The 60,948-nt window shown below is 50.0% G+C and overlaps 2 protein-coding genes across 3 annotated transcripts; both read left to right on the top strand.

Annotated features, from left to right (window-relative positions):
* Window positions 1–6,129: 6,129 nt before the first annotated feature.
* On the top strand, window positions 6,130–34,223 carry KPNB1 (karyopherin subunit beta 1). Its single transcript, XM_035026975.1, has 22 exons — window positions 6,130–6,501; window positions 6,604–6,662; window positions 8,834–9,016; window positions 12,396–12,596; window positions 13,522–13,674; window positions 15,770–15,829; window positions 16,428–16,517; window positions 16,873–16,983; window positions 17,773–17,874; window positions 20,458–20,682; window positions 21,654–21,845; window positions 22,600–22,730; window positions 24,263–24,410; window positions 24,735–24,806; window positions 26,092–26,236; window positions 27,346–27,428; window positions 28,021–28,128; window positions 28,519–28,662; window positions 28,774–28,879; window positions 29,557–29,671; window positions 30,251–30,412; window positions 31,123–34,223. Coding segments are annotated over exons 1-22 (2,631 nt in total). The 5' UTR covers window positions 6,130–6,461; the 3' UTR covers window positions 31,124–34,223.
* Window positions 34,224–40,339: 6,116 nt separating this feature from the next.
* Window positions 40,340–57,519, top strand: TBKBP1 (TBK1 binding protein 1). 2 transcript variants are annotated; one of them, XM_035026973.1, is made up of 11 exons: window positions 40,340–40,424; window positions 41,841–41,973; window positions 42,342–42,601; window positions 42,971–43,093; window positions 43,362–43,466; window positions 44,475–44,655; window positions 45,242–45,417; window positions 45,605–45,666; window positions 54,001–54,119; window positions 54,352–55,088; window positions 55,918–57,519. In XM_035026973.1, exons 3-11 carry the CDS (start codon window positions 42,377–42,379, stop codon window positions 56,044–56,046), a joined length of 1,857 nt encoding a protein of 618 aa, XP_034882864.1. In that variant the 5' UTR covers window positions 40,340–40,424; window positions 41,841–41,973; window positions 42,342–42,376; the 3' UTR covers window positions 56,047–57,519. The 2 variants fall into 2 exon arrangements, with proteins under 2 accessions (XP_034882864.1, XP_034882865.1); XM_035026974.1 differs by lacking the exon at window positions 41,841–41,973 and having other exon boundaries at window positions 40,364–40,424.
* Window positions 57,520–60,948: the final 3,429 nt, after the last annotated feature.

The raw sequence follows: 60,948 nt of genomic DNA, 5'->3' as shown, positions 1-60,948 counted from the left end.
AGCCGAAGGCAGTCGCTTAACCAACTGAGCCACCCAGGCGCCCCGGCCCTCACTGTTCAAAAAAATGTTCGTGTATTAACTTCCTAGGACTTTTTTTTTTTTAAGATTTTATTTATTTATTTGAGAGAGAGAATGAGATAGAGAGAGCATGAGAGGGGGGAGGGTCAGAGGGAGAAGCAGACTCCCTGCTGAGCAGAGAGCCCGATGTGGGACTCGATCCCAGGACTCCAGGATCATGACCTGAGCCGAAGGCAGTCGCTTAACCAACTGAGCCACCCAGGTGTCCTAACTTCCTAGGACTTTTGAGTAACACTTCGAAGTACAGTCAGAACACAATTTGCAGGGCCCTTTGTTCAAAAATTAAGAACTTGGCATGGGGACAACAGAGCATTAAACCAAGGGAAGGGCCAGCCCTTCTAAGCGCCTGTATGACTATACAGGTCTTGTACCCATAAGCCAACCCTGGCTAGGACTCTTATCCCCATCTTGCAGATGAGGAGACTAAGACACAGAGGCCTCACATAAACCTTCCCAACTGAACATTATTAGTAAGCAGAGATATCAACCTTGGTTGGAGAAGGCTTCTTCACAATCTTTAATCCTCTCCAATCCTCCAGGTTTCAGCTCAAACCCTCCCTTTTCTACTAAGTGTTCTCATAACTACGCCAGGAACCACGTCTCTTCCTCCTCTGAGATTTTAGCTCCATGACAGCATTTGGCTCACACCTTTCTTATGGCCATTATCATAGACCCATGTTCATTATCATAGACCCATGTTCATTATCACAGACCCATGTTATACTTGAGATGCCTGGGGAGAAGGGAGCTCCAAAATGAATGTAGTCGAATGAACAAATTAACAAGAGTACCACCTTGGAGACAGAGAGGGACAAAGAGGGAATTCCAGGTGGGGGACAGGCCTAGGACAGTGACGACCTACTTCTGCAGGATACAGTGACATGGCTGGCTTGATTGGACCAAAGGTACACGTGGGAGCTAGCATGGATAACACTGGAAGAGAGGGTGAGGTAAATTATGAAGCACCTTTAACACAACTAGACAGTCACTTCTCATAGGCCGTAAGGACCTGTTACATGCTTATTTACTGCTTCATCCATTTTACAGATATTTGAGCACCTACTATGGTGTGAGGCACGATTTTAAGCAACAAACAAGACAGGCAAGATCCTGCTTTTGGGGACCATCGTTCTAGCACGGATGGGGCCCTACAGAGCCAACAGATCATTTCAGTTATTGAGGAGTTCTGATGATCATCAAATCGCAACGAGAACCTGTGGAAACTACCTTTGATGGGTTGATCAGGGAACGCCTCTCTGAAGAAGTGACATTTGAACTAAGAGAGGAATGGGAAGGAACAGTTGGGGGAAGAGTGATCTGGGCGGAAGGAACAGCAAATACCAAGGTCCTGAGACTCAAAAATTGAGATGTGTTCAAGGAACAACAAGGCTAGAGCCTAGTGAGCAAAGGGGAGGGGCTGTGGGGAGGCAAGAGGATTATTTTATGATGATAGTATTTCTGCCCTGGGGATTGAAGAGGAAAGAGCAGTAAGTCTCAGCTGCTTTTCTGCAAATGATCTCTTTTCTTCCTTTTTAAAAGATTTTATTTTATTTATTTATTTTTTTAAGATTTTATTTATTTGCGGGAGAGAGACCGAGAGACAGAGAGCATGAGAGGGAGTGAGAGGGAGGGTCAGAGGGAGAAGCAGACTCCCTGCCGAGCAGGGAGCCCGATGTGGGACTCGATCCCGGGACTCCAGGATCATGACCTGAGCTGAAGGCAGTTGCTTAACCAACTGAGCCATCCAGGCGCCCAAGATTTTATTTTAAAGAGAGAGAGCGTGTGCGCACATGTGCAAGCAGGGTGGGTGCAGAGGGAGAGGGAGAAGCCTCAAGCGGACTCCCTGCTGAGCACAGAGCCCAACACGGGGCCCCATCTCAGCGCCCTGAGCCAAAATCAAGTTGGATGCTTAACTGAGCCATTCAGAAGCCCCTCCAATGATCTCTTTTCTAAATTACTTGGAAGGAGTGTGGTGTGGAAAGTCAGAAAAAAGGCAATGAAGTTTGCCCCATTACTAAGCAGGGGGGCACTCAGGTCTCCAGATGTGGTATTCACCTCCATTCTTCCTCAGTACTGAGGAGGCCAAGGTCTGACCCCTCTTGGGTCCATTAGCTTTGCTTAGGAGGAAAGGGCATCAGGTCACAGCCTGACTGCTTCTCCCTTGGCAGCGGGTCTTTTCACTCATGTGCCCTGTGGGATGGGCGACTGGGCGGGTAGACGCCAGCAGGTGTTGTCCCTTCACGAACACACTGGTTTCAAAGACGCCAGTGAGCGTTTCCCGGCACAAGATGCTTGCACTGAGCGCTCCACGGAGAGGCTCCCATTTGCACTTAGATCACCCAGTGGTGGGACAGAGATTCTCCCATTTCACAGATCCAAAAGGTTAAGTAACTTGTTCCAGATCATACAGCAGGAAGTGGCAGGGTAAGACTGAAACCCAGTTTTCCTCTTTAACTTCAGAATTTGTCCATTGGACATGAATATTCTTTTTTTTTTTTTTTAAGATTTTATTTATTTATTTATTTGAGACAGAGAGAGAGACAGAGAGCATGAGAGGGAGGAGGGTCAGAGGGAGAAGCAGACTCCCTGCCGAGCAGGGAGCCCGATGCAGGACTCGATCCCGGGACTCCAGGATCATGACCTGAGCCGAAGGCAGTCGCTTAACCAACTGAGCCACCCAGGCGCCCGGACATGAATATTCTTGATATTCAAAAAGTTACAGAGAATCACATGTTGAAACCCATGGACGCCATCCACAGCTCAACATATACAACTTGAAGCGCCTGTATGCCTGTGCATTCTGCCAAACCATGTGGCCTCCAAGTCCTCCTACTTGGGAAACACTGCAAGGGCATCAGATCACCCTCCACTGCAGAGTGCCAGCCAGAAATCTAGGAGGTTGAGTGCCACCTTCCTTTTCTTCAATTACCAGGTTCAATTAATTTTGATCCCTATTCCTAGTTCCACTATTACTTTTACCTCTCTCCTCTCTACATGTATCCTCTCTTACCTAGAATATTGCAATGGCCTCCTAACTGGTTTCCCTGAATCTCCTCTTCCCCGTTTCCCGTCTAATCTCCACATTATAACCACCAATCTTCTTAAGACCTTTGAGTAGCTGCCTTTAATCTTATAATATAAACAAAATCATATGCATGGCATGCAAAGTCCCATATGCTCTTTCCCCTACTCAACATTCCAACTTTATCTCAATGCCTTGTTCTCTGTGCTTTGGGGCTACTGGGCCTCTTGCAGTTCCCTATAATCCCTGTGCTCCCTCCCATCACAGGGCCTTTGCACATGCTGTTCCTCCCTTCTCCACCTGAATAACTCTTTCCTTTCTCAGGTAAACTTTCCCTGAGCCCCCTGACTGGGTCACTCTTTGGCATTTGTCACTTTCACAACTTTATATTTGTTTGTGAGATTAATTAATTAAAATCTTTCTGTCCTAATAGGCCAAAGACCAAGAACCACTCACTTAGTACAAAATACATGCTTAATAGACAATAGCCAACGTATATATGGCATATATAACATGCCAGGCAGTGTTCCTAGCACTTCACATGTATTAACTCACTTTAAGATCTCCCAAAAGCCCTATATGAAGTAGGTACAATTCCTAGCCCCATTTTACATGTAAGCAAAGTAAGTCACACAAGCTAAGAAGTGGCACTGCTGGGATATGAATGCAGGCAGTTTCTGGAGTCTGTGTGCTAAACACTTGTGTTACAGTCCCTCACTAGCCTTTGCTGAATGCAGGCTAGTGTTGAGTGCTTTCGAAAGGGACTAGACAGCACCATCGGGAACCTTGGTTCAACTGAAAAAAAAAAAAAATCATTTCACTTGGGTTTCGGCAAGGATCTTGTATTTGACTAGAACTTTGCTGCAAAACATATTCTCTTCCCAGCATTTTATTCCAGGTACTTTATTTATTTATTTATTTTTAAAGATTTTATTTGACAGAGACACAGCGAGAGAGGGAACACAAGCAGGGGGAGTGGGAGAGGGAGGAGCAGGCTTCCCAAGGTGCAGGGAGCCCGATGTGGGGCTCGATCCTGGGACCCTGGGATCATGACCTGAGCCGAAGGCAGACGCTTAACGACTGAGCCACCCAGGTGCCCCTTATTCCAGATACTTTAAAAATCCATTTGCCGGGTGCCTGGGTGGCTCAGTTGGTTAAGCGACTGCCTTCGGCTCAGGTCATTATCCTGGAGTCCCGGGATCGAGTCCCGCATCGGGCTCCCTGCTCGGCAGGGAGTCTGCTTCTCCCTCTGACCCTCCCCCCTCTCATGTGCTCTCTCTCTCTCAAATAAATAAATAAAATCTTTAAAAAAAAAATCCATTTGCCCTCACTGGTACTATCATGTGGAGCAAACTGCTGGGGGGCAGGAGGAAGTTGGGTTGGAGTGAGGCAGAACTGTGGATCATTTGTAGTATGGGGAGTCCACATAAGGACAACTCAAAAGCTTTTCATGGATGTCATCTTACTTAATCTTCACTGATTCCAGATAATTTACACACACAGGACAGTGCACCTCCCTTAGGTAACAGATGAGGCAAAAGGCTGGGGTTAGGAGGGCTGCTAAGCCATAGGAAACCAAGCAGTCATAGGATGGGGTGAGAATGGTCCCCACACTTTAAGCTGCAGAACTGCAAAGACTTCTCTAGCAGAGAAAGACCTCTTCCTCTTTTAAGGATTGAGGGTAGCTAGCCAACCTTTCCTAATTCTTGGGTAGAACCTCTGAGCAAGGACAGAGTCCCTCCTAGGTTTTCCCAGTATGGCTAGAGTAGGGTAATCTGCAAAGCTCAGGCTATATGGTAAAGAGCTCTATAAACTAGCTACATCCAATTAACTCTAAGTCAATATGGTGAAAATGTAGTGATTTAGGAAATTCTTCGCCAGGAGCCCATGTATCAGTCTCAGAGGAAATCAATGTATGCACATTTTCTTTATGTGCATTTTGCTACAGAAAGGCTTTCATTAATTTCTTGCAGGATTTGAGCTAAAAAAGGCTGAGAGAGCTACAATCCTTTATGCCTGCAAACCCATTCCTCCTGGCTCACGAGTGTGCCTATATAGGGGTACCTTCGCAGGCTGAAAACATTTCTCTTCCTTCAAATAGCTGGTAGCGATGGATGGGGGCATCCAAATGCCCACCCCTCCTTAGTTAGGCCTCAAAACTGCATTAGCATTCACCTCCTTGAAGGGGGAAACTGCGTGTAAGGCCAAGGGCAGTCAGGGGAGCTTAAGGCCAGTCCCGGGCAGGCCACTAACCGGCTGTGTAATCTTGGACAAGCTGCATACCCCCTTTGGGCTTCAGTTTCCACACCTGCAAATTGGAAGTTGAACCGCATGGTCTTCAAGGTCCTTCCCAGCTGAGAGCCTGGTACCAAGTAGGCCTGGCCATGAAAGCAGCTTCCTGTGGGCGCGGTGCAAGGCTTTAACGGTCCCCCCTCCCCCGCTAGGGCCCGCGAAACCCTCCTCAACACGCCCCTTAGAGTGACGGCGCTCTCCCAACCGCAGCCCGAACACGGCTCCGCCCCTTCCCGGGGGCGTCCCATCGTGCCCCGCGCCAGGCTCCAGAAGCCGCGGGCGCCTCCCGCCTTTCCGCGGCCCCGACCCCGAACTCCTCTCCCCAGTTCTTCTGGGCGCCCTATCCTATCAACGTCTACTGTCCCAGCCAATCACGCGGGCCCGGAGTCTCGCCTTTGGCCCACCCTCCTCCCAGCGCTCAGCCGGTCTGTGCTCAAGGCCTTTACCAGGCCAATCCAATCAGCGGCCGGCTCCCGCCTGCCCCACCCCAATCTCCCTCCCTCCGACCAATCCGCGCGCCTCATTCCGCTGCCCGCCCAGCCAACCCGGGCCTTGAAACTAGCGAGCGAATGGGCGCAGGGCGGCCCTTCAACGCTGACCGCCTGGCCAATTGGGGATTCCGCGTGGCCACGGCGGCAGCCAATCGACATGGAGCGCGGTGCCGCCGCGGAGAGGTCCGGCCCGAATATCCCTCCGCCTTCCTCCCTCCCTCTCTCTCCCTCCCTGCGAGCCGCCGTTCACTTACCGCCTCCCTTCCTTCTTTCTCCCTCCGCCACCCGAGCACCAGCCGCGCTCTGAGCTACCCCCGGGGTCCCTCCCCCGCCGCCAGAGGAGCAGCTGCTGCCGCCGCCAGCAACAAATTAGGAGGGAGGGAGGAAGCTAGGAAAAGAGGAAGGAAAGGGAGCCGGGGCGACTACCAAGAGGGAGCCGGTGAATGGGCTTGTGGTGACCCCCGCCCCCCACCCCACCCTCCCTTCCCACCCGACCCCCAACCCCCATCCCCAGTTAGAGCCGCCTCCCAAGAAGCCGGACCGTCGTCTTAGGAGGAGTCCCCGCCACCACCTCCGCCATGGAGCTGATCACCATCCTCGAGAAGACCGTGTCTCCCGGTAGGACGCGGGGGCCGGGGGTCGGGGTGAGGTGACCGGGTGGGGGGAGGGGAAACCCTGGCCCCTCTGACCCTGTCCCCTTCCCACTTTCCTTCTCCCCAGATCGGCTGGAACTGGAAGCGGCGCAGAAGTTCTTGGAGCGTGCGGCCGTGGAAAACCTGGTGCGTGCCACCCCGCCGTCCCCCATCCCGCCGTCCACCCATCCCTGCGTGCGGGCCTTCCCGCCCTCCCGGAGGCCCAGGCCTCGGGAACCCACCCCGCCCCATCCCGTCCCCCTCCTCCCCCACCCCGGTCCAACCTAACCCCGCCATCGGGAAGCCGGTGGGTGTGTCCCGCCCCGGGCCCCGGCAGCTGGCCAATGGCGCGGCGCGCCGGGGTGACTGCCGCCCAATCGCCGCGCGGCCTGAGGGCGGCGGTGCAGCGGGAGGGAGAAAGAGGGAGGGAAGGGAAGTTAGGTTGCGCGGCGCTGCGTGTTCAGCAAGGGTGGGGGTGGGGGAGCCGGGCCTAGGGGCCATGTGGAAGCTCTGAGCCCAGCTGCCCGCCCTGCTCTGACCGGGGCCGGCTTCTCCTTCCTGTCCCGTGGCCCCTGTTACTCTCTCCACCTACTTCCCAGAGTCTACCCTTTCCTATGCCCCTTGGTACTGTGCTCATGGCCAGGCCTGGCACCCGAATACCTCCTAGCCCACTCCCGGCAATATTTCTCCCTTTACTGCCTGGGTATTCATCTGTGGGTTATTTATTTTTTGGTGGGGGTTGGTTGGGGTTTTTTGGCTTTGTTTTGTTTTTACTTCGATGGGTAGAGACTGAATTTGTACCCATACAACAGGCTGAGGCTTCATCCTTGATCGGGCCTGTTCCCAGATGAAATCACAGAGGAAAGTTCCTCGTTTTCATATTTTCATATTTAAGGTGTACAGAAAAAATGAGAAGTCCACTAGACTGGATTCTGTATAAAAATGTGGGATGGATTGGTTGAAACAGCCTGTGTGCCAGTAACGTTTCTCTTTGATGTCCCTCTTATTGCGGGGGATGGGGAACAGATGGAAGGGTGGATGATACTTGACATCTTTTAAAGGTAATAGGTAATAAGCCTAAATAACATTGTAACCCAACATGTTCCTTTGTAATCCAGGCGAAATACAAGCAAAAAAGTGACAAGGCTTATTTTATACAAACTGCCTTAAGTGGCTTTTATTGTGCTCTTATGTGCTAGCTTTTACTACTTTTAATTCTTAACTTTCCATAGAAAGGATTTCTTTTCTGCTAGTATAGACCAATAATACTTCCATGTGGGGTATCTTCCTGTTTCTGCCTCTGCTCATTTACAAGAAGCCTTTTATCCTATTCTTAACATTTTATTTTTCTGACATTCCTAACATTCCTTAGTGGTACATAATTAATAAAACTTTTAAGATTTATCTTCTGCTGTGATTGCAGGACTTGTTTTCTGCTTTTGATTTTTCCTGTTAACTTCCATTTGGACAGCGCCTTCTGCAGGGAAGAGGAGTGTATCTTAAAATTTTTAAACAGGGAGTAGTTTTGGGGACCTGTGCATTATGAAAGGTTGAGTAAGGTTTTCAGAAATGCACTATGTTCAGTGGACAGCTCAAGTCCAAAATGTGTAGGAGCCTTTAGTGTGTTAACCGTTGACTGTTAAATGTAAAATCTTTTTTCTTGGCAAATTTGCCTTGGCATTTTTATCTTTTCACTTTTTCCGTGTTTCTAAATATAATCAAATTTATAACTAAGTCTTTTTTCACTGTTCTTCTCTCATTGAACACGTAAAGTTAAAACAGAGGACTAGCCTCCTAAATCTGTTTCAGGTTTGTAAGTATTTACCTCTGTAATGCAAGATTACCTGCCTGCATGAGATTAAAAGCCGCCCTGAATATTATTCTTTTTGGACTAAGATATTTTAAATTTAGGGAAACAATTTTACGTTCTACCCTGTCTTCACATATTCATTTAACAAATATTTATTGTCAGGCATTGTTAAATAGAAGAATCCTCTGACTACTAGATTGTCAAACTTCCTTTATTTCTGGGAGATCTAATGCGAAGATTTGAGCACTAAGAATGATGTTGATAGGAAAATCTGTACCTCCTTGTTAAATAAATGCTGAGGATGCATGAGAAGAGGGTAACTTATTTGTGTACCATGTAACATTTTTATAGGAGTCTTGAAGTAGGTATTGTAGCATATTCCGAGATGTTATGATACGTTCTAAAAAACTTAGGTTTCCCCCAATGTTTTGGTGCTCCGTAAGCTATCCTCAGTTGGTAAAATTCCCAAGAGATACTTTTCATTCACAAATGCCTCTTCTCTTAATAGCCCACGTTCCTTGTGGAACTGTCCAGAGTGCTGGCAAATCCAGGAAACAGTCAGGTTGCCAGAGTCGCAGCTGGTCTACAAATCAAGAACTCTTTGACATCTAAAGATCCAGATATCAAGGCACAATATCAGCAGAGGTGGCTTGCAATTGATGCTAATGCTCGACGGGAAGTCAAGAATTATGTAAGTAACTTTATCTCCTTTTGGTCATGTTAGCCTCTGGGAATAAGAAACCTCATCGTCCACCCACCCACCCCATCCTCTCCTCCTGGACCCCCTACAAGAGACATCTTGGTCAGTGTTTTTGTCATTTACATGGGATAGAGCTGACAGTGTAATAGGTTTCTGAGACTTAAGCTTCACTTGAAGATAAAAATTGTATTTGATTTAAATTTTCTTTCTCATCTTAGCTTTTCTGTACTGTGCTGTCATTTCCCATTAATGAATGCTTCAGAAACCTAAGGTAAACTGTAGCAGTTTAGGGAACTTTAACTGGATGCCAGAATTTGTAGAATCTGTGGTGAATTGGCATAGTATACAAATTGTTGGTTCCCAAACTTGAACTCTGAGAATCACTTAGGGAATTTGCTAACAATAATATATTCCCAGGTTCCCTCCAGAGATTCTGTTTTGTTGGAGTGAGGCTCAGGAATATTTCTTAGATATTCCTGTCTTTCTAAGTGATTTTTTTCATAGTCATCCAGTCCCTGCTCTTGTTGAACTTGTGTTGTAGATAATTTTCACTCTTTGGTGGTTTAGGCTTGGCACTATGTGGAGTTCAAAGGGGAACTAAATAATCTCTTGGGGCTTTTAAGCCCAAAGAGTTTGTGAAATAAGAATATGAAGTTAATGGTGCTTTTATCTATTTAGCAAATTATGAAAAACTTTGTTTAGAAACATCTGGCTCTTAATCAGGGCGTTTAAAGAGTGGACTGATGAGTTTTGCGGAAAATTAAATGTCCCTTGCTCTGCATCATGGAGGTCTTACGACTTTGTTGTTGAGTTAAAATCCGTAATTCTAGCCGCAGCAAAAGATACTCAGAATATATGGACAGGTGTCTCCCCACCCCCCCAGTTAATGAGCTTCTTTAGTGGTTTGTTTTATGTGGATGAGGCACAGAAAATGGTAAGTCAAGCAATTAGTCCTTGGTATTTGAGGGAAAATTGGTGGGGGGGTTCCTAAATGCGTACTTGCACATGTCATCATACTTGCTGTTTCCTGGTTCGAGGTCTCAGCGTTAGGTAAATTTGTGCACCTTAAGGGCAACAACATCTCTTTCAAGTTATATACCCCTTCTCTTTCTAGTCTTTCATGAAAGTACTCATGACTGTGGGAACTAGGTTATGAAAGCCAACTTATTTTGAATCTTCTTTGGAATATGTAGAGCTATTTCTGTCCACATTGGGTCTGCTTATGTAATAACATTTTAATCTTTCTTTCAGTAATTTCGTACAATTGAAGTTTATTCCATCAATCACTGGAAATCTTGGTGCTTGTAGTGCCCATTCAGTTTCTCATCTTGCTCGAATCATGCGATAGTAAATGAGATGAGAAATGATTGGAACTGTGATTGACTCTTTTTGGCATATCAGTCTTAACACTTTGTAAAATTTGGATAAGACTTTGTATATGTGTTGTTGAACTCTTCTGCATGAAAGAATGTTAATCATGGCCTTTTCCCCCTTTTCATAGCACCTCTGGTAATGAATACTTTCTCAGTGTTGATGGGTATTTCTTTTTTGAAATGTGGGTCTTGGACACAGTAGAGGGTCACTCCTTTATTCCTCTTCTTTCTGATAATTGACTATTATCATTAGGGTTACCCCCTAGGTTAAAAAAACAAAACAAAAACAATCTTCCTGTACTTAAGAGTTGTACCTTTGTGGTCTCTAAATCACCTCAAATAGTATTTAACTAGGGGTCTTCCAGAAGCCATTTAAAGGAAGAAAGATAAAGGTACAGTGGGAGTCGGTGCTCTCCACATCTGTACCAGGAGATGGTGTAGTATAGTGTAAAGGCACCCTGAACTGGAACTCTTCGTCAGACTTGGGTTAATACCTGTTCAGCTCCTGCTGTTTTATTTTTTTATTATTATTTTTTTATTTGACAGAGACAGCAAGAGAGGGAACACAAGCAGGGGGAGAGGGAGAGGGAGAAGCAGGCTTCCCGCCGAGCAGGAAGCCTGATGCAGGGCTTGATCCCAGGACCCTGGGACTATGACCTGAACCGAAGGCAGACGCTTAACGGCTGAGCCACCCAGGTGCCCCAAGCTCCTGCTGTTTTAGGCCGGTCATCTTATCCCTGCCTCTCGGCTCCGTGTCTTTGACATACAGTTTTTCTTAAAGTCCATTCTAGCTGTGGGTAGCCCTAGAGAGCAAAACCTTCATTTAGAATCAGAACAGTTTGTTACTGGGCAGAGCTTTGGCAGTGGGGGCGGGCAGGGATGATGATCTACAGTATGGGGGAAAGATGGGGAGTTCATTATTATTAGCTACAAAGCAGGATACTAAGTGACCTGACCCAGTCAGCAGAGCTGGCCTGAATATCTGGCAGCTACGCTTTGTCCTGTGTTCATGCCAGGAACAGTTAACTATTTGCCTTTTGAGTGGACTGGTGATTCTTAGTGAGTTCATTGACTGAATTAGCTGATCATGGTAATAATTAACCTTAGGTCAATTGTGACTTCATCCTTTATCTGTACCTGTGCCTTTACCTTTTACATAAATCCTTGTACGATTATCATTTCAAACAAGACCTGTTTAACGATAAGCAAATCTCATTTTAATTGGCATATCTAACTAGTTCTTGGTATCTGTTGATGGTGGAGAGAAGAGTTCTCTGATTCTTGGGTAAACAGAACAAATCCTTCCAGATTGGAAGTTAAGTAAAGATTCATTCTTAGGTGTTGGTAACGTCATTAACTTTGTATCTGCATCTAGTGATGTTCCCTGACCAAGGCCTTTTATGAAAGTCACCCCAGGGGTTAAATTGTCATTGACCATAGGGAAGGAGGCTTGTTCCACATTTCATGAGTTGGAAGATCTCTTCCTTGGATTAGGCTAGACCACGATCTACTGTGAATCAGACCCATTTGAATGCCCAGAGTTAGCCTCATTCTAAAGTTCCACACTTTCTGTCCATAAAACAAGGCTGTGAGCATCCTTCCATTGTACCTTTAACAAGGAGCCTAGAAGGTGAATTTTGTCCTCTCCTTTGCCTTCTAACATTGTCATCCTTCTGACTCTCACTTTCTTACCTTGCATTGAACATTGACGTGAGATGTCTGGCTTTGGAGGAGTCCTTTTGGAAGTAGGGAGTAATTGGTTTCGTTTTCTAGGCTCTGGAACAATGTTGATTGTGCTGGTGTTGGTAGTGAGGCTGGTTGTTTTGTTTTTGTTTTGACAGCTGACTATTCTGTATATGCCTTTTTCTACTTTTGTGTGTTGCAGAAAATTCAGAGTGATGTAAGAGGTGTGGTGGTAGGCAAAATGTGTTCAAATAGTATTAGAAATTGATATCTTTCGTCTTGTTTTGTGTGTGTGTGTGTGTGTGTGCGCACAGGTTTTGCAGACTTTGGGCACAGAAACTTACCGGCCTAGTTCTGCCTCACAGTGTGTGGCTGGTATTGCTTGTGCAGAGATCCCAGTGAACCAGTGGCCAGAACTCATTCCTCAGCTGGTGGCCAATGTCACAAACCCCAACAGCACAGAGCACATGAAAGAGTCGACATTGGAAGCTATCGGTTACATTTGCCAAGATATAGTAAGTACTGCCCTCTGTATCTAACTTAACATAGCTCTGATTCCCTCTAGTTGTGACATGCGTAGTATTAGGATTGTTCTTACCTGATGGAGAAAACTAAGCTACTACAGAGTGTTTTGCAAGTAGGACTGCTTTATTTAATCTAGACTTCCATATTTGGATAGCTAACTTATCCTCACATTGCTAATCATGCCCTAAAGTAAAGAGAGTTGAGGATCCAAAGCTCAGAGTAGAAATCTGTAGGCTTGGAGAGGTATAGATTCTAGACTTTTAAAAGAGGATATGCTCTGTTGTGGAGCATCCCTGATCTGGATCCCTTTCTCACAATCCTCAGTGTACCTCAGGATGCTGTGTTACTTTCATTTACTCGTGCACAGAAACCCTTTGCCAACCCTTGCAGCAGTTGGCTTAGCCACCAGAGACACAGTAGTGTGTGAAATGCAGCCCTCCTGGGGCTGTGGCTGCTGCTGAGGTTACCACCCTTGGTTTCTGTTTCCATATACAGACTTTTGATGAAGCAAGGAAGTCCACACTTGACCTGGACTTAGACTACCTAGATGTTGTGCCGAGGCATTGATCCTTGGCCCTCAGAAGCTTTACTTCAGTTGATAGAGATGGCCTGGAAAAAACACCAGACTGCCATTTCCCTTTGCACAGAAGGGGGAAGAAAAAGCCAGCATTACCTCATGCCCAGAGTCATTATGCTAAGAAATCAGATGAAGTTGATGAATTTAACTTGTTTCGGTTCAATTTTGGACTAGTAGGTCCCGGGATATTTTGCAGGTGGTTTGTCCCTAAATGGAAATGTGTGGAAAAAGATCAGAGAAAGTCATGATACTCACTCGAGTGGATTTCACAGTTAAAAGGACTGCTGATTAGTCATGAGCTCATTATTTTACTCACTGCACTTCTCTGCTTGTTTCAGGACCCAGAGCAGCTACAGGATAAATCCAATGAGATTCTGACTGCCATAATCCAGGGGATGAGGAAAGAAGAGCCCAGTAATAATGTGAAGCTGGCGGCTACAAATGCACTCCTGAACTCACTGGAGTTCACCAAAGCAAACTTTGACAAAGAGGTGAGTCTCTTTTGACAAAAAGGTGTAGTAGGTTCAGAAGGTAAGAAGTAAGAGTTAAATGAAAGGTTTTTTTTAAGTTTGTGGTCTAGAAAGTACCATCTTGTTTAGGTGCACTCATTTCCATTCTAGTTAAGATTTGTGTTGTGTGAGAAATGGCCATGGAGTAGGTGTGTTTGCTTTTGGGAGGCTTTTGGGGAAAATGTGATCTGAAGTGTTTCTAAGCTTAGGTTTCTCCTTTTATAGAGCAAAGTGTGGGTATGCTCTGGGATTTTAAAAAACATGGAAGTTGGGGCACCCGACTGGGTGGCTCAGTCATTTGAGCCTCTGACTCTTGGTTTCCGCTCAGGTCATGATCTCAGGGTCCTGAGATCGAGCCCCACGGCTGGCTCCGTGCTTAGCAGTGAGTGTACTGGAGATTCTCTCCCTCTGTCCCTCTCCCCACTCGTGCACCCACACGTTCTCTCTCTCAAATAAAATCTTAAAAAACACAAAGTTGTAGAGCTTACTTTAAAAAAACTAAACTGGCGGCTGGCTGGCTCAGTCGGTGGCGCATCTGATTCTTGATCCTCGGGGTCTTGAAGTTGAGCCCCTTGTTGGGCATAGAGTTTAAATTTAAAAAAATTATGTAAGTTGGGCTAGTTCATAACTCCTTGGAAGGTGCTTTTGAAAATGAATGTGTAAACAAAGTTTATCTTGCCTGGAAATATTTCCCCCTATTATTTAAGTTGTGTAAAAATACACAATAACGTAAAATTTACCATTTTAAGCTTTTTTAAGTGTACAGTTCAATAGTGTTAAGTTACAGTCATGTTGTTTTGCAGCCAGTCACCAGAACTTTTTCATTTTGCAAAACTGAAACTCTGTGCATTGAACAACTCCCCATTTTCCCCTTCCCAGTGGCAACTGCTTTTTTTACTTTCTGTTTCTATGCTTTTGATTACACCAGATACCTTATTTAAGTGGAATCAATCATACAGTATTTGATTTGTCTTTTATGACTCGCTTATTTCATTTAGCATAATGTCTTGGGTTCATACATGTTGTAGCCTGTGTAGCCTTTTTCAGGCTGTATAATATTTTGTTGTATGTATAGACCACATTTTATTTATCCATTTTTCTGTCTGTGGACTTTGGGGTTGCTTCCTTTCATCTTCTAACTATTGTGAATAATGCTGCTATGAACATAGGTGTACAAGTAGGTCTTTGAGGCCCGCTTTCAGTTCTTTTAGATCTATACTCAGAAGCGGAATCACTGGATTATATGATCTGCAAGTATTTTTGTGTATTTGTTTGTTGACACTTGAGCTGTGCTTTTTGCCATTTCTTGGTCTCACTGTGGACAAAGTAGGGAGGTCTAAGAAGTCAAAGCAAATTGCAATTCTAATTGCTTAGAAAACAGACTTTTTCCTTTTAGATTTCAGAAGACTTAGGATAGTAGCAAATAACTACATTGCTCTGTTCTCCTGTATCTTCCTGCATTTGATGGGGGATTTGCCACCTCCCAGAAAACAAATTTGTCTTTTTTTTTTTTTTTAAAGATTTTATTTATTTGAGAGAGAGAATGAGATAGAGAGAGCATGAGAGGGGGGAGGGTCAGAGAGAGAGGCAGACTCCCTGATGAACAGGGAGCCCGACGTGGGACTCGATCCCGGGACTCCAGGATCATGACCTGAGCCGAAAGCAGTCGCTTAACCAACTGAGCCACCCAGGCGCCCAACAAATTTGTCTTTGAAGTAAATTTAAATATAAAGAAATGGGTTTTCCTAATGTAGGTTTTTTGTTTGTTTACCATTTTTATTTAAATCCCTGTGACCTACATTTTCCTATTTACTTCCTCTTTGGAGTCTTGTTAGTGGTCATTTTGGGGATTAAAAGATGAGGGAGCTCTTTAGAGGGCAGGTCATACAGCAGACACTGGGGGCAAGCTCTTGATAGTCTTCATGGTGCCATTACTGTGTCGGGGGAAAGCTGCTTGATTGCTTCAGGGTTATGGGGTCCCTGAGGGGAGTGCAAGGTTTTCCCTGAAGAGATAGTCTAACAATCTCCATATATATGGTTGGTAGTCTTATTCTCTTGATCTCTGTTCTTCCTACAGTCCGAAAGGCACTTTATTATGCAGGTGGTCTGTGAAGCCACACAGTGTCCGGATACAAGGGTGAGTGTGAGCTCCGATGAGAAATCTGTCTTCCATCTTTCCTGGGAAATGCCATCTCCAGCATAGTGGTTTGAAATGTTGGGAATCGGGTAACTTCAGAAATAAGGTTTGGCTACTACCGTTCTTAATAAAAGAGGAAAAAACAGTATTTGGAAAGTTAACATAATGGAAGTTGCCATCCTCTTAAAAGGTTTAAGGAAGAAATGGTTTTTGATCACCCTTGCTACTTAATTGCTCTAAGTTATACAAGTGACTGCTTTTCATTGTAGCCATTGAAACTGCTTTGATATTGCTGTAACCTAAACTGTGACCCTTGAAACAGGTGGGAGTAACATCCAGTCTGAGTGGCATTCCTGAGTTTAGGCCTCTGTAGGTTCCACAGGCACCTTTAAAGGAAAAAAAAAAAAAAAAAAGGAGAGGAAAAATAAATAAGGATGGTGAAAAAAATTAAGGGAAGAAATTGATTTGGGGGAAATATTGACATTACCCAAATGTACCTCAGTTGACCCCTTTAGATTACTGACTCATTTATGTGACTTAACCTTTGTCAGACTACATTGTTAAACTAAATAGCAAACTAATCTTTTCTTTGTAAAAGGTACGAGTGGCTGCCTTACAGAATCTGGTAAAGATAATGTCCTTGTATTATCAGTACATGGAGACGTATATGGGTCCCGCTCTTTTTGCTGTAAGTATTTCTGTTTTACGTATGGGAGCATAGCTAGTTGCAAAACTTACCATTCTTGCTGTTTTGTCACTTCTGTAATTTTTTTACTTAATATTATGAAATCAAGGAAATTCCTTGAGTCTGAGTATTATGTTTAAGCCATCGATAATGTGCCAAGAAGACTTGTACTGTCTTTGTACTGGGAAAGAATATATTTTAAAAGTTCTTTTCCTATTTCTACCTTTCATTTCAGACCCAGCTTTCATAAATCTACATTTTTTGACACTTGAATATTTGTGGTTAGAAGTGGGGGGGGTCTAACTTGAACCAGCACTTACTTAGGGTCTGGGATGTCTTTTTTTTTCCCCCTCTTAAGATCACAATTGAAGCAATGAAAAGTGACATTGATGAGGTGGCCCTACAAGGGATAGAATTCTGGTCCAATGTGTGTGATGAGGAAATGGACTTGGCCATTGAGGCCTCCGAGGTGAGCCTGGGAGAGTCTGTGCGGTGAGAGAGTTGTTTCTCTGACAAAGCTCCTTTGTGGGCATTAGTCTCCTCTGGGAAAGCTTTATTCTGACTGGGCTTAGAGGGCATCTCCATTTGTAGAGATTTTGCTTTCTCTACTAGCCAGAGCCCCTCAGGAGGGAGACAGACCCGTAATGAGGCATTTCATGCTTTACCGATCACCCAGACGTGATTTATTATAAATGTTGATATTAGTACCATGAACACAAGGGGGCAGCAGGCAGTCACAGTTTAACAAGGTGACGTCCAATGCTGAATTACTTCCTTTTGGAAGTCCTAATGAAAGCATGGGATGCATAACTGACAGCTTCCTAACTCTGGTGAAGAAATTTGATAGAGACAAAGGGGCTAGTTCTGCACTTGAAATCTCTGAACTCAAGCTTTGTTTCCAGCCTTAAACTGTCTTGCGTACTTTAAGAAACACGATTTTATTTTTGGCATCATTACGTAAACTTAGTACACCTCTTGATCCAAAGGTTAGTTAGATGGCAGCTTGTTAATACGAATTGAGCTTGTGAAAAAGAAAGGTAGTTCTTAAGGTTGCCTTGGTCTTTTAAGGTAGATTATATGTATGGCCTAAAAGAATCCCATTGAAGTAGACCAAAGAAATGAGCACCTCCAAAAGATCACAGTGATGGTACATTTGCTCTGTGTATTTCTGTTCAAACCCCTGGGCAGCTCTCATTGTATGCCTCTAGTATCAGCCTGTTTGCTGCTGTCCAGAATTTGCTTTTATGTTTCTCCTCAGGCAGCAGAACAAGGACGACCCCCTGAGCACACCAGCAAGTTTTATGCCAAGGGAGCACTACAGTACCTGGTTCCAATCCTCACACAGACGCTAACTAAACAGGTGAGTTACCTTGCAAATCGAGCCGGTTAAGCTGTGAGACATTGTTGAGGATTAGTTTACTGTGCAACAGTTTCCATGAAGGAACTTGGCAACTCTTTAGTTGGTTGCTGTTCGGTTATAGGTGATCGGAACAGCCGAACTGGATCTCTAAGATCCTCTAGGCTCTGAGTTGTTTGTGAAGGAGAGTTGAACATTTCAGCCTCGATCGTGCACAGGCTACACATACAGATTCCTGAGTGCTTTCCTTTGTCCGTAGTAATGCAAGAGACACACGCTATTAAAGTTGCAGTAAAGAAAGGTTGGCAAAAGGGATGTGCTAATCTTGGGCCACTCGAATATCTGCTAATATTTGAATTATTTTCATGAGTTCACAGTATGTATATACATTTAAAATGCTGATGAAGGGCACCTGGGTGGCGCTCAGTTGGTTGGGCATCTGCCTTCAGTTCAGGTCATGGTCCCAGGGTCATGGGATCAAGCCCCACATAGGGCTCCCTGCTTGGCGGGGAACCTGCTTCTCCCACTCCCCCCTCCCCACTTGTGCTCTCTTTCTCTCTCTCTCTGTCAAATAAATAAAAAATCTTAAAAATAATAAAATGAAGTAAAATGCTGATAAGGTTGGGTAAGAATTATTCTGGGGTCACCTGGGTGGCTCAGTCCATTGAGTGTCCCTACTCTTGATTTTGGCTCAGGTCATGATCTCAGGGTGGTGAGATCCTTAAGCCCCACGTCGGGCTCCATGTTTGGTTTGGAGCCTGCTTGAGATTCTCCCTTTCCCTCTCCCTCTGCACCCCCCCACACACACACTCTGTTTTTCCCTCTCTCTCTTTAAAAAAAAAAAATTTAGGGGCACCTGGGTGGTTCAGTCGTTAAGCGTCTGCCTTCAGCTCAGGTCATGATCCCAGGGTCCTGGGATTGAGTCCCACATCCAGCTCCTTGCTTAGCGGGGAGCCTGCTTCTCCCTCTCCCTCTGCTGCTCTCCCTGCCTGTGCTCTCCTGCTCTCTCTGTGTCAAATAACTCAATAAAATCTTTAAAAGAAAAAAAACACAAAATTAATTTGATCATTCATGATCATTAATACCAATAAGATTCAGGACTAAGTAGAAGTAGCAAGACTTCATGAAGATGTGGGTTTAATGGGTAAATATAGAAATTCTTTTTTTTTTTTTTTTTAATTTTCGGGGCGCCTGGGTGGTTCAGTCGGTCAAGCATCTGCCTTCAGCTCAGGTCATGATCCCAGGGTCCTGGGGTTGAGCCCCGCATTGGGCCTCCTGCTAAGAGGCCTGCTTCTCCCTCTCCCACTCCCCCTGCTTGTATTCCTGCTCTCAATCTCTCTCTCTCTGTCAAATAAATAAAATCTTAAAAAAAAAAAAAAATTTCTTTATTCATGAGAGACAGAGAGAGAGGGAGGCAGAGGGAGAAGCAGGCTTCCCGCAGAGCAGGGAGTCTGATGCGGGGCTCAGTCCCAGGATCCTGGGATCATGACCTGAGCTGAAGGCAGATGCTTAACCTACTGAGCCACCCAGGTGCCCTAGAAATTCTTTTATAAGTATACGTTGGTTGTCATTGTTCCCTTTTGAGTTTAGGCATCACGGTTTTCCTTGGTATGGTGTTTGGAAAGATTCTTTCTGTCCCTCCTCTCCTCTGATGCATGTGAAGTATTCCCAGAGGGCCGGCAGTGCTCTAAGGAAACATTGCTGTGACTTTGAGCATTGCAGAATTTTCCTGTACACAGGAATGTCATTTGTGTTTAGGAAAGTACATGACTCTTTCAATATACCAGTCTCAGAAGATAAGTAGAGATGTATTTGGTTTGAAATGGACTGGGTGTTCTCTCAAATTTTCATCTCTTTGTTCAGTTCTACAGTTACATTTTTGTGTCTTTTGACCTTAGTGTCTTCGCTTTTATATTTTTGTTGTGCTTCTCACATTTGGGAACAAATCATTCTTTAGGTATGTAATGTTCTGAAGCTGTGTAAGGTAGCTTACCTTAAATTACTGTGTGGTATGAATAGTCACAATAAGGAAGATAAATCTTGAATTCTACTTTCAGGGGAGATCTGAATGGAATCTTAATTTTGTTTGTTTAACATCTCATCAAACTATAATTAGTACCACACCAGAAGCCACTTCATGCCTTCTTCCTAGTCATTCATTGTCTCCCTTTACTGCCAGAGATGAATTTTGATTGGTTTTGGACTTCATATAACCAGAATCATACAGCATATACTCTTGTTTTGCTTTTTGCTCTGTGTCTGTTCGAGTTTCATCCTTGTTGAGTGTAGTGGAGGGTGGCCCATCTCATTGTATGGGCCACCCTCCACTAAGTAGGACTTCCCTCCATCTGCATCTTATTTAACAAAGGCTATGTGTGATGAATCTTTGTGGAAAAAAATTAAAAAGGTTTTATATTTTATTTACATCTCCCAAACTTAAGTTCCAGTGACATTTGGGAGTAGTCAGAAGACCTTTTGAGTTAGTAATTCTGGGTGGGGTTTTTTTGTTTTTTTTGGTTTTTTGGTTTTTTTGAGTTAAAGTGATTCTTGAACAAAAACTTAATTAGTGCTACACTCTGTGGTCAGGACGAGAATGACGACGACGATGACTGGAACCCCTGCAAAGCAGCAGGCGTGTGCCTCATGCTCCTGGCCACCTGCTGTGAAGATGACATCGTCCCACACGTCCTGCCCTTCATTAAAGAACACATCAAGAACCCTGACTGGCGGTACCGGGATGCAGCAGTAATGGCTTTTGGCTGTATCTTGGAAGGACCAGAGCCCAATCAGCTCAAACCACTAGTTATCCAGGTGAAGCTGAGGGAGTTTTGGGGTGAAAAGTGGGATATTTATTGTTTGAACTTTTTCCTTGAAAGTGTGCCCGTATTTTAAAAACAAAACTGTACATAGTCATCCAAAAAGGTTATTCTGGATTGTTGTTTGCTGTCAGTGAAGGAAGGATAAAACGTATTTCTTGACCTTTTTTTTTAAACAAAAGTCATGACTTGGAAAAATGCAGAAAAGGCTAAAAAGAAGTCCCCTTGAATCCCACTGCCCAGGGATAAACATTCTTAACTCTTAGTATTTATTTGTGTGGCATTCTTCTGTGTGCATGTATGTAGGTGGAACAGGATGGAGTTCTTACTGGGCAGTAGTCTTAGAACTTGTTTTTTCACTTCCTGCTGTATCACAAACCTTCCTATGATTTTTTAGTGATGTGATGATTCTGTCTTTAGGACAAAATAGTATCTATTGTAATGAAAAGTCTTGTGGAAATACTGTGTTTATTTTACTATTATAAGTGATACAAGGCTCCATTGTAATTGAGTTTAGCGCACATGGAACTCAGCCTTTCAGAATGTAGCCAGATGCCGTCACAGCTGCATCTAGATGCATCACCTGAGTGATTCAGTAAAAGACTAGTGGAAGCATTCATACTAGACTTTTAATAACACTCTATGCTGGGATTTGGTGAAGAGAGGACTATTTCACTTTTCACTTTAATTTTATTATACTGATGGATAGGTGACAGATGTGTCTTTTATAAAATGACAAACTGTCTTGACGCTGTGGGTTAAAACCCAACCATCAGGGGGCACCTGGCTGGCTCAGTTAGGAGGGTGTGCGACTCTTGTTCTAGGGATCATGAGTTCAAGCCCCACGTTGGGTGTAGAGATTATTTAAATAAAACTTGAAAAAAAATCCCAGCCATCAGTATTTTCTCTTCATCAACATGAATTTTAATCTTTGTTTTGCTCTGCTAATAACTGCTGTATTTGCAGGCTATGCCCACCCTAATAGAACTAATGAAAGACCCCAGTGTAGTTGTTCGAGATACAACTGCATGGACTGTGGGCCGAATTTGTGAACTGCTCCCTGAAGCTGCCATCAATGATGTCTACTTGACTCCCCTGCTGCAGTGTCTGATCGAGGGCCTCAGTGCTGAGCCCAGAGTGGCTTCCAATGTGTGCTGGGTAAGGCTTTCTTCCTACTGAGATCCGGAGCGGCGCTGAGCCATTCGCAAGGAGGTAGGAGGTGTGGGAGAGAAATGGGTCTCCCTCATTGGAAGGCCTTTTTTGAATAGCATCTCCTTCCTAATTTCTTCAATTAAAATGTGGGGGATGCCAATTGCATGAGCCAGTGGGAGCTGTTGACTCATGGTAACTGGTTCCCAAACCATTTAGAATAGTCATGCTAACCCAGTGGGAAAACTATCTGGACCTGGTTTCTCTCTCAGTTGCTTGGGGACAAGAAATTTTGATTAAGGTAGAGAGTTCCTGCTACAAAAAGTACCACTGCTGAGAAGAGGGCAAAAGAGAAGGAAGGTAGGCGGCCCAAGTGCTGAGTCAGTACAGGCTGCTGAAGGTAGTTCATTAGGGCCCTTTGGGGGTATGGGGGAGGAAGTTCAGATAGGAAGGAGTGGGGCTAAAAGCCTTTTTGTAAGTGGAAAAAGAAGTAGTGGGAGGTGTTTGTGGTAGATAAAAAGTACTCTGCTGCTGAGAGAGTTTGGGGTGGGACAAACAATATAAATAAATATTTTGATTTTAAGGATGTCTGTAAAGAGATTGTCTGAGATGACCTTGACAAAAAAAGTTGAGGATTCACTAGCATTGATTTATTCTTAGATCAATTGGAAAGGAACACTGCCCATGGTATGTTAAGGAAAAATGAGGTTATCCTGGGGTAGGGTTCTTTTCAGGACTAATATTAACTCTGTCTGGACTTAAGGCTTTCTCCAGTCTGGCTGAAGCTGCTTATGAAGCTGCAGATGTGGCTGATGATCAGGAAGAACCAGCTACCTATTGCTTATCTTCTTCTTTTGAACTCATAGTTCAGAAGCTCCTGGAGACCACAGACAGGTGACTGATACTACACAGAAATGGGTGGTGTCTTTGCATCCAACTCCTTTTGCCCTGGATGAGGGGCATCTAGCCTAATCATAGGAACATAGTAACAGGAAACATTAAAAGAATCGTATAGTAGATGATTTAAGTAAGAGAAAGGGGCACTTGGCAGCTCAGTTGTTAGAGCATGTAACTCTTGATCTTGGGGTTCTGAGTTGAAGCCCCACATTGGGCTTAGAGATTACTTCTAAATAAAAACAGAGAGAAGAAAATACATGCTATGTCTACCTTAGAATGTTCAGGTTACAAGTCAAGTCAGAAGATAGTCTCATATAAAGAGGGATTGATCTGGGGCACCTGGGTGGCTCAGTTGGTTGAGTGGTTGAGGGTCCAACTCTTGATTTCGGCTCAGGTCATGATCTTGGTTGTGGGATTGAGCCCTGCATGGGACTATGCGTTGAGTGTGGAGCCTGCTTCGATTTCTCTCTCCCCTCCACTCCCCTCTCTCTTTTAAAATTTTATTCGTTTATTTGAGAGATAGAGAGAAAGAGGAGGGGGGAGGAGAGGGAGAAGCAGGCTCCCTGCTGAGCAAGGAGCCCAATGCAGGGCTCGATCCCAGGACCCCAGGATCACGACCTGAGTGGAAGGCAGATGCTCAACCGACTCAGCCACCCAGGCACCCCCCGCTCCCTCTCTCTTAAAAAAAAAAAAAGAATTGATCTGGAGAGGTACCTTCATTTTGCAATATCTACAGTTAACAGGAATATTTGATTATCCTGTAAGGGAAATAAATAGTAGCTCTCATCATGAATTTAGTTGCCATGCCTGGTCATTAATCACTATTTCTGATAATAGATGAAGAACTTGGCATAAAATACAATTGTTTAATAGATGAGTTTTTGAAAATTTTTTAAGGTTTTTTTTTTTAAGTCATCTCTACACCCAGTGTGAGGCTCGAACTCAACCCCGAGATCAGGAGTCACATGCTCTACTGACTGAGTCAGCCAGGCGCCCCTGAAATGTAGTTTCAGCGGGTTATAAGTTGGGACAACCTTTAATTATTTTGGTTTTATGTGAGCTATACCGAAAGCCGTGCTCAAAAGAAACCATGAGGAAGGAGGCTAGGCATAAACTCTTCCATGCTTAACTAGTTCCATCTCTGCTTCTCTGACCAAGAGTAGGTATAATAACCATCTCTCACGGACAAGTGAAGAAAATTGAGCTATCTTCCTCTTAGCTCTGTAGGTGACCTTGTTGGTTGTGCACATGGGTCCTTCAGCATTTTAAACTAGTTTTTTCCCTATAATTTTAGCCCATTTCTGTAAGAGCCATTCTAAAGTGTAACCAGGTCTGGAGACCCATATAACGAACATAGCCATTGGCTCAGCAGTTGAAACTTTGGTTCCTGGTTGTATTGTGTTGCCAAACTCAAACCATGTTCACAACCATATCGATTTCTGGATTCCTTATTTTCCGTGGTCTACGTGGTAACAACTCTCTTCTTTCTCGGGTAAGACTTTCAGATTGCTGTTGTGTGTTCCTTACAGACCTGATGGACACCAGAACAACCTGAGGAGTTCTGCATATGAATCTCTGATGGAAATTGTGAAAAATAGTGCCAAGGATTGTTACCCCGCGGTTCAGAAAACTACTCTGGTTATCATGGAACGACTGCAGCAGGTGCTCCAGATGGAGGTGAGGCCGGGCTGGCGCGGCCGGACGGCGCCATGTTCTCTCTAGGTGGTGGTCACGTTTACGTGGAAGTGTGTTTTTCTCAGAAAGGTAGAATGCTTACACAAAAACTGTTGCCATTTAAAATTTGCATTGCTCATTTCAGTTTACTTATACATGTATCAAAATATATATTGAGGTAAGTTTTTTGTTTATTTCTTGCATTAGCATCAGTAAAGATTATTTAATGGTCCTGGCAAACCCAGCAAAAAACAGAAGCATTGAGGGAGTGTAGAGCTCTTTTAGAAGGTGTTTATTCAGAATATGATGGTGTTCTTTTCCTTGCAGTCACATATCCAGAGCACATCCGATAGGATCCAGTTCAATGACCTTCAGTCTTTGCTCTGCGCAACTCTTCAGGTACAATGGCGCTTTATTACTTACCAGTTCTGATGCTGATCAGAAACTCTTCTCGAAAGGCTTTCGTCTGTGGTTGATTGGGAGAGTGATTTTCGATTTTCCTTTCTTCTCTCTCCGTAAAAAGAATTTGTCTTTTGCACAGAATAGGGAAGGAAACTATTTGGTTGGTGGTAGTCCTCCCAGCTGTACAGCGATTTTGTGCTGGCAGCTTCTAGTCTTTGGTTTTTATTGGGTTGTCCAAATGTAGCCCAGTCAGATTTGGTTCCCAGCTGTGGTTCACTCGGCTAAAAATACAGCCTTGAGTTTCTACCATCATCTTGTGAAACAACGGTTCCTATTGGAAGCTTTATTATAATTCAAATCATTTATTGTACCACTTGTTCAGAGTAGACTTTTTTGAGGGGAGACTGGGAAGATTAAAATCACTCCTCATTCATGACTGGACTCCTGAAGTGACTGAGGTGCTATTCCTTATTTTACCAAAAATCAAGAAAACCCTAGAACTTGTCTAAGGCTTAGGTGGGTACTAGGTTTTAGTATTGAGTGATGCTAACTAGGTCATGTTCCCTGTGAACTCCGTTCTCATTCTTAGCCAAACTTAAAAAAGCCTGTCTGCTCTTTTTAAAATCTTGACTGTTAAGGTCTTTCCTTAGTCATCAGACAAATACAGGAATGATCTGGTAACATTAGTTGAAACAAAGCGTAAGAGGGAGGTTTGAGGAATATTGAATTAGGAGAGTTCAGGTTGGCTTTATTTTATCAGAACCATTTCTTGGGGCGCCTGGGTGGCTCATTCGTTAGGTGTCTGCCTTTGGCTCAGGTCATGATCCCAGGGTTCTGGGATTGATCCCCGCATCAGGCTTCCTGCTCGGTGGGAGGCCTGCTTCTGCCTCTCCCACTCCCCTGCTTATGTTCCCTCTCTGGCTGTCTCTTTCTCTGTCAAATAAATAAAATCTTAAAAAAAAAAAATTTAAAAATAAAAAAAAAAAACAACTATTTCTTGACCATCATCAGTAAATAAGATGTCATTGGAAGGATTGCTTCTGACTTTGTGTACCGTGGAAGATCATCTCGTGTTTGTGCTGAGTTGGGAAATAGAAGGGATATTAAAATGTATGTTTTGTTGCAGATGATTTACACTGTCAAAGCTTTTGAGCCCAAAAAGTGTATTTGGACTTTCCAAAAAAAAGCCACGGGGTTCAGTTGATTTTTTAAAAAGGTATATATAGTGTTCTGATCGGTGGGTTTGGAATCAACAGATCCTGAACTCTTTTTCATTTCACAGAACGTTCTCCGAAAAGTGCAACATCAAGATGCTTTGCAGATCTCTGATGTGGTCATGGCCTCCCTGTTAAGGATGTTCCAAAGCACAGCTGGGTCTGGGGGAGTGCAAGAGGATGCCCTAATGGCAGTTAGCACACTGGTGGAAGGTCAGTGAGCCAAAGTTGGGCAGGGAATGTCTTTAGGATGCAAGAGTTTCAATAGCCACGGGGAATTTTTGACCACAGAAAGCATAGTCCTGTCTTCTCATTTATTGGGGCATGACTTGAGTGCAAAGTTGGATTGAGTGTAAGTGTAAATTTGTGCATAAGTGCCTTGCCACTCTCCTTGAAATGAATGGGGAGCCAGCAGCAGCTGAGATCAGCAGGTTCCTTTTTTCCCCTGAAAGTCTACTCTCTTGATGTTTGGCTCCTTCTGAGGAGCGAGGAAACAAAGGTTTCCATTTTCTTTCCTGGCACTTGGTACCTCCTAGTTTGGGTTGTAATGCTTTGGACTCTAGGTTGACACATTGTGGTGCTCAGAATAGGATGGAGAGAAACATTGAGAGTTCTAGGAATTAATTGGTTTTCTGGTTGTTATATGTCAGACTATACAAAATTGCTTTGAGGAAGCCATGTCTGCTTAAGGCTCTTTGAAGGGCCATTAAAAGTGCATTAAAGAGCACTTAAGAAACCTGGAATGCTTCTTCGGGGTTGGCCGCCTGTATGGTGTATACGCTGACCAAGTCTGCTACTTAAGGACCATTCCTGAGGACCAGACCTATTTCTAGCGTCAGGAGGTTCACTTTGGCCCCTGGAGTGGCTAATTCAGAAAGAAGCCCAGTCTGCTTTCCCTGGCTAGCTTGTAAAATAAGTCCTTGACGGACTTGCCCAGGGATGGACCCTGTTTTAAAGCTGGCCACCAGAGAAGACATGTTATAATCAGATGAAGAGGTGGCCAAGAGGCAGTATCATTAGCTCATCCAATCAAAATTAACCCTTGAAAAAAACCCATTGGTTTGTTGGTTTGTTTTAGCCAAAGTGAAATCCCACTCTGTGGAGATTTGGCATTATCTTCAGGGCATAAGAGTTAGGCCCTTCCAGCACTTAAGGAGTTGGCTTGTCTGAGACAACCTTATTGTTTTTGTGATAGAATCAGTAATTAACTCACACTCCACCCAACCTGTTGATTGGAGTGAAGACATTTTGGCAGAGCTGGCGTGGTTATTTTCGCTCACTTCTGTGATATCCTGTGGTGCTAACAGTTTGTTTCTCTACAGTGTTGGGTGGTGAATTCCTAAAGTACATGGAGGCCTTTAAACCCTTCCTGGGCATTGGATTGAAAAATTATGCTGAATACCAGGTAATCTTTGCTTTTCAAAAGAATACATTTGTATTCTCATTTATCCCTGATAACTACCTCATGGTACAAAGTCCAGGTAGTCTCTGTATTGTCTGCAGGTGTGGAACTAGAAGTAGTCGGTGAAAAAACCAGGATAGGAGATGCCCCAGCATAGCACCCTGAGAGCAGGGCTTTTTCCTTCTCTCTCTCTCTCTTTTTTTTTAACCACCATGCTCTTGCCACCATTATTCCCGGTGATTATTGTCATTTCCGTCCTTTGTTAATATCTTGGAGAGCATTAGCTCTTTTCTTGTCGTACGGATTGTTGTTAACGAACTAATCTCAGGGCTCCTGGGTGGCTCAGTCAGTTAAGCGTCTGAGTCTTGATCTCAGGGTTGTAAGTTCAAGCCCTGCATTGGGTTCCACACTGTGCATGCAGCTTACTTTAAAAAAACAAAACAAAACCAAAACCAAACTAATCTGAGAGAGGGAGGATGTTTTCTTCTTCAACTCTAGGCTCAAGTGATAAAGGACCAGCGGCTAAATAAAAATAACACCTTACCCTGTAGGTGGCCTCTTCTGTTTGGAAGATCATTTTCTTGATTCATTGCAGGTTTGTTTGGCAGCTGTGGGCTTAGTGGGAGATTTATGCCGTGCTCTGCAGTCCAACATCTTACCGTTCTGTGATGAGGTGATGCAGCTCCTGCTGGAGAACCTGGGGGTGAGTGTCTGCACACACGGTCTAATTTACGAGTATTTGAAGAAATTTGAAAAGATGCTTAAAATTAAGTGAGAGGGAGCTATCAGTTGCCAGAATGTTGGCTGTAGGCTCATGAAGAAGGGAATTGTTCATTTTCACAAGATGATTCTATAAAGTAAGGTTGTAAAGTTAATTAAAGGAACGCGTGCTCAGTACATGAAACGGGGGGCAGGGAGGCCAGTAAAGTGCATGTGTCCAGAGAGACTTAATTTTTGTGTATGCCCTTAAGGTCTGTACAAAGCGTATTAGTAACTGTTTATTATAAATAATGTTTCTTTAACGTTTGGACAGAATATTTTGGCTTTTATTAATTTGCTCTTCTCTCTTTTTTTTTTTTTTTCCCCTGGTCAGAATGAAAATGTCCACAGGTCTGTGAAGCCACAGATTCTGTCAGTGTTTGGTGATATTGCTCTTGCTATCGGTGGAGAGTTTAAAAAATATCTCGAGGTTGTCTTGAATACTCTTCAGCAGGCCTCCCAAGCCCAGGTGGACAAGGTAAGCTTCAAGCCGTCTTTTCAGTCCAGCCCTGATTGGATGAGTGGGACTTCTGACAGTCATACAGCTAAAGGCTCTTGGTATGATGGAGATTCTGTTTGTCTCTTACAGTCAGACTATGACATGGTGGATTATCTGAATGAGCTAAGAGAAGGCTGCTTGGAGGCCTATACCGGAATTGTCCAGGGATTGAAGGGAGACCAGGAGAATGTGCACCGTTGAGTATAAAACCCAATGGACTTAGTCCAGAGTTCATGTAGCCAAATGGGCTGTGTCTTCGGTTCTGTAGCTTGTGAACTAGCACCTATTGCTTAAAGGAAGCGGAGAAGGAACAGTACCCTCATGAAGAGAGAGTAGCTTTGGAAGAAGATACAGGCTTTCCTATTTCGCTCCCCCCCGCCCCCCGCTTGTCTCCCCTTTCTTGAGCATCGGAAGGGATGGGATCCAGCAAGGCTGTTGGTGCTGGTCATGATCTGCACCAACCCTGAGTGGCAGTTGTTGAGCACACACACACCACACGTAACACACCTCCAGTGCAGTTGAAGTAAAGGATTGGGAAACCATTTTCTCTTTCACCTGATGTTTCTCTTACTGATTGGGGAAATATTTGTCTTTTACCTCTTTTGCTATCATGGGCTTAGAGGGAGGGTTCCGTTTGTTCCTTCTTTATGATTTCTGCTTGTAATAAGAGGAATGAATATCTGCCTCTTCTGTTGGTGTAAAGAATGACCTCTTAATTTGAGGAAGAATAGTTCAGTATAACTATAAGCAACTAATTCTCCAGCCTGAAACACCTGCCTCATGGGGGGGGTGGGTAGTGTATTTGGAAATTTTGAAATGGGTGGTCCTGCCAAAGGTGGGACAGCTTCATCAGACCTTCTCTTTCTATTATAGCGGATGTCATGCTGGTACAACCCAGAGTAGAATTTATTCTGTCTTTCATTGACCACATTGCTGGAGATGAGGATCATACAGACGGAGTAGTAGCTTGTGCTGCTGGACTGATAGGGTAGGTTAAATCCTATTTCCAACAGCTGAATAGAATTTCTCTTGGAAAGTGAGAAGCCCTGTGGTAAAGAACTTTGAGGGTAGCCTGGATGGTAATTACCCCCTTCTTTGATACAGATATTTCTTTAATAGAACCCAAGGTGTCCTGTTTAGAGTTCTCACAGATGATCATTCATTGCAGACCTTAGCTCTAGTCTCATTCCAGACCCTCCAAATTTCTAATTTCTCTTCGCTGAACTCTGTGGAGTTCTCAGAGGTATAGACGCAGCATCAGATCTGTGTCCCTCCTATATTGAGGTTGGTCAACAGATTGCCTATGTTTAGGCTCTACGGAAAGTTTGAGGCATCATTAGAAGAAAGAACCATGAATTAGTTGTGGAACTCAGAGTAAGTCATCCTGACTCTTTAGACCTCAGTTTTTGCATCTGTTTAGGGAAGGTGCTGAACTTATCCCTAAAATTTCTTCCAGCTTTAAAAAGTAGGTGAATTCTAAGAGACCCAAACTAGCTTAGCACTGGCTGAAAACAGGATAGCGGGATGAGGCTGGGAGCTCATTCTCAGGTGTGTTTATTTTGCACAGGGACTTGTGTACAGCATTTGGGAAGGATGTACTGAAATTAGTAGAAGCTAGGCCAATGATCCATGAACTGTTAACGGAAGGACGGAGATCGAAGACTAACAAAGCAAAAACCCTTGCTACATGGGCAACAAAAGAACTGAGGAAACTGAAGAACCAAGCTTGGTAAGAGCTTGTCTCCACTGCCCTTTCTTTCTTTCTCAGGGAGGAGGCACAGTTTCTTCAGACTGTTCTAACAAGGGCTGCCTTTCTCTTGGTACTTTGTTTTGTACCCTTTCCCATATAAGCCTGAGGAACAAAGGCTTGTACTAGTGGAAGGGTCGGGCACCCTCAATCTTTCCTTGAGCGAAATGTTTGATTACTCATGGTGATGAAGAACAGAACTTATGTAACTAGAATTTAGTGAAGTCCCCAAATGATTTTTGGGTCCTAATAAAGTTACCGGTAATGGCATTTTGCCAGAATTCTCTTTTCTACTTTCTATTCCCTTCCTCCTGCTCTTTACTTTTTTTTTTTTACTGCAGTGCTTTTAGACATTGTGTGGCTCTGCAGAAGATAGCCACAGTCAAGGGTTGTCTGACCCCTGCTTTCAAATGTAGTTTTAATTTATTTTCCTCTCACATGCTCATCATCTTACTCCAAAGAGCTCAGTAAAACTGGCTATTTTGAGATTTATCTTAGTGTCCCTGCCACCCTCTAATGTAGGTGCAAATGAGAAAAGGCAGTTGGCGCATAGGAAAACAAGAAAAATAATCCTCGAGAAGTTAACAGATTCATTTCGGGTTTATGAGCACTTAATTGTGGGAATCAGAGGCATTGGCTCTCCTGGCTATCTGTGATCTCAAAACTGACCTGTTTTCCATCTGTGTTTTTAGATCTGTTACCGTTGGGATGATAACCTGAGACCCCCACTGGAAATCTCCAATCTTTTGAAAAACCCGGAAGTGAGGAGTGTGCACGGATGCTGAATGTTTGGGAATGAGAGGATGAGTGAGTGAGGCTTGAAAACACACCACACTGAACATCCTGCCGCAGCCACTGGCCACCGACAGCAGCGCTGTTAGTGAGCTAAGTAAGCACTGGCTTCGTAGAAAACCGTAACGTCGGCCATCTCGGAAAAGAGCAAAACGATGGATTTACTTGCTTAGAAAAACAAAAAAGAAAGTTATCTCTTCCCAGGAGAGGCTAGAACTAGCTTTTCTGTCTTTCGGCCGGTGCCAAGTGGAGTGACTGGTTTGGGAGAGGAGGAGGGACTGGGTTCAGCTGTGGTGCTTTGTTGTAAAAGGCAGCCTGGCCTTTGCTACTGATAAGGAAGATGGAGCCTGGGTCTCAAGCCCCCCTTTGGTGTACCTTTGCCGCACGGTACTGTTTGCGTGCCGGCTAAAAGGAGGGTGAGGGATTCTTTACAGTCTGAGAATGAGTGTGTGTGAGTGAGGCGGTATCCACATTCTCAACTTCAAGTCATTGCAGTTTCTTTTTCCCAGAAAAAAAGGGGTTAGATGTTGCATTTCATAAAACTAACCGAAGTTCTGTCTACTGATGCAGCACAAGAGATGTGTAAAAAAAAAAAGAAAAAAAAGGAAAGACGCTCTTTAGGTTTTGTTTTTTGTTTTGTTTTTAATTATCTTCTAGGGAAAACACTGACGAATGGTCAGAGCTCCCGTATCCTGATCTTTTCATCAAGGCGCCTTTCCTAAATAATATGGTTCAACTGTGAATGTAGAAGTGGGGGGGAGGGGGGAGAAAAAGAAAACTCTGGAGTTAGAGGATCTAGAACAAATTCAGATACAGTTGTTACAAATAAAGGACGCAAACTTCAAAAACAAAACAAAGCCACAACCCAAACAAACCAAAATTTTAGATGCTCAGAATTGGCAGCACAAAAGAAAAGTTCTCTCCTGACAGGTATCGTGGTAGTCTGAACACCCCCAGAAAATTGTGCCAAAGAGTTTAGAAAACAAATACACGATAAAAGTACACACACGCACACACACCTGCACACACAGCAAACTTCAGGTAACTATTTTGGATTGCAAACGAGGATAAATTTAATGTTCAAACAATCTGATAAAATAACCATTTGGAAACTGCTTGGCCTTCTGTTCTCTTTTATTTGATTTGTGACTACAATGCGGTATTGGTCTCTTGCTGCACTTCAAAACCAACTAACCAACAAAACGCAAAAAACAAAAGTGTGTGTATATATATATATATATATATATATATATATACACTAGAACTCTTGTGATGAAAATGGCACTTGGAAAGGGTTTAATTTTTCCACTGAAGGTGAAGATTAATAAAATGGTGTCACACATTCCCCTGGTCACACACACTAATACTTTTTTGGAAGTGTGATGTGTTATGAGAACCATAAATCAGACTAAGTTATTTTCCCTTTTACAAGGGAATAGGGCACCCTGAATTTTGGTTTTAGAATCTTTCAGCAATAAGGAGGGATGTCGGTGAGCTTTGATCCCCTTTTGGTTTTGCAGTTATTAGGATTTTTTGCTGGCATTTTGAATATGCTGCTTTCAGAAACCCCAAGGAAGATTTTTAATTGCTTCCTGGTATTTGGAGGATTAAAACACAAGACCTTAAATTCCCACTTTCATTTCCATTCTAGCAAAAAATGTGGGCTTACGTTTTTTCTCTTTGCCATTTTCCCTCCCCTGTCTAAGCCTTCCATTCATAAGTGGGATTGGCTCAGTTTTGCTCATCCATATGGCAGCATCTCTAATAGCTCTTGTACAGGGTATCAGATATTGTGCCTTTTGGTGCCAGGTTCAAAGTCAAGTGCCGATCTATGAACCAGTGTACAAAAAAAAACAAAAACAAAAAACAGGTGTTTGAAGGAAAGACTCCATGTGAATAAAGAGTTTGCACCACCTCCTAAGCCCTACTAAGAAGAGACCTGACCCTCTAATGCCTTGTTTAAATTCTAGTTGTTTCTTGAAGGAGAGGATGATACACTAACCATTCCTGATAGGTAGGGGCTGGTCAGGACTTAGGGAGGGTGCAGGAATATTGGGGAGAAAAAAAATCTGATCATTCCTCAGTGCTACCCGTTTCTGTCCTGTGTGGGCTGCTTAGCTAGACAGCAGGAGAATAAAGTACACCAAGAACCATAATGGAAACAAAACCTTCCGTGTGTTTTGTCATGTTTTGTTCCAGGGAAGCAGTTGACAAGTGCTGTTATTAACGCTTTCTCCCAGATCCATTCAGTGATGGAGGAGGAAAGTGGGCTGGTTGGACTGTGGTCTTGGTGCCTTGCAGGCATTCTACACTGGTTATGCATTTAATCCTCTCTCCCAGTTACCTTTGGCTAGTGGGCTTTCCAGAGTCTGGGTATGTTCCGTAATTGTACCACCCAAGGCAACTGGATGCAAAATGCATTCTGTCCACTCACTGGGCCTTCCCCACGCTAGTCTTGGCACATTCCTTCAAGAACGTAGTTACCGTCCGCTTGGGAAGAGGTCAGTGCAGATGAGAGGAAAAGGGGCATCCATCGGACTAGGCTTTGGTCTCCCACAGGTGGCAGCTGCCTGTATCGATTACAATTACACTTCGTGATTCCGCTTTTCATTTTCCCGGTTCCCCTCTGCTCCCCTCCGTTGAAATGTTGAAATTTTGACTGTCAGAGGCAACTGTAATACTGCCTTAGGGACTTGTGGAGAAAGGGAGGGGGACTGCTCAGTGTAGTGTTTTCACTTTCAGAACCAAGTAATCCAGTCACTCTGATATTTAAGAAGTGTGTTCGTCTGACTTTTAAGAGAAATTTCAACTCCATCAGCTTTTGATAGCATCTTGGTTTCGAAACAACTTCAGTCTGTAATTGGCATTCAGAATGCCCTTGGCATGCCAGTCTGTGATGGCATTAAAGACCTGTTAAAACACTTGAGCCCAACTTTATTAACCAAAACTGATACCACCACCTTTATCTTCTAAATAAAGTCCGCTTTATTTTTATTTTCAACATTTTGCCGCTTCATTTTTGGTTCCACATGGTGTCACCTTGGAGGTGAAATGAATGGTTTGAAAGGAGCTGGAGTGCGCGGTGCTGGTGTGCGTGTGCGCTGGGGAAAGGAAGGAGGACACGTCGGTCTGGAAAACGGACTCCACACGGTGTGACGGGAAGTGAATGAGCGGCTGGCCTCCAGTGCGGTCGTGCGCAAGCTGTGGGGAGGAGGCTTCTGCTCCGAGTGCTTCTGGAACTGCTGGAGATCGTCTTCTGTCTTGTGCATAGTTTTCAGGCTAATCTGGTTTGTTTAATGGCTCATCCAAAATTGGCTTTTTCCGTAGCTTGCAGTGTGTATTTAATTTCTACTTCCACTTTTTTTTGCCCAGAAATTTGTAGCAGAGAGAACACTAACTTGGGATCTAAGAACTAGGTCCATTCCTTCACTCTGTTGCTTATTAGCCTAGTGGCGCCTGCAGGCTACTTTCTGGAAATAATGCACTTTCTTAGTTTATGTTGGGCAGGTACAATGAGGGCTGACCATAATTTTCTTCCCTTAGCCTCCACGTGGCCTTTCACTTTTCTGATTGCACCCCCGTCAGAAATTTTTGATCATGCATACCCCCCTGTGTTTATAAATTATAAATCTGTACTACTGTACCCATATATTGTGTAACATAAGACACAAAAATAGATATTAAAAGGCGGTTATATGAAAAATAAATACAAATAGAAGTTCTAATATTTTATTTCTATGCCCAATTTTGGAGATGACTGGGTTATAAAGGGTAACTTGTAATTCTAAGACTGCATTAAATCCTGAGTGATGGCAGTGGGCCAAGAACGTTTCTCCACTGAGGGTAACCGAGAGGAAAGAAGGTCATCAGTTCATTACGCGGGGAAGGGCTGCTTCTCCCAGGAACTTTTTTTATCCTTTTCAGTAGTTCTCCAGGTAACTCCCCATTCCCACATACCCCCTCCCCAGCAAACAAAAAGAACACACACTATGAGGTTGCAGTTCCCACGTGGCCCCATCAAGGGTTCCAGCTTGACTTGTCGGAAGTGAAAAACACTAAACACTGAGAAAATGTTACATGTATTATCACTTGTCACAGCAACCTTAATGATCCCTGTTCCCGTTTTACTGATGAGAGAAGAGGTGCACACAGAATGATTGGTCAGACCAAGGTCACATGGAGCTCGAATTCCAACCCACGTCTGTCAGATACCAGAACCCAAGCTTTTCTCACACATGCCTTAGATGCTGTCAGCATCTTAGGGACACAAAACAAGGGTCTGTGCTGTCATACGATGCGCCATCCATCTCCATAGCGCTATCCAAAAATGTATTTTAAATTGTTATTTATTGCCAGTTTTCCCAACTATAACATAAGCACCCTGATGCAGTGACCTTGGCTGGCTGTCATACCGCTGTATCCCCTGTCTAGAGCAGTGCCTGCCATATAGTAGACCTTCAGTAAATGCTTGTCAGTACAGTTTGGGGAGTTTCTGGAATAACATCACTTAGCCTTTGAAAGGCAGAGTATCCAGAAGCTTGGGAATGGCAGGGCTTTGGGAGTTCTGGGCTCCTAGCTCTTCCCCCCCCACCCCTCCTCATTTGCTGGACGACTTCAGGCCAGCCTCTTAGCCTTGGGTTAATTGGAGGAATGGGAACAGGATTAGCCCAGGGTTAGTCGTTATGTTGGTGGTTATTTCATGCATTGACCCAATGCCAGGCTTGTAATCAAGCATCTTACGTAGAGGGGTAAAAGTAATCCTCTTGAGTACTAACAAAGGTACCATTTTAGTCCCATTTTACAGGTGGAGAAACAAACACAGGGGCTGAGAACCTTGCCGAAAGTCACGCGGCCATCAAGCAGTGCTGATCCCACAAGCTGTGTTTGTCCCGCTGCGCTGTTGCAGACCGGGTGGGGTGCAGGTTACAGGATGAGCACAGGAGCCTCGGTTCCCCGCGAGCTTACCCTGTGCGAGCAAGGAGAGCCCAGGAGGAAGCGTTCTTGGAATTAAACAGCAAAGCCATTTGCCTTAGTTCAATAATGAGATCCACTGTACACCTTTTGACGATGGTCAAACTCTTAATTTAGGTGTCGGGAGTGACATTTTTCCCGAAGGTCAACTTCCCTCCCACTTGGAGTTTGAACCATCTCCTTGCACTCACCTGTCTTCCCGCTGAGCTAGAAGCTTTTTGGGAACCGGGGGTGGGGGAGGGGCCCCCGAAAGGCCGAAAGGCCACAGGGCTGCTGAGTAAGCTCCACATCCGAACTACCCCGGCTGATCCTGGGCAGCACAGCCTGAGCGGCTCCCTCTCCCAGGTGCCCCGAGGCCAGAAGTTCCTGAGCTGAGCTCTCCTCAGTGTGAAATGTCCCTTGCGTGAAAGGGAAGTACATCTCAGCTTTGGCACCTGGCCTGCACTCTGAGTGCAGGGGGCAGCCTGTCACCATCCAGGAGGGAGAGAGAATTAAGAAATGACTCCAGGTGAATAAGGTCTCTAGAGTGGTGCCTGTTATTTTCTGAGCACTGCCCTTCAAAATATTGTCCAGCCTTTTGAGTCTGACCTTGGGCAAAGTCTTCCCCCGTTCCTGATCCTCAGGTTCATCATGTGTAAGATAGAGATCCCAGTGGAAGAGAACCCATGCAAAGTTCTCAGCACAGTGCTTCATCAGGCACTCATTACATTAATTGATCAACAACTATTAACTGACGTGTCAGGCACTGTTCAAGGCGCTGGGGATACAGCAGTGAATGAAGCAAATAAACTCTCCTTCTGATGGAGCACACAGGCTAATGAATAATAAGAAACAGTAGTATTCAAAAATCAATGTAATCGTTTTTAAAAATCCTGAAGAAGAAATCTGGGAAACAGCAGAAATGAACATGGTCATGGACAATATGAAGCACAACTAGTTATTTAAAACGAAACAAAAACTATTTCCACCCAAGCCTTGATCATTTGATTAGAGGATGTGTATGACCTCCACAGGAACTTGGAATTTGCTGAAGGAAGGAGTCTTTCCATCACCGCCCAAACCTCTGATGTGATGGAAGACCAGCAGCTGCAGGTGGAGGCCCAGGACAGTTCCATAGCAAACCCTAATTTTCTAAGGTTTAGAACCGGGGGGCTAAGGTGGCACCCAGATCCTGCAGTGTCACATGTGTCTAATCAATTTTCCTGCCCGCCTGCTTCTGTTTGAGTCATCTGGGTTTTATTTTGATTCAATCTCTTTGCCGGCCACTAATACCACCTCCTCCTACTCTTTTCAGGCAAGGTTGGGACAGAAACGACAAAGTTTTTCTCCAGAGCAAGAGTCCTGGGAGTGGGAGACAGGCTCTCCCTGACAGTTTCCAAGGAGGAAATAGGCAAGGGCAACTCGGTCCTGCTTTTGCGGCCCTCTCCTACTGGGCCTGTGGGCGCCATTTAGAGATATTTCACCATTTGAGACTGACCAGCTGCCCAACACACTCCCTTCTTCCCTCCACCTCACTTCCCCCGTCACCAAAGGTTTTTACCTTTTCCTGTCTCTGCTATGATGAGCCCTGATAAGATCATGGGTGCTTAGAAGGAATTCAAACCAATCTCTAGCTTTCTCAGATGAAGAAACAGGCCTGGAGAGGTGAGCTAACTAATCCAAAGTCACACTGCTTCATTCATTTCTTCATTCAACCAAGAGCACTCCTTCTTACCCTTAAAGATTTAGCTTAACAGCCCAAGTGTCCATCGATAGATGAATGGATAAAGATACACAGACACACACACGAATATTATTCAACCATAAAAAAAGAATAAAACTTTGCCATTTGCAACAACATGGATGGATCTAAAGAGCATAATGCTAAGTAAAATATAAGCCAGTCAGAGAAACACAAATACTGTGTGATTTCACTCATATTGGAATTAAGAGACAAAACAAATGAGCGAAGGAAAAAAAACAAAAGGGAGAGAAAGAGACAAACCAAAAAAACCAGACACTTGGGGCACCTGGCTGGCTCAGTCCGTGGAGCGTGGGACTTGATCTCGGGGTCATGAGTTCGAGCCCCCTGTTGGGTGTGGAGATTCCTTAAAAATAAAATCTTAAAAGAAAAATGAGCAGCAGTAAATTCTTCACTTAACTGATCTATAGTGAGCAGGTACCATCAGGGCATTGGAGATATGAAGATGGATAGGATACAGTCCCTGTTCTCACAACTGGAGCAGCAGAACCAGAAACAGGGAGAATGCAATGAGATCAGGTCCAGAGTGAAGGGGTAGGGTGGGGTGGCATTTTAGGATCACTGAAACCAGGCCTAATCTCTGTTGGGCTTTTGCCACCAACTACCTAGAACCCAGGATAAACCATTTAGCTGTGATTTAGGCCTGTACCCTGAGCAGCCCAACAGCATTAAGGGTGGACAACTTATTTTGTGGAGTGAGTGCTCAGATGGGTACCTGGACCCATTACCCTTTCCAGTGAGGGAGGGCTTGCCAGGCTCACAGGCCCAGTGGTGGCCAACCCCACACCTTCTAGCCTAGCCTCTAATCTTTTGCCTGGTCTTCTGCTTCAGAAGAGAACCTTGTGCAGCCACCCGTCGGGATTAGTGCGGCGATGGATGTCCCAGCCCAGCAGCCTTCACATACCTAGAGGACAGGTGGATTGTCCCATTTGGCTCTGAGAAAGCTTGTGCCTCAGAGACCAAGTGGCTGACCTGCCTTCCTGTTCTAGACTATAAAAGGAACCCAGCAGGAGGAGGAGGAAGGAAGCCAGTTAAAAATCCCCCTCTTTGTAGAGAGAGTCCACAGCCCTTGCTGGCTCTCCCAAGAGGCCAAGCTCACCCCTAAATCCAATTTCCTCCTTACAGTGGGGCAAGAGCGAAGCAGATCCTGCTGCTGCAGTGGCTTCTCAAAGCTCACAAGGATGAAGCCTTTTCTTTCCTCCTCTCCCCTTTCCAGATTCATCCCTCCTCCCTCCAGGGGCCAGAAAAGTAGGCTCTGGTTCCCAGCAGCCTGAACCTTCCCTCCAGATGGGAGGCTTCACAGCTAAATGCTGAGCCTACCAAAAGCCTATACCCTGCTTTCAGGGCTGGCCTGTTAGGAGTTAGCCAGAGTCCTTCAGCGTTTCCCCTGATCATTCACTACCTGCAGCCAGGCTGACCATGCCTCTGCCCACGTTTTTTAATCCATCAAGTTATAATAGAAATGACTCATTGACACCTCCTGAGGATTCACAGAGCACTTTTAGTTCTGATTCCCCATTCTTCCTCCTATGGTTGCCCCGGCTGGGAATTATTTCCAACTGTATTCAGAGAGGTTAAGTAACTTGCCCAAGGTCACACAGTGGGAAAATGACAAAACAAAACAAAAAAACAACTTGTGTCTCCTGCCCAGCAGTCTGGCAGGTGCTCAAATAATCTTTGTGGAAGGGCAAAATGTGCTGTTTCTTCATGTCACTGGCCTGGGGGGTGGTGAGGGGATTGTGTTGGGGGGAGGAAAGAGGTTTCCCTTCTAAATGAACCTTTGACCTCCTTAGTTCACTCTCACTTCCGAAGAAGTTAACAAATTTAGCTTTAATCTCTCCGACTGGACCCTATGGTCAGTGTATCTTTTATCAGAGCAAGGCTCCCACCCCCAAGAGCAATGAAGACTAAGTCTAATATTTTCCTTCTCAAGAGGACAAACACCCAAACCAAAGCCCAAATCCCAATAAATAGCTTCCCTTTCCCCCCAAACATACAGCCGCCAAGCAAAGCCCAGAGCGCCACCTGAGTCCTTGCGCGGCCGCAGGCGCCCCCGACACACGCCACGCCACGCCACACTGCGTTAGGGAGGCGTCGGGGAGGGGGCGCGGAGCGCGGGCCGGGCGCGGCGGGGAGCCGGGCCGGCGGGGTCGGCGGGGGGACGCCGGGCGCTCTGCCAGGCCGCGCCGCGCCGCGGGGGCTGATAGCCCCTCGCCACGTGGTGGTGGCAGCGGCGGGGTCGCGGGCGCCTTCCCAGCTGGAGAAACCCGGAGCAGCCGGGGAGGAGGAGGCGGCGGCGGCGGCGGAGGAGGAGCGGGGCGGGCGGGAGGGAGGGAGGGGGGCTGGGGGGAGGGGTGGGGAGAGACCCGGCGGCGGCGACAGGGCGAGAGCGGAGCGCGGTGCCAGGGGGGTGGGGGCACTGGTGCCCGTCTGGGGAGGGAGCAGGCGGAGGGGGTAAGCTGCGATTACAAGCAGGAACCGGCAGCAGCTGTGAGTCCCCGGCGGGGCTGGGGCGGGGGGAGGGGAGCGGCGCCCGGGGGCCGACCCCCCCACCCCCCGGGGTCGCAGGGTGGGCCGGAGGAGGGGGCGGGAGGTGGGCCAGCAGTTGGCCCCGGCGGGCCGGGGAGGGGAAGGGTCCGGCGCCGGCCGCCCGCGTTCAGCGCCCCCCCCCTTCCCCCTCCGCCGCCGCTCCTCAGGCCGCAGCGCCTCCGGAGCCCCCTTCTCCGGTCCGGGGACGGCCGACTCGGGGCCCGGGGCTTGGCCAGCGGTGGGGGAGGGGGCTGCGTGGTCTCGGCCCCCGAGAGGGGAGGGGCGACAATTTCTGTCGGCCAAGCTAAAGGGGCTTAAAGGGCGGCTCTTAAAGGGGCCGCAGTAGGGGCCCGGGGCCGAGGAGGCACCCCCCTCCCCATCCGCCTTCCGCGGCTCTCACCCGGGGCCGCCGGGCCGGGGCGGGGCGGGGGGGGGGGGGAGAATGCGGAGGAAGGGAGCGTCTGTCGGGGCGGCCCAGGGGACAGAGCCCCCACCGGCGGGGCTGGGCCCGAGCTGGCGAGCTGGCGGGCTGGGGGGCTGGGGGGGTGTGGTGAGCGCTGGCTGGCGGAGTTGAGGGGGGAGGGGATGCGCCTGGAGAGGAAGGGGTTAAAGGTGGGGCCAGCCCTAAACACGCGCACACACTCCTTACTCAGACCCGGTCACACGCGTTTCCCTGGCACTTAATGGGGTGTGGGGGGGGTGTTGGGGCCCGGGCCTGAGTCCTCTGCACTCCAGGCTCCTGCCGCCCGGCTTTGGGAGGTCGCGGACCCCACCGTCTCAACTCACACCTCACGCCGAGCCCCCTCTCCTACGCGCACACACGCTCCGGGGCGCGCGCGCACACACACCTCGGACATTCCCATAGTGCCTCACGTGACACACGGCCCCGAACGTGCTACCCTTCACACACGCTCACGCACGCGTGCACACACAAACACCCTCGGCCACTCGGCCACTTCCCAACTCTATCCCCGACCCCCAGCCGCAGCCCTGCAAAGGCACTCATTGACTGTGACACACCTACACCCATTCACAGACACACACATTCCCCCCACACATGCCAACCACAGACACACATTCATAAACAGGGCCCGGAGAAGTACACACGCACCCCCTCGCCTACTCTTTCGGAGCCCTGAGTCATTCCTGCCCCCTCCCAGGGCTCCCCATTTCCCTGTGTGAGCGCACATTGGCGGGCTAGGGAATTCTTTGGCGGTCCCTTCCCAGGACCCCCCCTCCGCACTGTGTGTTCCCTCTGACACTCTGGGAGGACTTCCTGTGGGTCCCAGGTCAGGGGCGAGGAGGGCCTGGAGGGTTGCCACAGCGCTGGTGTGAGTGGGGAGGTACTTCCTTTTCCTGAACTCCGGGATCCTGCAGGAAGAAGCTGGGAAGTTGGGCGGGGGCCCCACAGAGGACGTCCTGACAGTGGTGGGGCTGACTCTCCCAGACGCACTGGGCCTTAGGGAGGAGCCAGGGTGCAGCGGCCTGGGATGAGGAGCTTGGCAGAGAGGTACTTGGGGAAGCGAGGCCTGGGGGTGGAGAGGGGTTGAGGAGTGTCAAGGCAACCCCGGCTGGGCCCTGACTTGGGAAGGCAGTCCTCTCTTGTCCACAGGTCTCCCTGGGTTCTGGAAGGAACCCTTCCCTGCTGCTGGCCTGGCTTACTTGTCCCTACTTGTCTTCCCCCCTCCCTCCAAGTCTTTAGGTGGTTCCAGCCCCTTACCTCAAAGACAGCAGAGAAGATAGGGCTTATTAGTCTGGGGGGAGACGGGGGGGGGGGGGGAGCTTCCAAGCTGCCTCTCAGTGTTCCTCGGGCCAGGTTGAGGGGTATCAGGGACAGCCTCTAGGCTTCCCTCTCCACCATTGCTCCTGCTCTCCCAGGAGGCCCAGTGGGGGCCGAGGCCCGGGCCCTTGCCATGGAGTCCATGTTTGAAGATGACATCAGCATCCTGACCCAGGAGGCACTGGGGCCCAGTGAGGTGTGGCTGGATGCCCCCGGAGACCCCTCGCTGGGGGGGGACATGTGCTCCGCCTCCCACTTCGCCCTCATCACAGCCTATGGGGACATTAAAGAGCGCCTGGGAGGTCTGGAGAGGGAGAATGCCACCCTCCGCCGCCGTCTCAAAGTCTATGAGATCAAGGTCAGGACTTGGAAATGATGGGGGTTTGCCTGTGTGTGTGTTATGGTGGGGGTTCCCGAGGGGCAGGAACTGGGGATCCCAGGAATCCCAAAGAGGGATCAGGATCCACACTCTTGGGAACTTGAGGGTCTCCCGTGAGGGATTTGGCTGCTCTGGATGGGAAGGGTGAGGAAGGGACCCTAAGGGCCAAAGGGATGGGATCTTGGATCTAAACAAGATCTGGTTGGTGGGAGATGCCTCCTGGTCCTGTGGTTCCCACTTGAGCAGGGGAGGGAGGGACCCAGACTTCAAGGCAGGTTGTGGGGTGGAGGCCTGAAGCTTGGGCAGGGAGTTGGGCAACAGCTCTCCTGAGGGCCTGCCTGCCCACAGTACCCGCTGATCAATGACTTTGGAGAGGAGCACGGCTTCTCTCTGTATGAAATCAAGGATGGCTCCCTGCTGGAGATGGAGAAGGTCAGCCTACAGCAACAGCTCAACCAGTTCCAGCATGAGGTGAGCCCCTTGCTGCCCTCCCAGCCCAGGCTGGGCTCCCTGAGCTCCTTGCTCCAGTGTTTTTCTAACCCCTCCCGCCCCTGACCCCCAGGCTCTGTCTCCTTGATCAGAGATGGCTGCAGTCTTCCCTAGAATGGGCTGCAGCCTCGCCCACCCCTCCGCTGGGTGCTGGATGTGTGTGGGGGGAGGCACGGGGATCTGCTCGGCCCCCACATCAAGGATGGACCTGACTGTGGTGTGCCCTCCACTCCCTCCGGGCCCCATCCAGTTGCAGAAGAATAAGGAGCAGGAAGAACAGCTTGGGGAGATGATCCAGGCTTATGAGAAACTTTGCGTGGAGAAGAGCGACCTGGAGACAGAGCTGGGGGAGATGGTGAGGCCCAGGGAGCTGGGGGTGCTTGAGGGTGTGACCCTTGTGGTGTGATGGTGTGCGACCCCATGTGTGTGTGTCTGTGGTGTGGACCCCAGTAGGTTCCTGTACGTCTTTGAGTGCCCGTCGCCCTCGTGAGTGGGGCTGAGTATGTCATACCAGTTGTGAGTGACTCCCGGCACACCCTGGCCATTCGGTGACCCTGCAGACGCCGTGTCTCTGTGCGCGTGTTTGGGTCTCGTGCTAGGTTGACTCTGTGCCTCTGGCCCTGTGCCTGGAAGGCTGTGTGGGTGAGGGCAGAGGGAATCGGGTCTCTGTGACTGCTGGGATGGGTCCGGCATGTGTGTGATTCTGGGTAGGGGCATGGCCACGCGTGTGAGCAGGGGGATGGGCGTCAGAGTCAGGAGACGCCGTCTCGGCCAGCTCCTACCTGTGACCTGGGTCACGTCACTTAGCCTTGTCCCTCCTCTGAAGAGGGCACTCGCTGACCACAGTGCTGCACTGTGGGGCATTTGTGTAAAAATGCTTTGCCTTAATCATCATAAACACTTACGCGGCCCCTACTGTGTGCCAGGCACCGCTGTGATCTCTTTAGATACATTTACTGATTTTAGTCTTTTGAACAACCCCACGAGGTAAGTGTGGCTGTCCCCATGTTGTAGATGAGACGGGTGAAGCCCAGAGTGGTGAATAGAAGTCGTTACACTTCTGTTGGGGAGGTGTGCCTGGACGGAGGGGGCCGTGTGGGCTTATAAGTGTCCTGTGTGTTCATGACAGGGAAGAGGCGTTAACACTGACCGTGCAAGGGGCAACGGGCAGAAGCGTCTGCACTGCAGCTGCTGGGAGACCCCACACTCCTGGCCCCTGAGAGTGCAGCCGGGATGTGTGACCTGGGGTCTCGGCTCGGTGTTGGGGGGATGGCTTCCCAGATGTGCGGGAGTCCTGGGCTTGGGGGGCCCTCAGGGGTTCCCTGGTCCTGTGCAGACCCCACCCCGTGGTCTGTCCTGGCAGCGGGCCCTGGTGGAGACCCACCTGCGGCAGATCTGCGGCCTGGAACAGCAACTGCAGCAGCAACAAGGCCTCCGGGACGCCGCCTTCTCCAGCCCCAGCCCCCCGCCCGCCCCTGCCCCACCGTGTGCTGATCTGGACCTGCACTACTTGGCACTGAGAGGGGGATCTGGCCTGAGTCACGGTGAGATCTCCCTGACCCCCGATGTCCCTAGCCCAAAGTCCCCAAGCCTAACCTCCATTTCAGCATCATTGGATACCTCCCCCTTCTGGGACTGAGAGTCAACACCCCATTATAATGTCTTAAATTTCTCCCATAATTACCCTATCCCTCTTTGCCACCTGTTCCCTTACCCAGTTTCTTCCACTGACACTCCCTCCCCTTGCCACCCGCTCCGCCCCCCCCACCGCCGCTACCCTCCATGCAGTTCCCGTGTGTGTCAGCAGAGGGCACCTCCACTCAGAGTCCCCATGCCTGTCCTAGGTGGTGATTAGCAGAGGCCAGAGGATGCTTGGAGATTTGAATGTGGCCCGGGATTCAGGAGGCCCTCTTATTTTGTCCCTGGCCTGCGGGAAGATTAGAAGAAGCAGCTCAGGCCATCCTTCCTTATAGACCTCAGTAGAGGCATCTCGGGGTACTTGGCCTCTGGCTGGCCCTTTTGGATCTCTCTTGATGTGGTGCTCACCTGTTTCAGTCTCTGCTGGTCTGGGAGTCAGTGGAGGATGCCCAGCAGCTGGACCCAGCCTGACATTATCCTCTGTCCTGCCAGCAGGCTGGCCGGGCCCCGCAGCCAGCGTGAGTGAGCTGGAGCGGCGGCGGTTGGAAGAGGCTCTGGAAGCTGCCCAGGGCGAGGCCCGGGGGGCTCAGCTTCGGGAGGAGCAGCTCCAGGCTGAGTGCGAGCGGCTGCAGGGGGAGCTGAAGCAGCTGCAGGAGAGCAGGGCCCAGGTAAGCGGCAGGGGCACCGGAGCCTAGGACCCTGCCCAGAGCTCCATGGAGGCCTGGGGGCCGCTGGAAATAGCCTTTAGAGGCCCAGGACTTCCTCCCTGGGTATAGACTGGCCCTGGGAGTGGTAAAGGGGTGGGGGGTCCGGGCAAGGTGACTGTTGGCATCTGACCTCAGTCTTCCTCCCTAGGATCTTGCCTCCAACCAGTCAGAGCGGGACATGGCGTGGGTAAAAAGAGTCGGGGATGATCAGTAAGTCACATCTGAAATCCTCTCCCTCTTAACCTCTGTGCCCTGGGGGTGGCATTTCCCAGGTCCCCCCTTCGGTTCACTTCCCCTGCTCTGGGTTGCTTGTAGGATCTCTCTTCCAGCATCAGGGTTGTGGGGTTTGGCTTGCTTGTGTGGCTCTGCATGCTTCATAGGAAGGAGGTGGCGTTCTGGGATGTTCCCTTTGCTTTCTTCTGGCACCCAAGCGTATGCCTCCTTGTGGTGTCAGGGGTTGAGAGATCTCAGCAGCTTTGTTGCTCTGTTCTGTGTCCCCCGGTGAGCTTCTGGGCCTCTCTGGGGCCCCATTTTCTGTCCCAGTAAGAGGGCCAGTTAGTTGGGTTGGCTGTCCCCTCCCTGGTGAGGAGGAAGGAGGTGGTCTCTTTCAGGATTCGTGGTGCCTTGTTTTCTGTCTCAGGAGAAAGCTGAGGCTGAGATGAAGAGGGGCTTACTCGAGTTCTATGGCAGCAGGGAGGGGAGTTAGAACATGCTCTGCTGGGGTGTCCCTTGGGAATCGTGCTGGGAAGGAAGGGCAGCAGGAAGTAGGGAGGGAGCTCTGTCGGTGGGGAGTCTCATGGTGGGGTCCTCTGGGGCAGCACTGGGCAGTCAGGGAGAGGGCGAGTGGCAGCCTGACAGCAGCGAGCCTGGTGCTTTTCACATCCGCACCCTGAACTCATCCTCTCCCACTTTCTGAGAAACAGAGCGCAAACCTCCTTCCGCCTAAGCCTTCTCCCCTGAAGCCAGTCGTGTGGCACAGAATCCCTACTTTCATTGGAGGGGAAGACCGAGGCCCAGAGGGGGGCAGGAACTAACTCTCCATTGCACAAGGACCCCAGGGATCCTCCTTCCAGCAGGCTTCCTTCTCACCTTCCTCCCAGCTTCTGGCCAGTTGGGGATACCCCTCAGCTCCCTCTGCACCCTGATGTGAGGGCCTGGGTGGAGCTGTGACAGCTGGGGGATGAGAACCCAGTTTGTGGGACTGGTGGGTGAGACCCCTCAGCTAGGCTGCCGGGAAGGGGTTCGGGGCTGCTGTGCAGCGTGTCCGCCCTAGCTTGTGGGTCTGGGCACATCCTAACCCATGTGCCCAAATGCAGAACACACACACACTTTCTAGAAGCCTAGCCTGCCTCAAAAATTACAGCGTAGGGCCCTTTATGGCTCACTGAGTCCCACCCCCTCTTAGCTGACCAGCAGTGAAGGCTCCCTCCAATTGGTTGAATCCAGAGAGAGGACTTTTTTTGGCAGGGCTGGAATTGGAACAGCAAAGCTTTGAATCCTTCCAGGGATGCTGAGTGGCTTTGCTTTACTGGTACCTCTGCGGCCTCAGGTTTCTGTCCTGGGCTCAGAAGTCACTCGTTACTGAGAGATGTGGGAGGAAGGTGATAAGGGTGGGAGGCCAGAGAAGGAACACCGGATCGAATCGCAGGGGGCCAAGGCTGTAAGTGAGTGAGTGAAGGAGAACTCCTCCCATAAGGCGCTTGTGGGGGTCAAGTGTCCATGCTGCCCCTGTGGCCAGGACAGCCCCTTTTCTTCCCACCCGAGGCGCCTGCCCCACCCAGGCCCTTTGGCCAGAGGCTGGCTGGAGCCACTCTTACCAGAGGTGACCTCCGGCTCCTCCCCTCCATCCCTGGATGGTTGGGACTCTGCCTCGGCGCCTCCTGGACCTCTCTGCCAGGCTCTGCCTTGCCCAGCCTCACACTTCTTTTCATGCAGAGCATCTCTGGACAGCCCCAGCTTGGCAAGAGTTAATTCTCAGAGGAAGTCCTCACTCCCCCGGCAGTTTTATTTTCTTATAAACTCAGCTCCTTTTGGTAATTGCTTCCCTAGTGCTCCCTCCCCTGTCCTTCCACCGGAGGCCTCAGTCACCTGCTCTCAGCTCACTTTCCCCCACGAGCCCCTCTTCTTCCTTCCATTTTGTCCAGACCCTCCAGGCTAGTGGGAATTTTACCTGTGGGCTTTCCCAGGAGAGGAATGCAGGGCTGGGTTATCCACATGGGGGTCAGGGAAATTCCTGGATCCAGGCTAGCCCTCCGGAGGAGTCTTGTGTGTTCCTGAAAGGTACTTACCTGTCTCCGTTTGGACACCTCCAGGGCAGCCAGTTTTATTGTGGGGGTCCTGGCTGTTAAAATATCCCCCCTTATACTGCCACTGCCTCTGCTAATCCTACCCGCCCCCCTCCCCCCAGGGGTCCTACCCATGCTGAGGGGACAGGCCTTTGAGGCAGCCTTGGCCCCAAGGATTCCCAGTCCTTCCCATCCCAGCCCCCAGCCCACCTGCTCTGGTCATCAGTGTTCCTCTGAAAGTGGCCATCCAGACCAGACCAGGCCACTCTGCCACCCTCCAGATCTCACCTCTGGGCAAGATTGCCCTGCTATTTGGTCAGCCCAGCGCTTGGTGGCTGGTGCCCAGGGGACAGACTGTACCAGAGGAAGAGCTGTTGGAGGTCAGTCAGGGGCCAAAGACAATGATGAGGGAGGGTGGGAGTGGAGACCAGCCTGCTCCTTAGGATGCACAGGGAGGTAAGGACCCCGGAGCGTCTCAGCCCAGGGTGGCAGGGCTGCAGAACCCATAGCCCCCTCCCCTCTGAGCCCAGCTCAGAGTCACAGGTCCTGAGGGTGGCCTTTCTGAGGGCATGGCTAGTGCTGAGAGTGGAGGGGAAATTGTGGAGTGGGGGTTCCTTGAGGGGGCTGAGGGCTCAGGTGGGCAGGCTCAGTGAAGGGAGTGGGAGGGCGCAGTGAGGGATGGGAGCCCCCCTGTGAGAAGATGGGGGCTCAGTATGAGTGATGAGGCAGAGAACTATAGGGCTTGCTTTTTTCCCAACGTGGGGGGCTCAGTGTTGCAGCCCTGGCCCTTTTCCGCCCCCCCGCCCCACACCCCTCTCTCCGCCCACAAGCCTCTGCGTGGGCTGCGGTTAGTGGTGGGGGAGAAGTGTGAACTCGGAGAGAGAGGATGGAAACTCTGCACAGAGGTCAAGGGCAGTGTGGGGTGGGTCGGGACGGAAGTCGGAGACCCCCGTGTACCCTGAACTTAGCCTCATGCCCCAGAACCAGCAGGCCCAGGGCCTCCCCCTTCACACTTCTCACCCTCCCTACTTCCTTTCTTTCAAATCTCCTCCAGCCAGGGCAGGGGTGCTCACAGGAATTAACCCCTGAGCACTTGCAGCCTTGGGACTCCCCGAGGGTGGGGAGCAGCTCTGAAGTTGGCTCCCAGCACTCCCTCCTCATTGTGGTCTGAGGGATCAGTGGGCTTTGAATCTGTCTCTGACTCTTTCCTTGCCAGGAAGGCTGAGAGCAGCTCTTCCCCACACTGTCTCCCTTGATGGGAAATTGCACATCCTCCCCTCATTCTTAAACCAAAGTCATTGAGCTGGTATCTCCACAAAAGGATCAAAACGACCTTCTTTCTTCCTCCACCTGTCTCCTGGGCACTCCCGATCCTTCGTCCAGGCCGGACACTGTGTGAGGCAGTTTACCTGCAAACTCTTATTTCATTCTCACCGAAGATGTGAAGGTACTGTCCCCTTTTACTGCTGAGCAAACTGAGGTACAAAGAAGTTAAGTAACTGGAGAAGTTAAGAGAGAAGTTAAGTGTGACTACCAAGCAGGTCCTGAGCAGATGGGGCGATAGTACCACTCTGTGGTGTTTTTCTGGTTCAGGTTCTTCCTCAGGTAGGAGGCTCTTCTATGAGGGATGATCGGATGACTTGTTGACCAAACCTGGTCAGTTTTGAAAGTGAAAATTTCAATGTGTTAGCATTTCAAAAATCTTCATAATTCTGCCGGGGCAACTCGTGTGAACCAGGTTAGTCCTGGACCAATTGGGATGCATGCCCCCCTGCCCAGGCACTCTGGTCCCCAGCCCCGGCGTGAGCTGCTCAGTGTGGCTGTCTCTCAGGAGCTTTCCAGACGCAGCAAGCATCTAGCTGTGCTGGGAGCATGGCAGGGCTGCCATGAAGAGCCAGGCTCTGTGGACCGCAAGTCATAGCTGGTCGAGGAGAGTGAAGGGGCTCAAGGCGCCTAAAAGGAAGTGGTAGAGCACTGGGTTGTTGCAGAGCGACTTCCTCCTGCCCCTGGCCCGCGACCTCAAGTCCGCTCCACGGCCCGGTGCCTGTGGTTCCCTCCCCGAGGGTCGGGCGGGAAGACTGATGCTGGGTGTGCCCGTGGGTGGTGGAAAGTTTGGTCCCAAAATTCCCCCACGAGGGTGAGGTGGCTGGGGGCAGCTGGGGGCAGCTCTGGGCAAAGATGGAAGGGCTGGGAATGCTGGATTTCTGTTTTCCTCCTGATTCTGAGTCAGCTGGTGATTCTGATCACACGACCAGCTCTGTGTGGTCCTGACGCCAATCCTACCCTAATACTGATCCCATCCCTGACTTTAGTCCTATCCCTCATCCTGACCCCAGCTGTGTCCACAATCCTGCTGGAAAATGAACTATCAGCCCCAGCCCTAATCTGACTCTGACCCCAGCCTTAATCCTGACCTCAAGTCCATTCCTAGTTCCAAAGCCATGGCTCAGTGCTGGCCCTCCGTGTGGCCAGCCCAGCATGGACCCCCAGTGAACTTCCCTGGGGAAGGCGCTGCCGAGTCCATGTGCCTCCCAGCTGGTTTGGGGTAGAAAGAGCCCCTTTACAGAGGGAGGCTTCGGTCCCTGACCTTCCTCATCTCAGTTGCTTTATCAATCACAGTGAAGATTATTGTTTCCAGATGAAATTTTGAGATCCCTGAATTATTCGTGGAATGAATGGAAGGATAAGTCAATGAAGGGTGGGAAGATTTGCAGTGGAGGGAGTCCTCCTTCCTGCCAGCACGCCATTTGTTCTCTGGCTCCTCCGAAGGTGCCAGCTCAGCAGGCTGAGGTGCCAAGAGCAGGTTTGAGTCCCTGCTCTGTGCCACCACTGCTCTATGACCTTGAGCCAGCTTCTTCATAGCTCTGATCTTCCATGTATGTCTAGCACCTTCCTCTCCCCTCCCAGGGCATGGGTGGTGGTGCTCAGGAGCTCCCCAGCTTCCTCCTCCTCCTCCTCTTTCCCTTCTGCCACCCTCCCAGCCCCCATTCCCCCACTTTCCTGATCCTCTTGGAAGGCAGTACATAGCTTAGTGGTTAGTAGCCTGGACCTTCTTAGAGTCCAGGGGGCCAGTCCTGCACTGCTCCTAGGCTTGATGACTCTGTAAGCCTCAGTCCTGTCATCTGTAACATGGAGACAGGAGTGGCCACATTGTGGGGTTGTTTTGAAGATTCAGGAACGTTCTTTAGCATGATGCCCAGCCCCGTGGTAAGCCCTCCTCAAGGTTACCTATCATTCTTTTCTCCCTAGGTCCCTCCCAGGTTCTGAGAGATGCAGACAGAACTCCCCCCCCCCCCCCATAATTTAAGCAATCAAGAAGTACCCAGAGCAGCCATCTGCTGCTGTTCACCTGACCCATGCTTCCCAAACAGTCGCGATGGTGGGGACTAGCATTCAGGTGTGGGCCGGGAAGCCAGGAAATGGAATGTGCATTCAGGTGCACGTGTGCAAGCCTTGGTTGTGTTGTGAAGTTGAGATTTTTTTTCCACTGAATTGGCAGTGTTTTCTAATGTGAGTCATTCAGGTCGTTAGCATCTTTAGCAGCCCGGGCCTGTGTGTCTTGAGGTAGGAAGAGATGCTTGATGAAAGGGGCGGTCCGGAAGGGCCATGGGACGTCTAGAGATCCGGCCCCACCACCTTGCCTGGGGACTTAGAGGTCTTTGTGAGGCTGCCTGGGGCTCCTCCGCCAATGCCCTCCTTCCTGCACCTGATCAGAGCTGGGAGAGGGGCTGGGCATTCTGGGCTAGGGGCTTCCTGCTGACCTGTTTTTTCGTGAGGAGGGTGCCAGGAACAGGGCGGTGGAAACTGGGGTAGCTCCTGACAAGAGAAGGAAGGCAACTAGGGGAGAGATAGGGGCTTGGGAACTGAGTGTGGCAGGTGAGATCTCCAAGGCGGGGTGTGAAGGCGCCGACCTGTATCTGTCACCTGAGATACAGCAGTGAAGGCAGATGGGGAGAGGACTAGCAGCCGCCCCGCTGCTCTGTCAGAGGGGGACGCTCTGTCGGTGCCCTGCTCAGAGCCGCCCCCTCCTGCTCCTGCCACTGAGGGTCGGCATGAGCCTCCGAAGCCCCCAGTCTGATGGGGGAGACACAGCTCCTGCACTCAGAGGGGAGCCTGTCACTGGGGAGTCCCCAATTTGATGTGGGACACACAGGCTGCACCCTCCGGTGTGATGGGGGCAATGCCATTTCTTCCCACAGACCCGTGGGATGAAGATGGGGGAGCACAGGACACATCACATAAGAGCTGAGACGTGATAGAACTGAGGTTCCAGCACCTCGGCCAGGGTTCCCCGAAGGACTCCCTCCTCTCTGCTCCCATCCATCCCTGTGCACCCTCAGATATGGGGAGTGAGCACTCTCTCTTCCTAGCAAGTGGACTTGTCCCCCAGAATCCCAGCCTCTTTGCAATAATTTGGCTTTGGCCCAAATGGGTTAAAAATAGTTTTGTTGTGGGAGGGGCTTTTGCCCCCCCATCACCCAGCTCGCCCCAGGATTAGCAAGAGAGAACCAGGCAGTGAGCAGAGAGTGTAGAGTGAAGGAGCTCAGTCATTATCTACCCTCTGCACCTCTGCTTTTCCTGCCCTCTGAAGCCCTAACCTCAAGACTTCCCCTTCTCTCCTCTACGGTCAGAGACACATACTCACTCACTCACTCACTCACACCGTCCCTCACACTCAACTGGGCTCACTCCTACCTTCACTCCCTCCCTTCCACATGCATCCTCTCTCCCATGACCATTACCTTGGGATGGAGACAGGGCCCTCAGGGTCTGGAGACACCCCCCTCAACCCTATTCATGCCTAGCACCCTACAGCTCCTAGAGCAAGAGGGCCTCCCCTGGGAGGAGATCCATCTGGAATGGCTGAGCCTCTCCCTGCCACCTCCCTCCAGCTCCAACTTCCACAAAGCTCAGGAGTCCCTTCTGGACTTGGGAAGGGGGCGGGGAGATCCGATGAAACCAAACCCCTGCCTCCCAGGCTATGTCCAAGCCTGGGACAGAGATGAAAGCAGGGACCCAAGGCGACCACAGAGCAGCATGTGAGGTCAGGAAGGGCTCCCTGGAGGGGTGCAGCCCAGGCTGGGAGAGAGGAGGGGCAGTGCCGAGAGAGAGAGAGAGAGAGAGAGAGAGAGAGAGAGAGAGAGAACCTTCTGTAGTTCTGAACAAAGTGACCCTAAGAGAAAGGAAGAGAAAAGGAAGTGGGTGAAGTCTTTGCTAAGTTCAGAGCCTGTTCCAGCTCCGTGCAGGTGGGTGCCCAGGAGGAAGTGGGAGGAAGAAAGGGAAAAAGAAAGGCAAATGGATGGGGAGGCTCCATTCATTCTTCACTTCCTGAACATCTACTGGGTGCCAGGCCTGGACAGGGTGCTGGGAATATAGATACAGCAACATAATGCTCCCTTTCGAAGAACTCCCAGGGCAGTTCCAGAACAATGCCCCTTCTGCTAAGTGCTTATCGTGGGTGGCACCCTCTGGAGGTGTGCGGGACAGCAGCTGCCCACAAAGCTCTCCATGTGAAGGGCTCCCTGGAGACTCTGGGAGGTGCGAGACTGAAAGCTCAGGGGCAGCTCTGAGGTAGAAGCAAGGGCAGTGGACTTGGCACTGGGCGGACCTGGGTTCCAGTTTGTCACTTGGCTCCTCTGGCAAGCCAGAAGGCCGTGTCCTCACCTACGGGATGGGGCTCTTAGGCTGTAGAGCACGGGTCTCCAGTCCTTCAAAGCTGAGGACTCCTCATGGACCCCCTGCCCCCAGCACACGGGTTGCAGTTAAACACTTTTAGTATTTGCTCTTTGAGAAAATTCACAGTAACTAAAGCGACTGTAAGTTCAGTGCTGGTTTTGGATGAATCTGTTTTATCCGTCAGCACAGCTTCTGCACAGATTAGAAAACATTCACACACACGTGTGGCAGATGTGTTCGGGCCATAGGCAGTCCCTGGTGAGCACATGGATTCAGGGACCCCTTGGCGTCACTGAGCTCCCCAGCCCCAGCCCCTGCCCTAGCCCCGGGTAAGGTTCACGGGGAAGAGAGGGAGGCTCCCTGGAAGAGGTGGTGTTTGAGGCAGACCTTCTGCCCTTGCGGTAGGAGGGCCTTGGAGGGAAGGGAGAGCCCGAGACTGGGGCACAGCCAGCTCTCTGTCCACAGCTGGGACGGTACACCCACTTGCCTTCTCTCCCTCACTCCGTGCCCACCGACCGCAGGGTCAGGGCCGGCTGGAGTCAAGCCTTGCCTGGGGGGGGGCGGGGGCTGGGGTGTCCTTTAGGGTGAACTTGGCGCTGGCTTACACGGAGCTGACAGAGGAGCTGGGCCGGCTGCGGGAGTTGAGTTCCCTGCAGGGGAGGATCTTGAGGACTCTGCTGCAGGAGCAGGCCCGGAGCGGCGGTGAGATGGGGGGCGGGGAAGGGGAGGCCGGGGAGCTGGGTCCGAAGGGAGCGGGGCAGCTGTGGCTACCGTCCCGCGTCCTGGGGCCACGCTTGCCTTCCCTTCGCCGCCGGCTCTTTCCTCACCCGCGTTCCGAGGAGAGCGGGGGGCGCTGGGCGCCGGCAAGCCCATGGCTCCCCCAGTTCTGACGCCTTCTCCCCCCCCACCGCGGTCCTTCCTGCTTCTCTTCCAGGCCAGAGGCACTCGCCGCTGTCGCAGCGCCACTCCCCGGCCCCCCAGTGCCCCTCGCCATCCCCGCCTGCCCGGGCGGCGCCCCCCTGCCCCCCGTGCCAGTCCCCCGCCCCCCAGCGCCGCTCCCCCGGGCCCCCGTGCCCCTCGCCCCAGCAGCGCCGCTCGCCGGCCTCGCCCTCCTGCCCGTCGCCCGTCCCGCAGCGCCGCTCGCCGGTGCCGCCGCCGTGCCAGCCCCCCAGCCCGCAGCGCCGCTCCCCGGGGCCCCCCGCCTGCCCGGCCCCGCAGCCCCGGCCCCCGCCGCCCCCGCCGCCGGGCGAGAGGGCGGCGGCCGAGCGCGCCTACGCCAAGCCGCCCAGCCACCACGTGAAGGCCTGCTTCCAGGGCCGCCGCAGCTACTCGGAGATGGCGGAGGGCGCGGGCTACGCGGGCGCCTCCCCGGCCTGGCTGCAGGCCGAGGCGGCCACGCTGCCCAAGCCGCGGGCCTACGGGGCGAGCGAGCTCTACGGGCCCGGCCGGCCGCTCAGCCCGCGGCGCGCCTTCGAGGGCATCCGGCTGCGCTTCGAGAAGCAGCCGTCGGAGGAGGAGGAGTGGGCCGTGCCCACCAGCCCGCCCAGCCCCGAGGCGGGCACCATCCGCTGCGCCTCGTTCTGCGCGGGCTTCCCCATCCCCGAGTCGCCCGCCGCCGCCGCCGCCGCCTACGCCCACGCCGAGCACGCGCAGTCCTGGCCGTCCATCAACGTGAGTGGGGGCGCCCGCGGGGTTGGGCTCCGGCCGGTCGGTGCCCGAGTGGCGGGCCTGCGTTTGATTCCGGGCCTCACCGCTTAGCCGCTGTGAGGCGGTGGACGAGTTACTCACCCTCTCTGATCCTCAGTTTTCTTACCTGCCAGACGAGGGCAGTGATTCTATGCTCTAATTCCGCTAGAGGGTTCCTGAGAGGGAGGCAGGGAGCCTAAAGCCCTCTGCTGTGACTCTAGTGATGGAGGCCATGATGACCGCCACAGGTCTGGGGCCCACACGGGGTCGGGCCTGCTCACCCAAGTGCCCTCCATCTGGCCTCAGAGCCCCTGCCCTTTACCTGCTGTCCTAGAAGACAGCCTCGCTCGGGTTCTATCATTTCACTGAAATAATGAGTTTCCTGAATGTCAGAGCCAACCCTTGCCGCCTGGAAGGACCAAAATATATTCCAAAGCCAGATAGAAAATTATTTTTGGGTTGTACATTGTTTGGGATTATCCATCGCTTTGAGTTATCTGCGAGCCGTGTCTTAGTCACTTTGGGGGCATGTCTGGGTCTTGGCTTCCCCTCATTACTGCAGATGCTCTGGCAGGCTGAGCATACATACACACCTCCTGGGGTCGTAGGCCCTGGGTTGGGGGAGTGGATGCTGAGCTGGTGGAAAGTGGGCAGGGAGGGCGGAGGAGGAGGGATGGTGCTGGACAAAAGGTAACCAGGCCTTCTCTGCATGGTACAGTCTTCCCGGCCCTGGGTTTCAGGAAAGGGCAGGCTGGGCTGTGGGGACCACGAGGGAGGGTTGGGGACTGTAAGTGACTCCCCTCTCTCTCCACAGCTGCTGATGGAGACTGTGGGCTCAGATATCCGCAGCTGCCCCCTCTGCCAGCTCGGTTTCCCTGTTGGGTACCCAGATGATGCCCTCATCAAACACATTGACTCCCACCTGGAGAACAGCAAGATCTAGGGTGCGTCCCCCACCCATTGGCTGTTTGTCCATCTTCTCTCATCACCCCCAAACACTCACTCACTTTGAATGCTGCATGAATCTCGTGGGGGGCCCCTGCCCCTTACGACCCCCAGATACCTCCACTAGCTACCGAGTCAACGTGTGTGCCGTCTTCCCTGGTCTAGGCACCACTCAGCCCTGGCTCTTCCTGGAAGGCCAGCCGAGGTTCTCCCCAGCTCCCTGGCTTCTGCTGGGGGTGGGTGGGGATCTGGGCTGGGATGGGGAGGGGCATACCCCACTCAGCCTCTCCCTTTGCCTTTCTGTTCTCAAGACAGGGTTGGATCCAAGAAGGTGTCTAGTGCTTGGGCCTGGGGGAGGGGGAGGGTATCAGAGGACTCTGGGAGCTCCCCTAGCCTCTCCCCAGATGTCCATTTTTCTCAGGCTCTGCTCTGTCCAGGGAGCACCTCCCTGTGGGGTCCCAGAGCCTGCCTTGCACACTGATACCAGTTCCTCCATCCCATGGCCAGCTCGGGGCTCTTGGCACGCCCCCCCCCCCCCTTGGGGGAAGGAGGCATCTTGTTTCTTGCCATTCCCTGTAGGCCAGTCTTGTTCTCCTCCTCTGCCCCCCTGGGGAATAGGGAGGGTGGGAGTGGAGAGGGAGGACCCCACAGGACTGGGAGGATTCAGCCTAAAGAGGCTGCCCGGAGGGCAGGGGGTGTGGGGGTCACCCTGCACCATGACCCCCAGGCCAGGGGAGTATCTGTGCTAGCCTCCCAGGCCCCCGCATCCCCCTGGAGCCCCTGCACCAAGACGCAGATTTGTTAAGATAGATGCTCCCCTCCACCCTTACCCTACTCGAGTCCCTGACACCACAGGTGCCCTGGAGCCAGTGTGTGACTTGGCCTCGGTTAGCTGGGTGGGTGTCATCAGCCCTGCCTCCCAGGCCAGAACCTGCAGATGGGCCCAGGGTGCTGTTGGAGATCAACTTCAAAAGAGCTAACCCCCTTCCTGTACCCCAGCGACCCACATTCCCTCTGTGAAATCTACCTCAGAGTCGTACCCTCAGAAGGATGGGTAAGCAGGAGGCCAGGGGGTCCCCAGGGCTGAGGTGGGGAGCTTCCCACGGCAAGAGCCTGCTGCCCCACGATGAATCCAACTCCCCCCCCACCCCCGCTCCCCACTGTGAGCCTCTCCCAGGTCTCAGCCCTGGGCGGGTGGCAGTGGGTGCTACCGTCAGTGCATGTACCATTCTGATCTAACACTTCCAGGCGCCCCCGCCTCGTCACACCCCTCCCCTCCTCCTCAGCGCAGGGGAGTGAAGAGGTGTGTCAGGCAGGAAGGGACCAAGGACTCCAGAGACACATGGCATTGTATCTTGAGTGTTCCCTCCTGGGAGGGGAAATGGGAAAGGGGGCCTGGAGAGGGAGGTGGGGGCCCCTGAGCTCTCTGAACAAGTTGAAAGTCCAAATAAAACTTACCTGTTCCATCTGCTCTTGGTCTGTGCCCTCCCTGGCTGGGGCGGGGAGAAAAGCCTGGGTAGCAGGAGGTCTCTCAGACTCTCTCAAGGAACCACAACCACGGCAAGGCGGGCACTGGACAAGCAGGGGATGCATAGGGCGCCCATGTTTTAGGGTGATTCTGGAGACGTGGGTATGCAAGTGGCCACAGATGACTTGTGACATGGAGTTTATTTAAAACAGATATCTTGGGCACCTGGGTGGCTCAGTCGTTGAGCGTCTGCCTTCAGCTCAGGTCATGATCTCAGGGTCTTGGGATCAAGCCCCGCATCGGGCTCCCTGCTCAGCGGGGAGTCTGCCTCTCTCTCTACCCTTCCTCCCTGCTCATGATCTCTCTCTCTCTCACTCTCCCTCCCTCTCTCTCAAATAAATAAATAAAATCTTAAAAAAAAGATATCTTTTTTAAAGATTTTATTTATTTATTTCAGGCAGAGAGCTCGAGCGGGGGGAGGAGCAGAGGGAGAGGGAGAAGCAGGCTCCTGGCTGAGCAAGGAGCCCAGTGCGGGGCTCGATCCCAGGACTCTGGGACCATGACCTGAGCCGAAGGCAGCCGCTTCACCCCTTGAGCCCCCCAGGTGCCCCGGTAGAGGCTTTCTTTGTGACAAAGCAGCCAGCCCAGCCCTGAGCCAGTGTCAGGGACTGTTGAACTTCCCCTCCTAGCAGGTCCGGCAGGTAGAGGTTCCGAAGCCTTGGGGGTTCGGTAGCCCCTATGTCTTCCTGCGGTGATTTCAGCATGCCAGGAACCAGGCTGGGCCTCAAAGAGGGGGAATCTCTGTTCCACGTCCTTATGGTTCTGAGAGTGGGGGGAGGGGCTGGGCTCCAGGCTCAGCAACTGCATTGAAAGCCCCACAACCTGAGAAGTCAAAGCCAGGTCGTGAACCTGTGACTTCTGCTCCAGTCAGGGCTGTACCCTCTGTCTGCAGAAAAGGCCTGAGCTCTATTCACCAACACTGGGTGCCTTTCGTTTCCACAGGACCCCTGTAGGCCAAGGATTCACTTAAAAGGCTGGGGCAATTGCTCAGATCCAGGGCAAACATTCCTCCCCATTCAGTGCCAAGGTTCAAACCCCAGTGGGGAGATGTCCCAGCTTTCCCTGCTCCTCTGTTGCAGTTACCAGCTACAGCTGGCTTCTAAAAGTTCTTCCTACCTTGATTCCACCTGCAGCCAAATCCTGAGTGCCAAGAAAGGTGAGAATAGCCATCCCTATGGGACATGGCTTCATAGACCATGGAAAAGAAGGTTCTGGAACTTTCTGGAACATGGGCACTCAGTGCACCCTGGTGCTCTTCCACCTCAGTCAGCTCCCATAGAAGAAGGCAGCACCCAGGTTTCTGGATCTCTGAAAGCATTTGCTAGCATTTGAATGAATTAGGGGTGGTACAAGGACATGAGGCAAAGAGAAATCCCAGTCACTGAGAAAAAGGGCAAAGGATGACCTGGGAATGAACTATAGACAGGGGCATGACCTGGGTAACCACTTCCGGTCCTTGGCATGTCTGAAGGGTAAGAGGTAACCCAGGTCTCCTACAGCCTGGACATCTTCCCGATCACCGGGGTGAGTGGTGCATGGGGACATAGGGTGCATATTCTGGCAGTTTGTCTCCTTGATTTCTAGGGACCTGGGACAGGGCTCAGGTGCAGGGCAGAAAGTTGCTGGGGGCTGGAAGGGAAGCGGGGGGGGGGAAGGGGAAAACTAGTGTGTCCCTAGCCCATGTCCTCCAGAACCACCGGCTTTCATTTAATGTCCCCCGAAAGGAGAGGACATGAGAGGTGGGGGAGCTGGAGGAGGGCTGGGGAGCCCTGCCAACACTCATCCCTCTCCTCTCAGGTAGGATAGTGATCAGACAGGGCAGTGGCTACTCTGGTTACCTGTTACTCTGTGGGAGTAATGTGGGGGGCACTAGGGCCTGAGAAAGTGTGGGGGCAAAGGGATCCAGGTCACCAGGCTTCTGGAAAGATGAGGAGGCTGGGACAACTTTCACAGGGGCAGAGTGGAGGGAAGACCACTGTTGAGGCAGGAGAAGACACCCAAGGGACCCACTCGCTCTTGCCAGCACAAACCCAGAGCCAGACCCCTGGTAGGGGTCGGGGAGATGCCCAGGGACCAAAGCTGCCACGGGTCTATCTTCAAGTGGCTCAGTGAAGGGCCAGTGCCCAGTAATGTTCTTCCCAGCTCTGGCCCCTCTGCCTTCAGTCTGTCCTTCACCCACGAGCCGCCTCCTCTCCGGGGACCCTGCCCACCCCCATAGAGACCACTGCCCCTCTTCTGGGTCCCTGTGCAGGCTGTCAGCTCCTTCCAGAAGCTGGTGTGTGTGAGCTCTTGCGTGCGGGAGCGCATGCAGGCCTGTGTGTGTGTGTGTGTGTGTGTGTGTGTGTGTCAGGGGAGAAGCTGATCGCTAACAAAGAGGAGGGGTGTGTGGGTGAGTCAGCCGTGTTAATGAGAAACAACTCACCCCGCTGATTAGGACTAATGAAGAAGAACAGAGGGGGTGACATCTTTATATAGGGTAGGGGGGAGCAGAACAGCTCCCCCAGTCCCACTTCTCCCTCAGCAAGGACAAGAACAGCAACTTCGGTTTCCGCAGGAAGAATTGAGGTCAGACGCAAGGATGAGCCCTCGAGAACAAGGGGGATTCTAATTGGGAAGGGGTGGGACAAGGTGTCTGGGGGCAGAGGCCCGCTCCTGTGGGGGAAATGTGAGAGATCCTCCAGCGCCCTGCTCCTATTCCTGCCCTTCCTCCAGTTTCTCTGTATTGATTCCAGAGAAATTCTGGGCTCTCAGGGCTGTGCTCCCGGGTTGCCCAAGTGCCTCTGAGGTCTAACCACAGCTGTAGGGCCCTGCGGGTGCTGGGGCGGATGCTCCAGTCTCTGCTGCTCCCATGGCAGCCTGGAGAGAAGGCTTTGGTTTGGGGCATTGGCTGTCTATACAGATGGTAATGACCCAGGGAGGCCTGGCCAGGTCGAGGGCTGGAGGGGGCCAGGGTGGGGGGAGGACCTGGGCATCAGCTGGCCCTGTCCTTGTGGCAGAGGCAGATGCCCCTGAGAACCCACAGCTTCACCCACCCTCCATGCCAATTGAGCCAAGGGCAAGGGCACCAGGCGTGCCTCGCAGCTGTTCCAGTTGGCTGTGTGAGTGTGGGCATGGGGGGAGGGAGGGGAGAGGCTGGGAGTGGGGACAGGATGGGTGTCGGCCAACACCTCCTAATTTGCATTACCACTGACACCCTTCTTGACCAAGAAAATGGAGCCAGAAATAACAAGGGGGGGAGGTGTTCCTTGGGGGGGCTCTTGGAGGTTCTCTTTCCTTGCCTCCAAAACCCCCACAGTGCGGTGAGGGAGGCAGGAGGTCGGGCCTTTTCCAGCCCCATAGCTGGCCCCTCGCAGGGGCAATGCACCCGCTGTC

Source organism: Mirounga leonina, unplaced genomic scaffold (assembly GCF_011800145.1).
Source record: "Mirounga leonina isolate KUSES-001 unplaced genomic scaffold, KU_Mleo_1.0 Mir_200, whole genome shotgun sequence".
Classification (NCBI taxonomy): Eukaryota; Metazoa; Chordata; class Mammalia; order Carnivora; family Phocidae; genus Mirounga; species Mirounga leonina.
The sequence above is the reverse complement of the archived record's forward strand: the minus strand, read 5'-3'. Positions and strand labels throughout refer to the sequence as shown.

Bases quoted from the DNA above. Each gene is read 5' to 3' on its own strand.
- KPNB1 (XM_035026975.1), top strand. From the start codon at position 6,462: ATGGAGCTGATCACCATCCTCGAGAAGACCGTGTCTCCCG. The intron at 6,502-6,603 runs GTAGGACGCGGG...CCTTCTCCCCAG, and splicing joins CGAGAAGACCGTGTCTCCCG to ATCGGCTGGAACTGGAAGCG. The intron at 24,411-24,734 runs GTGAGGCCGGGC...TTTTCCTTGCAG, and splicing joins AGCAGGTGCTCCAGATGGAG to TCACATATCCAGAGCACATC.
- TBKBP1 (XM_035026973.1), top strand. From the start codon at position 42,377: ATGGAGTCCATGTTTGAAGATGACATCAGCATCCTGACCCAGGAGGCA. The intron at 45,418-45,604 runs GTAAGCGGCAGG...CTTCCTCCCTAG, and splicing joins TGCAGGAGAGCAGGGCCCAG to GATCTTGCCTCCAACCAGTC. The intron at 55,089-55,917 runs GTGAGTGGGGGC...CTCTCTCCACAG, and splicing joins AGTCCTGGCCGTCCATCAAC to CTGCTGATGGAGACTGTGGG.